The 60,426-nt window shown below is 38.4% G+C and overlaps 5 protein-coding genes and 3 long non-coding RNA genes across 13 annotated transcripts in view; 6 read left to right on the forward strand and 2 right to left on the reverse strand.

Annotated features, from left to right (window-relative positions):
* LOC133706801 (ABC transporter G family member 31-like) overlaps nucleotides 1-539 on the forward strand; it is a 4,486-nt gene extending 3,947 nt beyond the window's left edge. For both annotated transcript variants that reach the window (XM_062132351.1, XM_062132352.1), the window contains 2 exons: nucleotides 14-97; nucleotides 214-539. In XM_062132351.1, coding sequence (XP_061988335.1) covers nucleotides 14-97; nucleotides 214-360 — 231 coding nt within the window. In that variant the 3' untranslated portion in view covers nucleotides 361-539. The remainder of the gene's footprint in view (nucleotides 1-13; nucleotides 98-213) is intronic.
* Nucleotides 540-19,816: 19,277 nt separating this feature from the next.
* Nucleotides 19,817-22,416, forward strand: LOC133707225 (uncharacterized). Its single transcript, XR_009845015.1, has 3 exons — nucleotides 19,817-20,571; nucleotides 21,125-21,203; nucleotides 22,173-22,416. It is a non-coding gene; the product is annotated as an uncharacterized LOC133707225 (long non-coding RNA).
* A 4,352-nt stretch (nucleotides 22,417-26,768) lies between these two features.
* On the reverse strand, nucleotides 26,769-28,088 carry LOC133744844 (uncharacterized). Its single transcript, XM_062172876.1, has 2 exons — nucleotides 27,905-28,088; nucleotides 26,769-27,838 (listed from the first exon to the last, which is right to left on the reverse strand). Exons 1-2 carry the CDS (start codon nucleotides 28,086-28,088, stop codon nucleotides 26,769-26,771), a joined length of 1,254 nt encoding a protein of 417 aa, XP_062028860.1.
* Nucleotides 28,089-35,606: 7,518 nt separating this feature from the next.
* LOC133742134 (uncharacterized) lies at nucleotides 35,607-37,081 on the forward strand. Its single transcript, XM_062169814.1, has 2 exons — nucleotides 35,607-35,830; nucleotides 35,952-37,081. The coding sequence occupies exon 2, from the start codon at nucleotides 36,037-36,039 to the stop codon at nucleotides 36,994-36,996; it is 960 nt and encodes a 319-aa protein (XP_062025798.1). The 5' UTR covers nucleotides 35,607-35,830; nucleotides 35,952-36,036; the 3' UTR covers nucleotides 36,997-37,081.
* On the forward strand, nucleotides 37,013-40,826 carry LOC133744845 (uncharacterized). The gene is made up of 6 exons (XM_062172877.1): nucleotides 37,013-37,274; nucleotides 37,542-39,034; nucleotides 39,254-39,885; nucleotides 39,952-40,104; nucleotides 40,204-40,414; nucleotides 40,821-40,826. The coding sequence occupies exons 1-6, from the start codon at nucleotides 37,013-37,015 to the stop codon at nucleotides 40,824-40,826; spliced, it is 2,757 nt and encodes a 918-aa protein (XP_062028861.1).
* A 3,663-nt stretch (nucleotides 40,827-44,489) lies between these two features.
* Nucleotides 44,490-47,660, reverse strand: LOC133742395 (uncharacterized). Of its 4 annotated transcripts, none has more exons than XR_009862547.1 (6): nucleotides 47,364-47,660; nucleotides 46,993-47,078; nucleotides 46,776-46,871; nucleotides 46,049-46,276; nucleotides 45,839-45,934; nucleotides 44,490-44,982 (listed from the first exon to the last, which is right to left on the reverse strand). It is a non-coding gene; the product is annotated as an uncharacterized LOC133742395 (long non-coding RNA). The 4 variants fall into 4 exon arrangements; XR_009862545.1 differs by having other exon boundaries at nucleotides 46,049-46,364; XR_009862548.1 differs by lacking the exon at nucleotides 46,776-46,871 and having other exon boundaries at nucleotides 47,364-47,658.
* Nucleotides 47,661-47,829: 169 nt separating this feature from the next.
* Nucleotides 47,830-50,427, forward strand: LOC133742396 (uncharacterized). Of its 2 annotated transcripts, none has more exons than XR_009862550.1 (4): nucleotides 47,830-48,452; nucleotides 49,002-49,177; nucleotides 49,282-49,359; nucleotides 49,694-50,427. It is a non-coding gene; the product is annotated as an uncharacterized LOC133742396 (long non-coding RNA). The 2 variants fall into 2 exon arrangements; XR_009862549.1 differs by having other exon boundaries at nucleotides 49,282-49,345.
* A 25-nt stretch (nucleotides 50,428-50,452) lies between these two features.
* Nucleotides 50,453-53,032, forward strand: LOC133742394 (heat shock cognate 70 kDa protein 2-like). Its single transcript, XM_062170052.1, has 2 exons — nucleotides 50,453-51,139; nucleotides 51,268-53,032. Exons 1-2 carry the CDS (start codon nucleotides 50,914-50,916, stop codon nucleotides 52,905-52,907), a joined length of 1,866 nt encoding a protein of 621 aa, XP_062026036.1. The 5' UTR covers nucleotides 50,453-50,913; the 3' UTR covers nucleotides 52,908-53,032.
* The last annotated feature ends 7,394 nt before the right edge of the window (nucleotides 53,033-60,426 follow it).

Raw genomic sequence — 60,426 nt, forward strand, 5'->3', positions numbered from 1 at the left:
GTTTCATACACAGCTTCTTCTTATGAAACGAGGGGGGCAAGTTATATATGGAGGAAAGCTAGGCCAGCACTCCCAGACAATGATAAACTACTTTCAGGTAAAATTTTCTTTTGTTACTTGGTACACAATCTAATGGGTTCACTACTATATCAAATTGGAATAATATATAGTGTTTCTCTGAGAGTTTGTCCTCATTACCGTTTTGTTCTGCAGGAGATTAATGGAATCACTCCAATTCCAAGCGGGTACAATCCAGAAACCTGGATGCTGGAGGTAACCACACAAACTCTACCCAAATCCCAACCAACCTTTCAGCCTAAGACAAATAGGAGAGACTGCAAGATTGGATACCCAAGGTGAATTCGTGCATTTGGATGGTTAAATGTTCAAAAGATGATGTAGTATATTTTGTAATATGCTATATTCTTAACATAAGTTTAAACTCAAGTTTGCTAGAAATTGTACTTGGTCTGTAACAGATTGGATATAAAAAGTTTGTTAAAACCCTTTCTATTATCTATGATATATATGCTGATTCACCGGCCTGTACTTTGAGGTTAATATTATTTTTGCTCAAGTCATTTTGTTAGTTGATCATTTTTGGATTATGAGCAGCCAGGAAACCTCTTTGCCACAAAGACTTTTATGGCAGGTTATGTGCGTCGTGAATGACATATCAAAATTGACAGAAAAGCTTTTTACAGCGTGCAAATTGGGCCTTAAAAAAATTGGGCAACTACTTTTACGGCATGCAAAAGTGTGCCATAAAAAAGGTCTTTTACGGCATTCGTTGTAGGCCGTAAATAGAGTATTTTACGGCATACCCAGTGTGCCGTAAATAAGTGGTCATAAAGGTCATTTACGGCGTGCTTTCTTGACATTCACGGCGTGCAAACATCCCATAAATCAAATTGGATTATAGAGGAATGTCTTTTACGGCCTGCTTGGATGCACAATTACGGCATGCTTATGAACGCCGTTAAAGAGGAATGTCTTTTACGGCTCCGGCATTTACAGCCTACTTTTGTGCGCCGTAAAAGGGTATTTACGGCGCACAATGTGGGCGGTAAAAGACTGTTTTTGGTGTAGTGAAAGCGGCGGCGACAAGATACTTGGAGCTCCGTTCTGAGAGGATTAAGGAGTGCACCATTCTGCAAGTGCGACAATGGAGTTGAGTTCGGCGGTGGGAAAAACAGGTTACGTCGAAGGGGCAATCTGGTTTGAGGACTTGGTTGCGAGAAGTTCTCTAGTCGGTGTGCGATGGACGACAACAACGTCTGTCGTGATGGGCAAAGAGGCAGAAGTGGGGGTGCTCAGATCATTTTGGGGACCCAAATGGATTTGGTGGCCCGAATTAGTCTGGGTGCTGAAATCAAAGGAGTTTGGGGTGTTCAAAGCTGATAGGAGTACCCTTCGGTTTTGGGCTATTTGGTGGACCAAACTGATGGGCTCGGGTTCTTCAGGGTTTCATTTGGTGGCCCGAATTAGTCTGGGTGCTGAAATCAAAGGGGTTTGGGGTGTTCAAAGCTGATAGGAGTACCCTTTGGTTTTGGGCTCTTTGGTGGGCCAAACTGATGGGCTTGGGTTCTTCAGGGTTTCATCTTTGGGATCTAGGAGGATCAACTCAGAAAATCACATTTACATTCTTTCGAAACCTCCTAGCCCAAGTGTTAAGGTCAAGGAGAAAATTTAATTTTAGTTTTTACTTTCTGAACTTAGCCTATTTACTATGCTTTGTTTTCATAGTTCTTAGTCTCGCTTTAAAAATAAGTGAGTACTGATTGTTTAATGGGTGATGCTAGCATACCACGTCCTAAACTTGCCCTAGAGTTGGCAAGGGAAGGTATGTATCCGTGCTTGCGATAAATGAAATTGATTTCTTTGATTCAAAAAATATCAGGTATACACAATTCTCTTAGAGTGTGTTTGGATGAGGGAAAAAATGATGAATTTTAATTCAAAGTGAGGATTTCATAATTTTTAGAAAGCCAATTCCCTCATTTATAGCTTTAAAAAAAAAAAAAAAAAAAAGAAGAAGGAATTCATGCAATGAATTCCTCACTCCAATTTCCACCAAAATATGTGTCATTTACGAATTCTTTTGCAGACTCAATTTTTTTATTTCCAAAACAAGGTTTTTATTTATTTATTTGTTTTAAACTTTCTTAATTTATTCACATTCTAAATCCTAAATAGATCCTCATTTATACTTCCCGATCAAAAAAAAAAAAAAAGATACAACCGAACAATATAAATTGCAAATCGAGAACCCTAGAGTGAGAAAAGAAAAAACGAGAGAACCCTCGGGCGGCACGCCCTCATGGCGGCGTTGTCGGACGGGATGAGAGTGGACCTAGTGTCCGGTGTTGAGTGTTCTTGGAATAATCTCAGTTGGAGGGGTGGCTGCTTGGTGGTTTCGCTGTCGAAAAGGAGAGGAGGCTTTACCGAGGAAGATCAGAGCAAATTCGGCGGTTGGTGGGTGGGATGGGGATCAATCTCACAGCGTGCGGTTGGCGGGCAGTCGGAGGTGACAGCGGTGGGTGGTGCGATGACAGAATCTGAGGGATCCAGATCGGATGGGAGTGACCCGAGTTGGTTTGGGTTGTTTGGAGTCGCGCTGTGGATTGGGGGTGGCGGCGATGAGTTCCGGTGTGTTGGGGAGTGCGGAGAGATGGGGGGATGGCCGGAGGCTGCTCAGTGCTGTGGGTTGGCCGCCGGTAGGTGGACGACACCGCTTTGTCTTGCAGATCGGTGGCGAGGTGACGGGCCTGGGTTGCGCCGGTTGGTGTACCAAAAATTTAAAAAAAAAAGAAGAAAAAAGGGTTAGTTGAGTTTGGGCCTGGGTTATGTTTTGGGCCCAGTTGTGTTAGGTTTTAGCAGTTGGTTCGGGCGCATTGCAGGTTGTGGCAGAGACAATCTTCTCTTTGGTCGTCTAGAGGGTCGTTCTTGTTCTGCAGTTGGGTCAGTAGTGATGGTGAAAAAGTCTAGCTGTGGCACAGATCGACAATCATCCTTGGCCTTCTAGTGGGTCGTTCCCGTCTGGTTTCTAGTCGAAGGTGATGGCTATTTGGAGCAGTAGTGGATTGACAGTGTTGACATTAGGGTGGTGACGGTGTTGGGTTTACTTTAATCCCAAGTCTGACAGTCCAGCAATTCTCTTTGGTCGGGTTTGAAGTCACAACAAGTGTAGGCTTGTTCGATCAAAGACAGGTTAGGTGGACTCTGGGTGGTGAGTTAGTGTTGACAAAGTTGAGTGTCAAGGATTTACTGTTCCTGCGCATGTTGTCTTTGCCATATAATTGTTGTGCATTTTTTCTTTCAGTCTTCTTAAGTCTGTAGTTGTCCTTTTGTGAAACGTGATGGCACCAAGATTGCTCATCGTTTGGCAAAATGGCTTTGTTTGGAGTTGGGGCCTTTTGGCTCATTCAGTCAGTCTTTATAAAGTATTAGAGTTCCAGTGTGAAGTCTAGTGGCCGTTTCTGTGTTAGAGATGTTGCCCAAAACTCGTTGTAACCAGTTCATTATTAATGAAGTTTTTCCTTGATTATATATATATATATATATATATATATATATATATATATATATATATATATATATTGCAATTAATTGAATTTTTGATTGATGGAGCTATAAATTCTAACATTTATAAATTCCTACAAATTTCACAATTTTCTCATCCAAACGCATCGTTTAGTAAAGAATAAAAACACAACAATTTCAGATACCCATTATTTTTTTCTTCTCTCTATCATGCAAAATTGCACATATCCAATTTAGATAAGTAACTTTGCTCTCCCACCTACTTCAGTTGTCATGTTCTTATAATTTCCAATCCAATTGTCATATTTACCCCGATAAGTTTTTCTATATAACTTATCTACTTAATCATAAGGCTGTATACACCAAAATCAAAATCAAAATCAAAACGCTTGATCTCATCTCACCATCTTCACTTTGATTCTCTGATGTCCCATGTGCTCAATAGGCAGTAACCACAAGGACCCCAATGGGTGTTGTAGGCCCTCTTGCCCACCTCCTAAGCCACCACGAGCACCACTACGACCATACCCACCCGGGCCACCTCATATGCCACCACGACCGCCCGTCAATCAGGGCGAGGAATGAGTATAAGCCTGGGAGTTAGTATTATTTTTTTTTATTTACCCTGTCTTTGAGACATTTGTTGTAGGTTTTTACATACTGCGTGTTGTTATCTTGGTCTTTGATCAATCATAATAAAAAGTAGTAGTTTAATTGTTGGAACTTTGAACGCTTTATTTCTATTTTTTTTTTTGGACAAGGAAAAAGAAACCAAATTACACCCAATGACTCATACTTCACCCAATTCGTAACATGTCAAAATTATAAGCATGAAGAGCTATCATGGAAAGGGCATTCTTCCATCTTGCAATCAATGGTGGATCCAGGATTCAAAACAGGGTGTGTGTGTTTTTTTTTTTTGACGGAAATGGTAGAAAATTTTTGCATTTGTCACAAAATTTACCTATCTCCAAATGCGTTTGAAGCTGATAGTCTGAAAATGTCTTGCTAATTTTCGAATGTCTCGAACTAAAATCTTTTCTCTCAAAGGAATCTCAAAGTCTTTATTGATCCGTTGTATCAAAATCTTGAAAGCTATCCCTACTTAAATGTTTAAATAACCATGAAGAAGTGCAGCATGTAATCCAGCTCGTAATGCTAATGCTTCATTCTTTTTATTTGTTACTAAAATTTTTGAAGTTTGGAGTTTTGTGAGTATGATTACACTTCTAAGGATGCTTGGATGCTAAAATTTTAGCATGTGAAGGATTGGTTTTTGAAGATACGCATGTTTTACTTGGCGTTTTTTTTTTTTGGGAGTGAAATCTATACTCCCTAATTTGTAATTCACACTCCATCTTTCTTGTTTTGGTCAAAATTCTCATAAAAGGACAAAATATAATTAAGTTAGTAAAGACTAAATTCAAGTTACCCAGATTGTAAAATGGGGAGTGAATTTTACAACTTTTTTTTTTTTTTTTTTTTTTTTTCAGCATGTGTCACACATCTTTTTTTTGGTAATGAGAGAAATAGAAGAGGAGGAACCTCTCTATCACTCCATGAGATTAAAAGAAAAAAGAATACAAAGGAGGGGGACCAAAAACCTAAACCTCCCAATCCAAAAAAACAAGCATAATGAAATTCTAGCTAGTTAACTAAAACGAAATTGAGGAAGACCCCGACGATCATTCTCGTAGTGCAAAAGGATAAATGAAGGAGGTGAATATATTCCACCACACCATTTCAGAAGAAGATGAACCATAGTTTGATAAACCATCTGCAACTTTATTCCCTTCACGGAAGATGTGAGAAGACCGAAATGTCATCCTAGAGGTTTTGAACAAACAATTATTCCACCGAACTCGAAGATTCCAAGGCACAAGAGAAGGATTACAAAAATAATCAAGTATCAAGGAGGAGTCTACTTCTAACCAAATATGCTTCCAATCACGAACCCAAGCTATCTCAATTGCCTTAATAACCGCCATAACCTCTGCCGCCACGGAGCTAGGAATATCAATATTAGAAGCAAAAGCTCCAAGAAAGCCACCTCTATAATCCTTGAAAATTGCTCCATAACCCCCCTTGCCTGTCTCATGCTTCCATGCTCCGTCAGTATTGATCTTGACCCACCTAATTATAGGAGGATGCCAATTAACCTCCAAGACTACCTGAGCACGCCGCTGCCTACATTGCACCCCAAAACCTTTCAAAATACGCAGATCATTAATGGTGTTATGCATGGTACCCCAGGCCAAACCACTTGCAGCACGTATATGGCTAGAAATAAGCCTGCCAATCTTAGCAATTGAGAAATTCTTTCCATCAAATCTGCTCTTATTTCTAGCATGCCACACAAACCATAAAACTGTAGTAAAGCCAATCAACTATAGTTCTTTAAGCTGAGAACTACGTTCATTAGCTTGACCCCTCTCAAAAGCCTCCAAAATGGATAAAGGAACTGAACCTAGTTCAAATAAAGAAAATATGTTGTTCCATATTGCAGTAGTAAATGAGCATTGAAGAAAAATATGGCTAATAGATTCAGTGTTAACACCACAAAGAACACAACGTGAAGCCAATGAAACTCCCCTTCACATGTGTCACACATCTTTGTGGCATGAAACTTTTCACTCTTTTGCCATTGATCATGAGTTATTGGCTGCATACCGTGACTAGCTAAAAACTGGGTTTGCAGCCCCAAATTTATTATTGACTCCATGTCTTCTAGCATATGAATACGCGAGTTTATATGGCTCCTTATCATGCTTATGATACCCGGTCATATATATGAGCCTGAGGCTTTGCAAGAGAAGTGGTACGTAAGGCTCTCATGCTTTAAAATGTTCTCATGAGAATGAGAATCAACTTGCTGAATGTGAAGATTATGAGAATGAGATGAGAAAACTTGAAAACCTCTACAAACCCATGTGGCCTAAGATGAACTAAGGTGTTGGCCGTACACGAAATGGAAAGGAGCTGTTTATTTTTTGCTCGAATAGATCTCAGTCATTACTCATCTAGTTAGTCTTGATTATTATGTAGCTCGAATGCCTAATTGGTTTTGATTTTTATCTTCACAGTGACATGAATGAATTTGGTCTCAACATATTTTCGAAGCAAACATATATGTTTATTTGTATGAGGTGGAATTTCACGAGAGGGAGAAGGTCAATGATTCGCTGGTTCTTGGCCGATGATTCGCTCCCTTAAGATCAAGGACTTGGTGGCTGAAGGTTGAGTGAATCGGGTGTGGTTGTAAAGGCGTGAGTGAAAACAAACTGTCTGGTAACGGGGCTTAGGTCAATCAGATCCAAATAATAACACTTAACAACAAAAGTAAACTCGCAATGAATGAAACTTTTAAGATTAATAGTTATTATGTGAGGTTGAAACTAGAAAGCAAATCAAAGACAATAATAATAAAGCTAGAACCTAGAACGACTAATAAATGAAACGAGGTTGAAAACTATTAAGTATTGTCGAAGATGAACAATGAAAACAATTCAAAATCGATACTAGCTAGGTTACAAGAAAAGTAAAGCGAATGAACTTGAAACTAGCAGAGCTAACTAACTAAAGAAGTAAAAGGGAATTCTACATTTTCTAACTAAGCAAAAAGTAAAACAAAAATAAGAAAGCTTGATAGCTTGTGTTTTTGGAGTTGTACGCATGTGTGTTGTCTTCTGTCAATGCTTCTTTATATGAGCCCGAAGTAGTTGAGTCCTTCTTTCATGCAGCTCTGCCTTTTACTTCAATCCAATTGAAGTACCCGGTTTAATTGGTGCATTAGAATTCTTGAACAAATAGGAGTGTAGTTCTCATGTAACAAGTGGCCCGTCAATTATCATGCACCAATCTTCCAACGTCTCGTAATGTTATTCATGATTAATCAACATCAATCAATCAATTAATTAATGGATTAAATTCAGTTTACCCCCCTGAGATTTGAGGGTAACTTCATGTTAGTCCCTGTCCTCTCAATTTAATTAGTTTACTCCCTGAGCTCTTCAATTTTCCTCAACAGTGTCTAATGTCTCATTCTCCGTCCAATTTGGACGTTAATTCTAACAAATGAGCCCACTTTAAGGGCTAAAATTGTCATTTCAGGAAAGAAAAAAAAAAAAAAGAACTCCACGACAAAAAAAAAAAAAAAAAAAAAATTCATCTTCTTTTTCCTCCTCCTCTGATCCTCCTCCCTAAAAACCAAACCACACTTCATCTTAACTCACCACCATTACCATGCTCGCCAGTCTCCGACAAATCCTGTCCGGCCTCATCGCCGGAAACCAGCTCACGCGCCAATCTCATCACTATCCAGAGAAATGCTTTGGGCACCCATTGTTCTGCCATGGCCGCACCTCCTCCGCCCCTGTCATGGCCCTACATCTTTCACGCGCAAGCAAGTTAGCACCACAACCATGGCCTCCTCTTGCCCTTTGCCTCCTAAACCCTCGATCTCGACCTCACGGTCGTCTCCGCCAAGCACCTCAAGAACTTCAACTGGAAGAACGCCGACCTCAAGCCCTATGCCGTCTTCTGGGTCTACCCAAACCTCCTCCTCTTCACCAAATCTGACGACTCCGGCTCCACTCGACTTGTCTGGAACGAGCGCTTCACTCTCCCCCTCTCCCTCTCCTTCCACAATTCCTTCCTCACCCTCGAAATCTTCCACTCCAAACCCTCTAACACTCCCAAACCCTTAGTCGGCTCTTTCCGCCTTCCCCTCAAAGACCTACTCGACCCGAATCCGATCCTTCGAGCCTCATCCGCCCCTCCGACCCCCAATCTCACCCCCCTCCCCCTCCAAAATCGTCTAATACCCCGTCGACCTCCGCCGCTTTCACGACTCTGATTCTGGCAAACACTTCCTCGACTTCGTTGTCATCCTCTCCGAATCCATCCATGGTGAGCAGGTATGTGGAGGGTAGGAGAAAACTTGGATTTGAGAGAGTCGATGATTTTGGTAGCCACGAAGAAGAAGAAGATTGGGTCGATTTTTAAGCCTGGAGTTACAAGCGTAATTTAACCCATAAGCTTGGGTCCACGTCAGCATCTAACGTCCAAATTGGATGGAGGATGAGACATTGGACACGGTTGAGGAAAATTGAATAGCTCTGCGCGGGGGGGGGGGGTAGGTAAACTGATTAAATTGAGACGACATGGACTAACATGAAGTTACCCCCAAACCTTTGGGGGGTAAACTGAATTTAATCATTAATTAATTAACATTGCATCACGTCTTTGCTTGGAAGAGTCCTAACTGCCTTATGAAGCTAAAGTTCTGTATCTTTCATAGCTCTCTGTTTGTTTGGATGTGTATATACCACCCTAGCCGGCCAATTCTAACCCAAACTCCTTGCTTGTTGCTTGGATTATCACATAAGAGAGGCACTGTATTTCATTATAAACTTCTAACTTAAACATGTTTCCTCTAACCTCTTCAGATAAAGATGTTGATAATTAGAAGATATTAATTATCAAGAGTCTCCTTCCAACGGCTAGGATTTGATGAGCTTGATATGAGGTTAACAATTGGATGTGAACAAAATTAATATGGCCCTAGTTCATTGACCAAAGAATAGTACAATGTAGACTATTCTATTCAGACATTGATAGCTCAGAGTAGTCTATGTTAACAAAATCCACTCACTCCATAGGCAATTTATTCTATCAGACTCTAGACACCGAATACGCTATTGTGGTATTCTAAAGCTAGATACTTCTACAAAGGCTTCTAAAAAAGCTTTTATTAGCATAGACAAACAATCTAACTAAAACAACTAGGCTAAAAACCTAAAGGCCCAAAACCTGAGACCAAGCCAGAGAAATCTTATGAATTGTGCCTCACAGTATTTCCATTTTTGTAGCTCACAGTATTTTCATTCGCTCCACTCCTGACTTTTGCTATAAAAAAGGACAACTGATAGCTCTTTTCATTGCACCAAGAATCAAACATAGTTATCTTCTATCAACATTAACTATTCTTAGTTTTTAGAACATATATTGAAAATCATGAATCAAGGAAATCAACACCAGCAACAAAAGGGCTTACAAGGTCCCTCCCCCTTTCCATAACCAACACAAGCCTCATTATGATAGGAAGTCCACAGAATCTCAACTTAGGGCTCAGGAGGCCTTGAAGAAAGTTGAGGCAAAAAATGAAGAGCAACTTAGTGAGAAGCCATGAGCTAGTTGCGAATTTAAGAACAAAGATCCCAGCCAAGTTTTAGTTTTTTATGGGTGCTATATGTGTGTTTTAACTTTATATGTTTGCATGTTCTTAATTTTCTATATTATCTTCAGTTTTAATATGTTTGTACTACTCTTGTAATATCATGAATTAATATAATGGGATCCCTTTAACTTATAAGCCAATTAAATCTCCTCTGAATTTTAATTTTTAATTCAAGCATTTTCAAATTCAAATGTTTGACTGATTGGACGCTCTAAAGCCTCACTACTTTACTTATACAACAGTATTATTTGTTTTTTTTTTTTAAATAAAAAAAAATTCTCTAAGGAGTCCTTAAAAGTTAAAACAAATGCCATGAGTATGCTTATTAGGGTTTCAGATAATTTGGTCGACAATCAAACCCCATGCATGCCTTCATAAAAGAAGCATGCATCTATGATCTCTCCTACCCCGGCGCACTCATGCTTTTCCCTCTCACGAGCTAGGATCCTAATCCTAAATCCATGTAACCCCTAAACAATATTGTGGCTGCTGCGCAAAAATGATGTCTTAACAATCGATCTATATTCTATAGGAATGGAGCTACATATATATGAAAAGGTAATAAATTAATTATTAGAGAGAAAAATGAAGATTTGAGTTCTGCTGCATGTAAATTAAGTGAACTTTAGTTGGGATTGCATGGCTCATGGCTGGGAACTTTAGTTGATACAGATATGTTTTGTGAAAGACAACTTTGACGTTAAACCAATTGTCTCAGTTGGAGGAAATTATATACGAGGCAAAACAATCTATGTTGGGTGGAAGCGGGGCAAAAGCATTGTAAATCTGGAAAAGCAGTTGCGTGCATGGGGCTTCAGTTAACCAGGCAAATTGCCATGAATAAAATTGCATATACGTGTTTTCATGTGGGAATTTTAGTCGATAAAATTGCTACAGTTTTTTCCAAGTCAAGAAGTATTGTAAGACGATTGGCTGGTTTTTTGTTTCTCTAATGTAGGAGAAGGAATCCTATACGAGCATGCATAATGGCTGTATAACTGTAAAAACTTTACTCGATAAAAAAATGAAATACTTCGAATGCTCGTATAAACTTGCCATTCTTTTCACTAGATAGAGCTCTATTAATACACTCTCTTTGCACATGTGCAAACCAGGCTAACCAGCATAGATAATTTTGATTATACTTCTTTTTCCAGGATATATCATGCGGTACCCGATCTCGGTGCCTTTTTTTTTTTTTTTTTTGCATTGTTTAATTTGAGATTAAGAAGGAAGGAAATCCTTTTATACGTTACAAAATTTAAACATATATATAAATATAAATATATATATATATATATATATGTTTAAATTTTGGAAACATTTGTACCGACGACAGTTTCGAAACCACTGCTAAGGAACCAGTCTGCACTTTTATGGAGTACGCTAAATCCCTTCCTATAAACCACATGCCCACTCCCATGCATGCATTCTAGTTTTGTCCACCAATACTTTTCTTCTCTTCCCATCCTCACTCCTCCATTCCTTTTATTCTGCTCTTTTACGTACTCTTCTTACTCCTCCTTTCTTTTCTTGATATATATATGCTGTGTTTCATCATCATCATCTCCTTTTGCTACACTAGAATCAGGTTTTGATTCCTTTCTGTTTGAACAATCAAGTTGGTTAGTTCCAGTACTCTTCACCCTCCTCCTTCTCTTCGGTTTCCTGTCTCCTCCATTATTATTCATATGCTTTAGCTGATCATGTTTTATAGCTACCTCATCGGCATCGTTATCCACATGACTACTGGTCGCCAAAAAAAATTTCATGACCAACCTTTTCCATAGCCTTTTCCCTTGCCACCATGGCTAGAAGAATATCCATCTCATCCACCTCCTCCTCCTCCTCAGCATATTCAACTGCTTCACTAAAGTTTTCCCACCTATTGTCACTGACACAATTAGAAAACTCATCACTCTCTCCGACCACTTCATCCCCTTTTGCTTTCACCGAAACCTCTTCTTTATCAAGCTCTTCATAATCCCTGTTGTCCTCCATCGACTCAACAACAATTTCACGATGGTTAGATTGCAATAACTCTATTAACTCTGAAACCATACGAAGGTGCTTCTTCGACTGCTCGTGATTTCTGCACTGCTTCTCACTCCTAAATCCCTTCCTACAAACAACACACTCCCATTCCTCTATCTCTCTCTTAACCTTCTCCTTCGCAGGATCACCATATTTTCTCCTCCTCTCAACCACTTTGGTCCACTCCGGCTCCTCATACTCCCTAGCAGCCTTCTCCAACTTCTCTTTCTTTAACCGCTTCCTCCTCTCCCTCTCCTCTTCCATCTCCCTCTTTCTCTCCTCCTCCGTCTTCGCCGTCATCTGCATGACCCTCCTGTCAAGCCTCTTGGCATTTTGTGCCAAACTCCGCACCTTGTTGTTGTACTCCTTCTTGGCCTTCTTCCTAGCTTTCATGTTTAGGCAGACCACAGCTTTACTCTTCTGCGGGAGACCTGACTCAGATCGTACTCATCATGCGGTTCCTCCCAGCAAAAATCCATTATGAAACTAAAGTTGAGCCAGTAGTTATAAAACTGAAAAACCTCAGGATACGGGCTGTCCAGATTTCCCATGCGCGGAGGGTTGTGAACAGAACCCCACGGCGGGTCATTCTTTTCATGAAAAGCACGCTCATTGCCGTAAATCCTGTCGAAAACGTCGGAGTAGACCTTATAAAAGCCGCGGCCGGAGTCGGAGTAACCGTTGAAATTGATGTTGTCGAAGGCGGCTTCGAGGTCCGGGTTGAAAGCCTCTGGCACAGCGTAGGTCTGGCGGTAGGAGTCGTAGAAGGCTCACTCATCGGGTTCTTTGAGAATGTCGTAGGCGTCTTTGATTGCTAGAAATTTGGCGGAGGCTTCATCTTTCGGCATGCCGCAACTGGAGTTGTATTTGTCCGGGTGGTATATTTTGGACAGTTCATGGTAAGCATGTCTGACATCATCCATCGAGCAGTTGGGTTCGAGGCCTAACGTATCATAGTAGCAAACGCGCTCGGTGCTCTTTACCATTGCTGGTGGTCGATCGGTAAGTTTTATCGATCAAACAGCGTATTACGGAGAATACTACGTACTGTTTCTAGGGCTTATATATAGAACAACAAAACATGATTAAAGCTAATCATCATCTTTCTTGGGAGAAGCAAACGTGATTGGTTAAGGAATCGTAATCCTATGTCAGTATGTATAAATGTATACTAGTTATTTTAATTAGTTACAGCTACCAAGTGTTATACTAGAATTTTAGGTGCTGGTAACAAAGTCTAATGCTACATAACAAGAATTATGTAAACTCAATCATGCTACAAATATCCAACTCTTTTCAGACAAAGACTCATCTGACTAGACATAATTAAAAAGAAAATAGATTCGAGACCTAACCAACTGCGATACCATGCACATACAAATATAGGAAAAATTGTTCAATTAATTAGTAAAAGCCCGATTATTAATTTTCATACCTAAATTTTGGGAAATATCAAAATGGTACTTGAAAATTTAAGCCCAACCCAACATTCATATCTAAAAAACAGTAACGATGTTAAGCCTGTTAACTTTTTATGCGTAAAAGCATACTTGATCATGTATTCCAGTATAGTGAATCTAAGAGTGGAGGAGAGTGTTGTTGGATTTCATGTTCAGCCTTCTGCACTTTTCTTACAGAAACTGGGTCTTTTGTTTCTACATCAAGTCAAACAGAACAAAGACAAAGGGAAAGTTTGGGAATTTCTGATGTATTGATCTTCTCCAAAGATGGAGTACATATACAAAGTATACACATCCCTAATAGGAAACTAATTACAGCGTGATATTCTCCCCCTTAACTACATGATATCCTCCTTAACTATACAATCCTAATTATACTACAATTCCTACAATTATGGAGAGTGACTCACGCCAACACTCCCCCTCAAGTTGAAGCCTACAGATCACGGATGCCCAACTTGTCAAGTGAGTCACAAAACGCCTTGCTAGAAACTGCCTTTGTAAGAATGTCCGCCAACTGCTCCTCAGTAGGTACGAAAGGAAAAGAGATGATTTGTTGATCCAACTTCTCTTTGATGAAGTGTCTATCAACCTCCACATGTTTTGTGCGATCATGTTGGACAGGATTATGAGCAATTTCAACTGCAGCTTTGTTATCACAAAATAAGGGCATGGCCTTCTTTTGCTTGAACCCCAAATCCCTCAACAAGTGCCTTAACCACAACATCTCACAAACTCCACGAGCCATTCCTCTATATTCTGCTTCAGCACTAGAACGAGCCACCACCTTCTGCTTCTTACTCTTCCAAGGAACTAAATTCCCACCTAAAAACGTAAAGTATCCGAAAGTGGACCGTCGATCAGTTATACAACCTGCCCAGTCTGCATCTGTATATCCTAAAACATCCAAATGCCTATGCTTAGAAAACACCAACCCCCTTCCAGGAGCAGATTTCAAGTACCTCAAGATCCGAACCACAGCTTCTATATGGGCCTTACTAGGATTATGCATGAACTGACTCACAACACTAACTGCATAAGCTAAGTCTGGTCTAGTGTGTGACAAATAAATTAATCTTCCAACTAACCTCTGATATCTTGCCTTATTCGTGGGTACTTGATCTGGATACTCAGCTAACCGATGGTTTTGCTCAATGGGTGTGTCAGCTGGTTGGCAATCGAGCATACCCGTCTCTGCTAATAAGTCAAGGACATACTTTCTCTGGCACAATATAATACAATCTTTTCCTCTAGCAACTTCAATTCCCAAGAAATATTTCAAACTACCCAAGTCTTTCATTTCAAATTCTGCTGACAATGCACTCTGCAACTTCTTAATCTCCTCAAGATCATTACCTGTCACCACCATGTCATCCACATAAATAATTAAAGCTGTAACTTTACCCTTCTGATGCTTAAGGAATAGGGTATGATCTGAATTGCTCTGCATGTACCCAATCCTCCTCATGAATGTCGTGAATCGACCAAACCAAGCTCTTGGAGATTGTTTGAGGCCATATAGGGACTTCCTTAAACGACATACCACCTTGACTCCATTGGAAGTACCATATCCCGGAGTCAAATCCATGTATACTTCTTCATTCAAATCACCATGCAAGAAGGCATTTTTAACATCAAATTGTTGCAGAGGCCAATCAAGATTAGCAGCTAGAGACAGAAGTACCCGGATTGTATTGATCTTTGCTACTGGTGCAAAAGTTTCATCATAGTCCACACCATACTTTTGGGTATAACCTTTCGCTACTAGCCTTGCCTTATATCTGTCCACCGAACCATCTGAATTGTGCTTCACTGTATACACCCATCGACACCCAACTGTTTTCTTTCCAGGAGGTAGTGATACTAACTCCCACGTTTGATTTTTTTCAAGTGCATCCATCTCCACAGCCATTGCTTTTGCCCACTTCTCATACTTCATTGCATCCTGCACTTTACTAGGAAGTGACACAGAAGATAATTGATTCACAAAGGCTACATATGGTTTAGACAACCTATGAGTAGACACATAATTAGCTACAGGATATTTGGTCTTAGCACACAAACTTGGTTCATATTGCTTGGCAGGCTGGCCACTATTGGACCGTTCTGGTAAGACTCGTGTTGGAACATGTGTAGAATCAGTTAAAGGAGTACCACTATTAGACAAAGGTTTGTCATGGGACAAAGGCAAACTACTACGTACCTCAGATGAAGATTGAACAGGGGAGACCACTGATGGAGAGGGAGAGACTAAATGATTAGGAGCTTCTTCTTGAAGGGTAGACGATTCGGCAATTGTCTTTTCTGTTTCGGAATTCACAATGCTCTGTTCGGCAGTTGCATGGCGAAGAGTAGATGATTCAGTTATTGCCTTTTCTATTTCGGAACTTGTAATGCTCTGGTCGGCAGTTACATGGCGAAGGCTAGACGATTCAGCAATTTCCTTTTCTGTTTCGGAACTCGCAGCGCTCTGTTCGACAATTGCCTTCTCTATTTCTGCAGGAGTGTCGTTGGTTTCTGGGGCATTGGACACTTCCTCTTCACTAACCGATCGATCGTTTGAGATAAAGCGATCGATCGTTGGCCCTGTTTGGCACTGTCCTTCATAAAAAACACCCTGCTCCCCCTGACTATAAGTCGTAGAAGGTGGAAAATAACATGTATCCTCACTGAATGTCACATCCATGGTGACATAAAATCTTTGAGAGGGAGGATGATAACACTTGTATCCTTTCTGCTGAGTCCCATACCCGACAAAGACACACTTGAGAGCCCTTGCATCTAACTTAGAACGTTGGTTCTTATAGAGATGGACATAGGCTACACAACCAAAGACACGAGCAGGAAGGGTATTAAGAGATGGGATAGAGACATAACTAGACAATACCTCGAATGGAATACGACCTTGAAGAGAGGAAGATGGAAGATGATTAATAAGATGGGAGGCACACAACACTGCCTCTCCCCAAAGGTATTTAGGCATATTGGCACTAAGGAGAAGGGCGCGACCCATGTCTAACAAATGAAGATTCTTCCGCTCAGAGACCCCATTATGTTCTGGTGTTTGTGGGCAAGTGGTTTGGTGAACAATTCCATGAGATTGGAAGTAATCACGAAATGAATGATTAACAAACTCCCCCCCATTATCAGACTGAAAGACCTTAATACGCATCATATTGGGTACGAACAAGATTATGGAAGGCTGTAAAGGCAGAGAAAACTGCATCTTTTGACTTAAGCAAAACAACCCAAGTTAATCTGGTGAAGTCATCAATGAATAAAACAAAATAATGCATTCCTGAAAGAGTTGAATTTTTGGAAGGTCCCCATAAATCGGAATGAATTAATTCAAAAGGCATTGTACTAGACTGAAAGCTAGAAGGATAACTAGACCTATGACTCTTGGCTAAAGAACAAGTTTCACAATGTAGACTAGAATCACTTATTCCCAAAAAAAAGGGAAGGCATGGACTTTTCATGACACCAAAGGATGGGTGACCCAAACGGCGATGCCACAACCACAATTCATTCATCCGATCAGAACTCAATGTCAGGGCAACAGGACCTTGTGGACTTGATGGTGCTTGTGTCGGTCCTCCGTACATGCAATCCAAGTGAAACAATCTCTCCCTCAGATCTCCCTTGCCAATTATCACCCGAGTACATAGATCCTGAAAGATAACATACATAGGATAAAAGGTGACAGAGCATTTGTTTTGTGTGTTTAATTGAGACACAGACAAAAGATGATGAGATAAATAGGGTACATAAAGGACATTATAAAGAGTAATGGACGGTGTAACCTGGACTGACCCAATTCCTAAGACCGGAAAGGACTCACCATTGGCATTAGAGACATGTGTTATGGATGGGGAGGACAACGTGACGAAGAAAGACTTATCATAGGTCATATGATCAGACGCACCAGAATCAATTATCCATGTATTACTACCAGTAAAGCCAGAAACATTTAAAGCGACACCAATTTTACCTCGATTCTCCTGAGTTAGGGAAACATTACCCTTAGTTTGATCTTGACCCTCCACATCATAGAAATCAGGTTCTTGCTCTTGCACCAGTTGGATTGCCGCCTTGCTTTTCTGACCATTGTTACTTCTTTTCCAACCAGAGTTATTGGAGTTGAGTCTTAGCAACTTGAGGCATTGACTCTTGTAGTGGCCAACAGTTTTACAATAGTTGCAAGTCACATGACTGTTGAACAACGAACTAAGGGACAAATCTGTCATTCTTCTTCTTCAAGCAGCAACACAAACCACAAAATTTGACACGGCTAAGGAAGGAGAGGCTGACGGCAAGGTATTGCAAAATTTAGGGTTTTAGGGCAAAAGGAACAGAGGATGAAGACAAAGGACAAACTCTTAAAGAGTACAAAGACAAATTTGTAGCGGAAACAAACGAACAGAGTCCAGACGGATCTCTGCTCTGATACCAAGTCAAACAGAACAAAGACAAAGGGAAAGTTTGGGAATTTCTGATGTATTGATCTTCTCCAAAGATGGAGTACATATACAAAGTATACACATCCCTAATAGGAAACTAATTACAGCGTGATATTCTCCCCCTTAACTACATGATATCCTCCTTAACTATACAATCCTAATTATACTACAATTCCTACAATTATGGAGAGTGACTCACACCAACACATCATTCTACATCAACCTTTTTCCTGTGCCAAGACCAAAACTTTATAAGCTCATCTCCTTCAAACCAATCAACCCTTCTAATTATTTAACCTAGCTATAAGCCATTGTTGAAACAAAAAAGAAAATTAATAATAAAGTTTTGAAAAATAGTCCCTTGCAAGATATTTGATGTACAAGGCTTGACATTTATCCCCAGAAGTACAAAACTTCTAAAGAAAAGAAGAAGATTGCCGGGTTAGTTGAAAATTAGACCCCTAGCTTGGATAAGATTCTTCTTGCATATTTGCCAACGTCAAATGGGATATTTACTGACCATGCAATTCAAACTTGTTTGAATCATTCAAATATTTCAAAATGGGTATTGGATTATCTAGAACATGACCAGCCTGCATCTTGAAATCCAAGTTCAAATACATGCATGCAAGGTGAGAAGTGTGGCTGCTCAGGACTTAGCCACGTTGGAATGACAAAGAGATAAGAAGCTATCTATAGACGGTTGCTGGGGATTTGAAATTTAAATAATTTAAAGTTGAAGATGTAATCCCAGCTGATCTTGAATGCCTATATATAGTGTTCCTTCTAGCTACAACGGGGGCAGGGGAGAAAGAGAGAAAATATAAGAGAAATACGTAGCAGAGGGAGGAAAAAGAAAGCGACAGAGCAGAAAGAAATACAAAGAGCAGAAGAGGATACACAGAAAAGAAAGAGAGAAAAGAAACAGGTCCAAGTTTCACTGCCAGAGGAAAGAAGAAGAAAATTTGCAGGTATATGTATGCCTTCCCTCTGATACAAGCCTCTCTACTTATCCTCATATGTCTTATGGCCCTCCAAGACTCTAATAGGCCGTTCATGAACGACCACAACTATTAGTGTGTTCCCAAGCCGGTCATGGCTGCACTCAAATGCTCCAATGCTTAACGCATCGAAACAAAACGGTAGTTCATGAACAGTCTCGTTTCGATGCTTGAAGCCTTCCTAAATGGTGTTGCTCGTACAAGAATCAATGCATTGAATAATGGTTGTTCATCAACAGCCGCATTTAATGCTAGAAAGCCCGTTGACATGGCTGTCGTTGTTGCCATTGTATACTCCAGAGGCTATATTAATAGGTCGCGCTCAGCAATCTTAATCAGAGACCGTCAGTTGTTACTGCTGTCAATTTTCACAAAGACTGCAAGAGAGAAAACAGTCCACCGGCTCTCAACAAATTTTCTATGCAAGCGGTTGTTGGCTAGGAGCAAAAGACGCTTCAATTAACCCAAAATGCCGATGCAACAAGCATGTGCATGTGGAAGATGCTAAGCTGGAGATGACGAGTTTTGTCTGAAACGAGCTTGAAGCATGATTATGTCCTTAAGAAGCCACCACTCCAAAATCACTCACTCACAGCCTTCACAAAGAAGAAATGAGAAATTCTAAGCTAAAAGATGATCATATGAATGTTAATAATTAATGTTGCTGCTCATATATACCAGACAACATTGCGTCTTCCATGACAAATGAGATCAAACTCACAGGTTAAGTGGCAGCTGTAATACCCCGAAAAAAATCCAAATTAATTTCCGTGGATTTTTAGAAATGATTTCACAATAGTGGGAGCGAGTACGAGGCTCGGAGAAGTTGTGGAATTAGTTCGAACGATTAATTTTCGAAAACGTACGTTATTTAGGGGCACGCGAAAATCGACTTTTTATATGTATGGAATTTGGGAAAACTCCCTTCATGAAAGTTGTAGAGCTCGTCGATACGATCGCGTGCATATGTAGAACGCAAAAATCGGAGTTCGTATGAATTAGTTATGATTTTTTAAAAAAGTTTCCAATTTAGTATAAATCTTCCATTTTCGGAAATTTCCGAAAATAATTTCAGAAACTTCCAAAAATGGAAATTGAGCTGCAGCCCCTCCCCCGACCGGAAATCGCCTTCGATTTTCTTCCGGCTATTTCTTCCTCCTCCGGCCACCGATCCTCACCAAACTTCTTCCATTGGCTTCGTATGGTCCTTGCGCACCTGTCTGTGGCAGCCTTGCACGGTGGCGCGGCCTGTAGCGGCGGCGGCAAGCCCGGTCCGATTTGAGTTCGATTTTAGTCAACGCCGGTTTTCTCCTAGCTCCGGCCACCAAAACTTTCGATCCTTAGCTCTATGAACTCGCCTCAACCTGCTGATCATCATACTAGAAGGATCGCACCTGGAGTGACCGGTTTCACGTTCGTCGGAGCTCGGTAAGTTTTCAATCCGAAACGAAAATCTTTCGATCGGTATATCTCGAGCTGTAGTGCATCGTTTTGATTGATTCTTTTTCCAGTGGGTTCCCCTTGATGTTATTAACAACTCTCTAGAAGGCATCGAGGCCTGAAATTGAAGCTTTGACGTCGAAATCGAGCCTTGCCGGATTCTGCAAAATTCTGGAATTTTTCCGACCACCGAAGCTTTCGATCGGTATATCTCGAGCTACAGACCATATTTTTCTGTGATTCTTGAACCAGTGAGTTCTTCTTGAGTTTCTTAACAACTCTTCAGAAAGAATCGAAGCCTTAAATTGACGTTTTTACGTCGAACTGGAACTCGCCGTTTTCTGCAGTTTCTCGCCGGTTTCTGGAACATTCCGGCCACCTTCATACTGTTCAAGGTAATTTTCGACCCCTTCTGGTCATTTTCAGACTTCGTGTTAGTTATGAAAGTTGTTAAGCATGATGAGAGGAAGAAGAGCAGCCCGGCCCCGACACCATTGGTGGTGGTCGGCGGCGGCTCTGCCACTAACTCCGGCGGCCCTTTCCGGCCACCTCCGGGGATAAAAAATATGGTTTCTGTACATTTTCAGATTCTATATTTCAATACGATCATTTCGATATATTATACGCAATTTTTGGATATCGTATGATTAAGTTATGAATTTTTAAGTTTAGATCGATTTCGATCGTTAGATTTGTGATCTGTGAAGTTAGGACCGTCAGATGGACTTGTAGTTTTGATATGATGATCTTATGACTGTCCCAGTGGCTTTGTGTGGTCATGGGCGAAGATCCGACCGTTGGATCTTCGTATAAATGCAAAACAGTGATTAGGAAGGCGATCCGTGAGGATCCGACCGTTGGATCATCATTTAATTTCAATCCGACCGTTGGATTGTCGTTTGATTATGTTTTTGAGTTATTGGCTAAGTTAAGGTCATGTTTGATTAGGTGATCGACAGTTTGATTTGGCGGACGATTCGTGAAATTGTATTTTGAGCTGTTAAGAAGACGCAGCGGGAATTTAGAGGTGAGTAAACCTCACGTGGTTCATATTACGAACCGAATAAATTTAATTACCTTATTTTGTCGTAATTGCGTGAAAATATTTATGGAATAAATATTTGTTTTAAAATCATATGGACTTGATCAACTACGGTCCATGGGTAAGTAAAATGATTTTTACGATACAAATGAATTTCTCGGTTTTATTGCATGTGAACTATAGTTGGTATTAGTGATTATCCCTGAGCGGATAATTACGTATATATATATTTACGTGATTATATGTGAATGGTGTGACATTGAAGAGTGTGGAAATTGGGATGATTAAATTATTATGAATTGACATGTGACTTACCATATTTATATGTGATGAACATGATTGATGAGTTCTTGTTAATATTCATGATTTACATTGGAGGATGTATAGAGTTAGAGAATGTAAGGTTCTGAGGATGAGGTGTCCGAAGTTCGACGGTTAAGGATAACCGGAGTGTTTGTGTGCTGAGGACGGGGATGTCCAAGGTGCGACGGTTTATTATTAACCGAAGTTGTGTGCTGAGGACGGGGATGTCCAAAGCGCGACGGTTTATTATTAACCGAAGTATATGGTGCTGAGGATGGGGATGTCCAAAGCGCGACGGTTATAGTGTTAACCGAAGTATTTTTGCCGTTGCTTGACCCTAGGCCAAGGTGTCAGAGGTAACGAGGCAGTTAGAGCTCTAACGTGTTATTGGGATGGACCAGAGTGGTGTTATGTGGGTTGGGTGTTTGCAGGACCAGTGTGGTGTATTGTGATTTGAGGATTGTGAAAATGTATTCCTTGTGGTTTTCCATGAGTGGTTTGATGTCTCTTTGTAGACGTAATACTGTTGAATTTTACTTGAATTGTAATTTAATAAATCAACAGTTCTTTCTTGTTTACTCATACTGGCTGTAAAAAGCTTACCGGGTTTTGTGTTGTTGCAACTCCCGGTACACTATTCAAATTGTGTAGCGGGTAATCTTACAGGACAGGAGAACCAGGACGGTGATCGTGCGGTTAGAGCAATGATTATAGTTTTACAGCAATTGTAATAGTGAGGCGAGTTAAGCTCATTTGAGCCTTACAATTTGATTTGGTGGGAGTGTGCTGTAATAAATAACTTGAGGAATTGGGTTATTGTAAATTTGAGAGTTGTGAAGTGTGGTTGTTTGTGAGAAAAAAATTCAGGATGTTAGTTGTAATTTGTTATTATTCATGTTTCGGATTTGAATTGATTATTCAAAATTCGGGGCGTGACAGCAGCAATTATTAATCTCATTAAACAAAAGGCAAGAGCGTGAGGAGGCTTCTGGGACTAGGATTTCAAGGCTTCTCAGAAATTGAAAAGAAGCAGACCAATGGCAAAGTGGACACAACATAAATTAATGGTTTGATAAAAACGTACAATCATTAATTTCATAATTTTTAGAAAGTGAAGAGTTCCCGGTGAAAGGAAGAAAGAAATGAAATTCTCTAAATCCCTATCCGTTGGGCCTCCTACAAAAGAAATGGAAGCAAGCCCAATCTACAAAGGTTCACTTTAGATCTTGAGTTCCAAATTGAAAACCCGACTCGTCAAAATGACAAGCGATGACTCGGTGTAAAGCTCAACTCTTCGCAATGGGTGTCTAAATCACTTTGTTTACTTGAGCTCGTCTACTTCGGAAGCTCGAGCCCGATTAATTTGCAGCCCAAAGCCCATTCCAAATCTCAAGGCCCACTGCAAACCTCAGTATATCGGGTACTCAAATCAGCAGACACTCTACAATCCGAATGTCCGCAAAAGAAATACATCTGATGGATTCAAGAAATATATATACATCCGTTGAACACAAAAGTTGGTACAAAACCAAGAAATACAAATTCATATGAACTACGGTCGGTTTGATCCCAAAATGGGTATGCAGGCAATCTAGCGACCCACTAGATGCAACCGCAAGTCCAAATAGAACATTGACTTCACCAGTCAAATTCATCGAATCCGAATCTCTGACCTCACCAGTCAAATTCATCCAAACACCAGAAAAGTCAAATCATTCCCAGAATGACATCAGACACAAATCCAAGAAAATCGAATCCCTGGTTCACTCACACCAAATTCGTCCAAACACTATTCTCATTCCAAAAACCAATACCCTCCAATGGGCCATACACCCATTGGAACTCTTGAACTACGAGTGGCTTGATCCCTCTTCAAGGGTATGTAGGCAACCCATTCAAATATCCGGGTGTAGCTGCAAAAACAAACAAACAAACAAACACACATCCACAATTGGTTTCTTTATAAATGGAATCTAAGGGTATTTCCCTATAATAAGAGATTGTAATTAAGAGACTCATTCTGTCTTGAATGGGTCGAACCCGAAATAATTAAAACTCTATTCACTAAATGAATACGAGTGAAATTATGTTTGGTGACATTTACGCTCACTGTGTGCAATATTTTTACTCAACAGCCATTTGATTAGAGAAGCTAAACTAGTAAATGTGAAAGAGAAGCACAAGTATAACAAATCTGGAATCACAAGCAAGAGGCTGAGTCGAAGGAGCTGAAACACCTGCAAAGTCATCGCCTTTCCATTGATCCATGCTTCAAATCAATTTGGTACTCTAGGGTTTTAGTGTTTTACCCTACAAATTGGGAAATTGAGAACGACAATTACAAAATCCAAATCGGACCCAACAGCTTATTTCATCAGCTTCCCACAAAACGCAGATACATGGATTTCCACTGCAAATTAAAATTTGGATTTTTGTTTTTCAAACAAGTTCTTTTGAGGGAGAAAGCTTATTATTATTATTGTGATTATTATTATCCTCATTATTATTATCGTGATTATTATTATCCTCATCATCATCATCGTCATCGTCATCATCATCATCATCATCATCATCATCATCATCATTACTATTACTATTATTATTATTATTAGACCAATCAAAATGAACAATGAATTATTAGATTATTATTACTATTATTATTATTATTACTATTACTATTACTATTACTATTATTATTATTATTATTAGACCAATCAAAATGAACAATGAATTATTAGAATATTGCAAGAAGGAAATTCAAGACCTCTTAGACAAAAAGTTGATAAGACCTAGCAAATCTCTATGGAGTTGCTCAGTTTTTTATGTTCAGAAGACTTCTGAACTAGAAAGAGGAGCTCCAAGACTTGTAATAAACTACAAACCTTTAAATAAAGTCCTTCAGTTGATTAGATATCCAATTCCAAACAAAAGAGATTTATTATTATTATTATTATTATTTATTTTTTAAAAGCCACCACATCAGCTAATTATATAGCTCCATGTATTACCCACTACGATGTCGTTCCAAATTTTTGCAATTTAGGGTTTCATGGACTATAGATAGGACCCAACACACTTAGGTCTCGTTTGGTTCACGGAAGGGAAATCGATTCCCTTGTCTTTCCCGTGGGGAAGGGAAACTAAAGTTCCTGTCAGATTTCCTTTCCTGTGTTTGGTAAAGCAGGGAAAGCATCTAGGAAAGATCATTTGATTTCCCTTCCGATGTTTGGTTGGTGCAGGAAAGGAAAGTAAAAATATATCAATGTTTCAATAATACCCTTCTATTTTAAAATAAAAATGACTTGGTTCATAAACTCTCGCAAGCATACGAATCGTTGTCAAGTAAGGGAAATATTTGGACCTTAGTTTATCGTACCTCGGGGATTAGGTGTTGGACCTAACCAAGATAATTGGCAGTAGGATACTAAAAGCACACACGAAAAATAAAATAAAAAGTATAAACAATCAAGGCACCAAGCCTTGGCAATGCTCGGCTTAGCTCACACCAAGCCTATTCAAAGCCACTAACTTGTAGCCTCAAGATGGGTATACACAAATGAGTCGATGGATTTAATATTTTAGAGTTGAATTGAATTAAACAAAAAGTAATAAAATGCAAAGCGATTAATAAAAATGCAAGGAAATTAAACTAGAAAAGTGTGAACAATATAATGAGAATGTCGGGTGCTAGGGAGGTTCCTTCACCCAAATCTCATGTGTCGGAAGCTAATCTAATGTAGATGCAAATTTCCTACTTTGGCGGTAGTCGTATCCAAGGCGGTTCAAGGCTCAAGGACCGAAATTCCCTTTCATGGTATTCCTACTCTGGTTCAAGGGTCGTAGGAATTCACTTGGCATGAATTAGAGCCGGTTCAAGGTCTCTAATTCACAATAAAAGGCCTAAAGATCGAGGAATTAGACTACTAAGCGACCCGCCCGCTCATTCACGCAACGGGTGTAAATCACCATGCTTATAACCCCTCGAATACGAAATTGAAGGTTTCTAGCTTAGGAATTAGAGGGGGTCAAGTCTCTAACTCCATCCTAGACATGCTCAAAATACATACTCTAGAGTTGACTAGGCTCCTAGACATGCATTTTAACCCAACAAAAATAGATATAAGCATTCATCATATGAAAATTGCATCATTACATTAAAATAAGCATCTTTTACACAAGATTTGGACTAGGGCACACAACCCTAGCCCCCAACAACAAAACTACTCACTACCCATCACCAAACTAACATCAAAATACATAATTGAAAGAGAAAAAAGTGAAGAGAAGTAGAGAGTAACAAGAACAAGCCACAAATTGCTATAGAGCAATTATGACTAGCCTTGATTTATGGCTCCCACTTTTACCCAAATTTGATGTTTATGAAACTCTTGATGCTTGGGCTCCTCTTTGAATATTGTGGAATTGATGAAGCTTTGTGGTGGAATAGTGAAGAAAATATAGAAAATGGATTGGAGGTGGGTGGTTCGGTGTTAGAGGAAGGGTAAAGGAAAATTGGGGTCTGAGGTCATCTCCAATAAGGAGGGCTATAGGTAACCTTTGGCCCTTTTTGCTAAAAAATGAACTCCAACAAGGGAAAGTCCAAAGGGCTAGAGGTGGAGAGGTGGGTGGAGAGAGCTACATGTAGCCCTATGGTTGGCCCTTTAGCCCTTAGTGGGACCCACGGAAAATCAGCCAAATATTCCTCTTCTTCATGCAATACTTCAATCCAATATATGGCTCATAATTATCAATTATGCAACCAATTAAATCCAATGGCTCACAATTAATGAGTATAATTATACATATTCACAACTAGCCGTTGGCTTCATAATTATTAATTTTTTTTTTTTGTATCATGTTATAATTATAATGGTGAAAGTAATTTATTTATGAAATTTTTTAATTGCATTTCAAGTGCATTTTTTTTTAATTTATTCATTTTATATCATGTTAATGAAGTTTATGTAATATTTTATTTATGAAATAAATGGTGAAAGTAAAGTAGAATTAAAGTACACTTTTATTCATTACAATTGAAACCAAAAAGCCACACAATAAAAGTTAAAGCAAATAAAAACAAGTCACCCATTAATAAAAAAAATAAAAAAAACTAAGATCCGAGCATTTTGACATGACAATGAATTGTCAATTATTATTAGGATGACAATGTAATTGTCATACCCCTAGCCTTGTCTTCCTTGTCCTCTTCTTGACCAAACATGTTTGACAAGATCTTTTCGCAGATTACTATTTCCAATATGAGAGCGTACCCTTCGGTAACGAGACATATATGTATTCGGCCATTGTAATTTGCCCACTTCTTGGATTAACAGGTAAGTTTGGGCCATCATATATTGTTGCTCGAGCTCTCCTTGACCTATTGGGGTTTGGTTCATCATCATCGGACTCATCATTATAGTAGTCATCTCGCTCGTCCTCCACAATCATGTTATGAAGTATTATGCAAGCCAACATGATTGTTGATAATGAATCATTATCCCAACCTCTTGCAGGTTGCCTAACTATTGCAAATCGTGCTTGTAGAATTCCAAATGCCCTTTCAACATCCTTGCGGTACGCCTCCTGTTTTGTGGAAAAATACTCCTCCTGTTCATTCTCAGGTTGTCTAATAGATTGCACTAGCGTCACCCACTTAGGGTAAATACCATCAACAAGGTAGTACCCAAACTCATAAGGAGTCTCGTTCACATAGTAGTTAAGATGTGGTGACTGACCTGCTGTGACAGCATCAAATAAAGGGGAGCGTCCGAGAACAGTGAGGTCATTTTGAGCTCCCGGGATTCCAAAGAAAGCATGCCAGATCCAGGTGTCGGGACCTGCCACAGCTTCGAGAACAATAGTTGGCTTTTTTGATTTGCCGCTAAAGCTACCCTGCCATCCCACTGGACAATTCTTCAACTGCCAATGCATGCAGTCAAGCGAACCTATCATTCCAGGAAACCCTCGTCGCTCGGCTCTTTGTAGGAGCATATCTAGATCCTCTGTTGTAGGAGCCCGAAGGTAGCGTTCTTGATACATGGTGACAATGGTACCACAAAATCGACTAAGATTTTCAATGGCTGTTGATTCTGGCATACGGAATGATTCATCTAAGGAATCAGCCGAGCATGTAGTGGCTAGCATTCTGAGTGCGCACGTCAATTTCTGGTGAGGTGAGAATCCCGGACGCCCAGCACAATCTTGTGACTGCCTAAAGTATGGATCTGCCGTCTGGACATGCTCTAACATGCGGAGGAACACTTCACGCCTCATCCTGTAACGTCGTCTGAAAGTTTCGGCAGGGTACACAGGGTCATCTATGAAGTAATCATTTAACAATTTTTCATTAGCTACCTCACGTGATCAATGACGGGTAGCGCGACCTGGAACAGAACCACCCCATTGAGGTTGTTGTTGAAGTGGGTTAGTAGCCAACCAGCTAGCTGCTTCTGCCATAACTTGTGTTGTATTTCTTCGCCTCTGTGCATCATATTCTTCATCTTCTTCATCATCTTCCTCGTCTTCACGTTGCCTCTCATTCCACTGAGAAAACCAGTTCGAATTCATTGCAAAATGTAATGAAAAGTTAGAAAATGAACAAATAATTAGAGAGGAGATAGAGGAAGTAGTGAGATATGCATCTGAAACCACTCTTTTTATTGAGGTTTGAAACTGAAGATAGAACCGCCACGTATGCATAAAATCTAATCGGAAATCTAGAGAGTTGATCACAACACGACACGTGGCATTCAAAAATCCTATCGGTAAATTTGATAAGACTTAGTAATAATTTATCTTGCCACGTCGACACTATATCTAATCGGGAATCTACATATTTGCTTCCGAAGTGTCACGTGGCACTTAAAAAACTTATCAGAAAATGTTATTAAAATATTAGTCTAAATTAATTTTAGTCTAAATTAAACTATTAGTAAAATAAAATAAAATCATAAAAATTAAAAAACATAATGTAAAATCATAAAATACTTGATAGGGCTAAAATTTAGCCCTCCCTTACTGGAGATGGTTCACTTGTTCATGAATAAAGAATAATATTTCTGAGGGCTAAATTATAGCCCTGGCCCCAATATAGCCCTCCCTGGCTCCCTTACTGGAGAATGGAGATAGCCTGGCTGTTGGAGAATGGAGATAGGATTTGGGGTGTAGGTCGTGGTCTATATATATGCAGAGAGAGGAGAGTGGGTTAATTATTGAAGTGGATGGTTGTTGGTCTTCCAAGAGGAAGAGATGGATAAGTTACACGTGCTGAGTACGTGAGGAAGAGAAAGAAAAATCATGCTGATGCCAGCCACGTGTTGGCTTTTAATTGGCTTAAGGAAATTAATGTAATTGCTGCATGTTAATGGTTGGAGGTGAACGTTTAATTAATCAGATGCTTGATTAATTAATCAAGCTAATGATTAATTAATATAACCTTTTCTCCTTTCTGCAATCTTCTTCTTCTTTTCTATTTTTCTTTCTTCCTCACTTTCCACAATCTTGAATATTTCCATATATATTGTCAAAGGACTATCCGGGTTTCGCTCTCTAGCTTGCATTGACCATGGTTGACCGTATTGACAATTTCGTCATTTTGTCGGAAACTCCAATTTCGCACAATTTTCTCTCGTTTCCGCAATTCCGCTTATTTTCTACAAAGTAAATAAAAATAGATTAATTACATATTAATTGACATGGGGATTTGCTTATTTATAGTGTTTTAGATATAATTACACGCATATAAATGCGTATAATCAAAAAACAACCTGGAATAAATTTTCAACACTACCAAGGGTACTCAAGCAATTAATGCTAGGATATTATTGTCCAAAATTATTGTAATTAATGCTGGGAAATGGGATGGGAAACTCAATCCCATGAAGTTTGAGTGGAATGAGTTTACCCCCAACTTTCCCCTATGTCAGGAAAGCATTTCCGGACTTTGTGGTTACCAAACAAAGGAAAGGAATAACTTTCCTTTCCCAAGTCCTCAAATCCGCGAAACAAACGAGGCCTAAAGGGATCCTATCCCGCTCCACAACATCATTTTCCCTCTAGCGAAAATGAGTTGTGCCTGATGAGTTCGAGCCTTGATTGGAAGGATGATTGGTGTTAGGCTTCTGGTCGATTGGACCAGTATGTCCGAGTTCTTTACCGTAAGGACCTAGTTTTGGCTGTGAGTCACCTCCATTTCCACCTCCATGACCCTCAGGCCTACCCCACTCCCACCATTGGGTGGTGGCAGAGGATTTCCTCTACCTGCACCACCCCCACCTCCGAAGTTTCTTATCCCCTCAAACCTGTTCTTGATTTTTATTATCAGAGGCCTATGGATCGTTGCTCATGGTGAAAAATATTGGAGAGAAATGGCGAGAACTCTGGTGTAAAAAATAGCAATAAGAAAATGTGCGAGGTGCGAGGAGAGAAGAATCAAAGACTCCATTTTATAGCAAACGTTGAGAGTCATGAGAGAATCAAATACATGTAATGCAAAAAAAAAATGTCATTTTTGAGTTTTGCCTGGACCAAAGGCCAATGAGAAATTGGTTACTGTTTGGCTCCAAAACCAGTCTGGTACAAACTGTCTCTTTTGAGTGCGCGAGCGTGCCAGCACCGTGGGGTGCAGTCGTCGTGGAGTCCCTTGACCTGACTTCTTGATCAAATGATGTGGACGAGGAGAGCACCAACCTCATCACAAGGTTCTTTTCTCTTCCTTCCGGAAAATGACTTCTTGCCTTACTGGTAAGGACTTGTGTTGTGATCTCTTTGCGTCACCGAATCGATACTCAACGTTGTAGGTTGAGAAGAGCAATCACTGGGAAGTTTGGAGAAAGCACGGGGTTTGCTAAAGCGTATCTTTAGCTTCACTGGGTTGTGAGGGCGTTACCCTTGCTTCACTGGTTTGCAACTAGATTGCAGGTAAGTTTGCTCCGGAGAGGCTTTGATAATCTGTATGATTAGTTGATTAAAGAGTTGTCCTTTGTTGTGTCGCTTTAGCCTCTATATATAGGCTGCTTGCTGTAGATTCTCCTTCCTAATAGGAATGAAATACTATATTTTAGGCCACAATTATTGGCTTTTGAATCAAATCAAAACACTTAATAGTTTTGATAACTATCGCAAGCAATAATTAATAATTATCCTCTGTCGCCGCTAGAATATAGGCAAGGGTTAATTGCCTTTTGGAGTCTTGGACGTAATTTTCTTGGATGCGAACTGTAGGATATGCACGTCTCTTAATTGCAAATATATCGTCGCGAGGACTCTGTAGCTTGCGGCATGCAATCATATATATATGTAGCCCACGTACCCTTGATTCCTTCCCCAACTGTTCACGTCCATTGCATGGGAATCTTGTGCATTGTTTGCATATATAGGACAATTGAATCCTTCCTGAATTGGTCCATGTCCATGCCATCTTTAATTGCAATATGTGTAGCTTCGATAATTACCATGCATGCATCACGCCCTTCCTCTTTCCTTAATTGATTAAAGCCATGATATGCACGTAACCAAGACTCCTTGTTGATCTTTTGCCAAATATGTCCATTAGAATCCTAGCCAAATACAACCACGAGGTCATCTTTAATGCAAAGATCTTTCCATATGATCCGTCTTCGTAGCTAAGTAAACCACTATTAATTATCAAATATCTTGATTATTAATAGTAAACCGATAAGATCACAATTTGCCTTAATATTACTTGGTCTTCAAGTAGGCTTTATTTAGCCTCTAAACAATATATTCCGAACTTGAGGAAAATATATAGCTTGGGCCACAGATCTTGGCCCGGTTTTCTTTGAGTCCCCATTGTCGGGAAAAAATGTTAATTTGGGTTCAAACAGTTACAAGGGAACTTTTAGAGAATTGAAACCAAAGCCGTTTTCTTCCCCAACCCACCTCATCAAAGATCCCCCGTACCTTTAATCAATTTACACAAGAAATCAATCTATGTAGGTCCAATGTTGTAAGTTGATGAGTCTCATAATCTGTACCTCTGATTGTATACAAATTAGTTAGTTTGTGTTTAAGAGAATTGAAGGATTATTTTCTTCTGAGATCAAACTTTCTAATAATAATACATAGCTCAAATTTTATAATGACTGATGTTTTTATTTTCTAGCTGCTCTACTTGTTTAGAGTTTCGACAAAAGCGTTCTATTCATACCTCTAGAATTGACATCTAAATTTCTTATTTTTCTCTCAAGCAGTGGTTGATTTTGTTAACTTATGTGAAATATTCAATCAAGATAATATAGTGAAATAAACACACCTCATTCTTTTACCTCCTTACTATCTACAAACTTAGCGTATTCCTTTACCATGTTCAAACCGGGATTGATAACGTTCCTTTATGATACTTTCAAAAGTATAATTTTTCTCTATTTCCATCAACATTGAACCAAGTTAATCCATCAAAAGTGACGATCTAATTATTTAGAGCCAAATCATGATTTTGGAACCTTAATTTTGCAAGCTGTTATGAAATTCTGAGAACTCTTCTGGTACTTTTCTTCTCAATCAGAACCATGGTAAAAAATATTTGGGTAACAAATTGAGTTTTTTTTAATTTCATATTTTATTCCGTTCTTTGTTTTGCATAAAGAAATTGATGGATCACACCCCATTATATTGAGACTTTTTATGTTAAAACCCAACACCTAATAGGTGGTTAAGTTGGAACAATATTGGTACAATGGTGGGCTACGAGCCACTCTCTTGTCGTTGTTTAACTAATTATTGTATGAATGGTTTAATCTTCTCTCAGCATTTGGCTATGAATGTTTTAAAATTGTGTCTAAAATAGGGCATGTGGATCAATAGTAGAATTAAATCTATATATGCATTCTAGCTTTAGTTTTTCCTGCTTTTGAATCCTTCAAGCAATGAGTTATATGCATGTGATTTACACCTACCACTACTGCACTAGCTGTATTTTTCTTATGCTGATACCTGATTTGAATGAGTAAATGTGCTATCTACCTACTTCTTTTGAACTTGCCATGTATTTGTGATTTTCATTTTTCAATCCCAAACCGTTGTCATCTTTGCCCTGCCTATTTTTTTCTATTTAAAGGAGGCTCCATTTGATCGTTTTACTCCATTTAACTTTCATTCTCATCATTCCCATAGGAGCAAATCAACTGCTACCTACCAAACTAGGTTCAGAACAAATACATGATCTAATTCATCATGAATGAATTATAACAGAGATTTTTTTTTCCCCTAAAGAAGAGCCAGAAAAGCCCTTAGAACAGAGTTATTCTCTTTCCATTTGGTAGTTTGCTTTGACAGTTTGAAGCAAAACAAGGGTTTTATCAATGAATCTAACATAAATCACCAACAAACGTGGGCTACATAAGATAATATCTTTTAATTCATTAAAATATTAATAATACAATTCAAGAGGGAGTGTAAACTTAATTGAACTAAGAAGATATGTATACTCAATAGAGATTCGATACAAACATAATATCGATCATACGTTCCCGTTCCCATCCTCATCCCCATCCATATCCCATCTCGATCCTAGTCACCCATCACAGCTTCCTCCACCTTGCTCCGCCTTGATGGTTGTGGTTGGTTTGGTGAGGGGGGTGGGAAGTCTCCTTGTGTTTGCGAGGCTGGCTTTGATTATTGGTTTTTTTTGTTGATGTTGTTGTTCCTGTTCATTTTTGTTTTTTGTTTTTTTTTTTGAGAAATAACATTTTTTTTTTGTTGATGTTGTTGTTCCTTTTTTTTTTTTTGGGAGAAGTAATGGAGGTTGGTACGTAAGAAATATAAGAGTGTATTCATCTGAATGGATGGTGTGTGCTGAGAATGAAACCAAGGCAACATTTATATAGGAAAGATACACAGAGTTGGTAACAAGCGTTTTGAAATAGTAAATAGGAATAGCACCTCACCTGGTTTCAATGACCAGCGACCATCTCTCTCTCTCTCAAACTACCTCGGCCTACTAGACTCTTGGTCAAGTTGAACTCTTCTCCCAGCTTTATTTACCCACCCTTAACTTCAACAGATAAGGCCCTCTTAAAAGATTTGCAATTACGGTCTCCCACTCCATCAATTATGGGCTTCCATGTCAATATATCAAATGTTTCCAACATAAATCTTACCCTTTTAATCTTTTATACACTCATTTGGATTTATAACTTTTTCTTTATAATAATAATTAAACAATGGGAATATTGGCAATGATACACTATGATATTTGAAAATGTTAAGTAGTGTGGGATGAGAGGCTTTAGCGTTCTCAAAATAATTTCAGCCTTTAGTCGTTCTGGTTGTTAAGACTGTCATGCAATATTCAGCTAGGTTCATAGCACATGCAATGCCATACTCTTCTAGAGACGATTCCACCATCGGGAAAAGTCTTGCAACTTGTGATCTTGTTTTCCATGGAAAGAAAAGAAACAGGCCTCGTTCCAAGAAGAAGAAGAAAGGTCAGACTTGTGGATCTCCATGCAGTCAACTTTCTGCATCTTGTTATTCTTCTCCTCATCACCTAGGGGCGGAACAAGAATTTTAAGCAAGTTGGGGGTGGAGGCCAGAGTCCATATTAAAAAAAATTGTTCAACAGCAAAAAATATATATATATATATATATATATTTTTTCCATATAAGGAAGACAGATAATTATAGCATTATGCTTGAGATTTGTCTAATGTAATTAGTTGATTTGATAAAAGAAAATTATTGCATATGAAATTCACCATAAAAGAGAAGATAAATCCTATGAACCTCATTAGGAAATACGAACGGAAAAAGAAAAACGGAAACAACTCTGATATTATGATAAGATAACACAAAAAGAGAGAATTAAAACTGATCAAATATTAAAATTTAAATGAAGTCGTTTTTGAGGGCAGATAAATTCTTATATAGGCCAAACGTGCCACTGGGAGCGGGTGGGGTCCATCACTACATTTGAGGGTAGAGAAATTCTTATATAGACCAAACGTGCCACGTGGCAGTAGGGCAGTCCAATCAAAACCCAGAAAATTTTAAATGTGTTTCGAAACTATCCTTATTTATTAAAATGAAATACTCAAAATACCCCATTGCATGTTTACTGATTGGGCAGCCCTACCAACCACGTGGTACATTTGTCCTACGTAAAAATCTCTCGGGCAGGGCAAGTAGGCCATGATTAAGGAAAATTATTAAAGTTGATTAACATTTTTAGGAAAATTGAGGGCATTTATGTAATTTCTCCCCGAGTTTATTGCAGACTCAAAATCGGGTTTGAAACAATCCTAATCGATCATGTAGTGTAAGTAGTAAGTTCCTTTAGGAAACTGGTATACCAAATTACTTTAGCAAACTAAATATACCAAAAGTTACTTTAGGAAAACTACTTGAAAATTATTAATAAGCATTGATGCTTAATACATACATACCATTTTTTTTTTTTTTGATAAAGGAGTTTGTAACATAATCAAGCTAGAGGCTCATCCCCACACCCATATTATTATTATTATTAATAGTTTGACACACTAGGGACGTAATACATGTACTCCGAGTGTTTGAAGCTATATAATAATCCTCATAGAGCACATTCTGTATGAAACCAGGAGACTCATCTAAAGTGAGGTCAATATTATATATGGTCAAACTAGCAAAGTAAGCTAATCTATCTGCCACACTATTTGGCTATTTGCTTATCTAAAAATGTGTCGATTTACAATAACATCAAAAGCATGAACATAATCCATTAAAATCATCAATAATTCAACTAATCTCTGAAAGAACTTCCCCATTATGATTCAACGCATTCACCAAAATAGAAGAGTCACTCTCCAGTTCAACCTCCTTCCACCCTTGGTAGATAGCCAGTAACAGCCCTGCTCTAAGAGCTTCTGCCTCGCAGTGAAAATCACTGCTAACATACATACCATCTTTAATCAGTTTAAAATTTTGAACTTTAAACAAGGAAGAGAGGCTGCTAGGAACAGAGCACGTTCCTGCAGATGCGCCAGAGGGACATTGTAGAATATTCTGTAAATATTTACTTTCCTTGTAGATGTAGATTATATTTTCTGTATAATTGTAGAAGATCTTTTCCTATTAGGACTACTCTTGTATCTCTTTATATACCTCCTATTTTTGGAGATGAATATTATCGAAGCATAACAAACAAACACCGAATTCTTATTTTCTACTTGGTATCAGAGCAGGTTCAATCCTGTGAACTTGCACCGTACTTTGAAACCCGAAATCGAAAGCCGAAAAACACCCAAACCTTGAAGTTCGAAATAAGTCTTGAAGGTCACCATCAATTGCCACACCTTTTGTTTAATTAAAAGGTGCCGTACCCCCTTGTTTAATTAAAAGTTGCTGGGCACTTTTTTGTTTGATTGAACACCAGCCGACAAGACCTCTGCTGCACCATTATTTGGTCCTGCCCCACTGACAATTTTGCTGCAGCCAACAAGCCAAGCCGTAGCCATCCTAGCCAACAAGTTCTGCTGTCACTTTTGTTTATCACGTGCAAGCTTCTCTTTTCTGCTAAATGGAGGATGATGTTGCAACTCTTGCACTCCACAACATGCCACCAATCATCAATCATTATCATACCACAGCTCAAGATAACTCAGCGTTTCCAACGGGCGTTGTCTTGAATGAATCCAACTACACAATATGGGCACCTCTTATGAAGATGAGGATCGGAGCACGAGGAAAGGTTGGCTACCTTACTGGAGCTAAAGCTGCACCAAATGTAGATTCTACTGAATTTGAAATTTGGACCACAGAGAATGAAAAAGTGAAGAGTTGGTTAATTGATTCTATGGAGCCATCACTCATGAATCGGTATATCCGACTCCCGACAGCCAAAGATGTGTGGGAAGCTGTTGAGAAGACTTTTTATGATGATTCTGATGAAACCAGGATTTTTGAATTAAATAAGAAGTGTTTTGGAGCAAAACAGAATGGCCGGACTCTTCCTACCTACTACAATGAATTGGTGGGAATGTTTCAGGAAATTGATCAGCGTATGGCCTCTCAAAATAACACAGTGGCTGCAGTTGTTCAAGAGACCAATGTTATGGCACGAATGCGAGTTCATATGTTTCTGAGTGGACTCGATTCAGAGTATGATCAAGTCCGTGGTGAGATTTTGCGCAAAGACCCAAAATTCGACTTGGAGCAAAGCTATGCATATGTTCGAAAGGTGCATTCTGAGAGGCAGGCAATGGGACATGCTTCTGAATCCTCTGCCATGGTTGTCCAACGTCAACATGGTCCTTCCTCAAGATTCTCAACTCCTCCACGTCGCCCTCCAGGTAAAGCAAATCCATATGCAAATACAAAGTGTCCGGTCTGTGGAGATTTGGGTCATAGCAGGCAACGGTGCTATGAAGTGATTGGCTACCCTGATTGGTGGGATTTCACTAAGAAACCGCGAAAGAACCTTGGAAAAGCTGCCGTGGCTACTACAGAGGAAACACAACCATCTACTGGCCTCCGCTAATGCAGCCCAGTCAGGTATGAAGGGTAAGGTGTCTATGAATAGTTCTTGGATAATTGATACAGGTGCATCTGACCATATGACTAATGATCCTAGTCTCTTAGAAAAGCTAAAACCCTCTTCTCAAAATATTGTTTCTACTGCTGATGGTACTCCCACTCCGGTTACCGGAGAAGGTTCTGTTGTCTTATCTGATACATTAACCCTTGATTCTGTGTTGGTTGTTCCCTCTTTGGCATATAATCTCTTATCTGTTGGCCAAATTATTCTAGCACTAGCATGTATTGTGACCTTTTATCCCTCTTTCTGCGTGTTTCAGGACATTCTGACTCGGCGGATTCTTGGTTATGGTGTTAGAAAGGGGAAACTCTACTACTTGGATCTGACAGAGAACGGAGAGCAACAGTTGTTCGGACAAGTGAATCAGGTCAATACAGTGGAGAATGCTAAGGAAATAGTGTGGCTGTGGCATCGCCGTTTGGGTCATCTATCTTTTAGTTATCTTAAGAAACTACAACCTCATTTGTTTTCGGTTGTCAGTGATTCAGATTTTCGTTGTGATGTATGTGAACTGGCTAAGAGTCATAGAATTTCGTATTCACCTAGTCTTAATAAAAGTCCCATTCCCTTTATGAAGATTCATTCGGATGTCTGGGGTCCTGCTAAGATCCCTTCTTTTTCTGGAGCTCGGTATTATGTGACTTTTATTGATGATTGCACTCGTATGACTTGGGTATCTCTATTAAAGAACAAGAGTGATGTGTGTTACATGTTCCAAGATTTTCATAAAATGGTGTCTACACAGTACCAACAGTCTATTCGTATTTTTCAATCTGACAATGGTGGAGAGTATGTTAATGGCCCTATGCAGGAGTTTATGCAATCCCATGGAATTCGACATCAGACTTCCAACTCCTATACTCCTCAACAGAATGGATTGGCAGAAAGAAAGAATCGACAGTTACTTGAAGTTGTCCGTGCCTCATTGTTTGGCATGCATGTGCCCCGTGAATATTGGGGAGAAGCTGTGAAGTCCGCCACCTACCTCATTAATCGTACTCCTTCTCGGGTCATTGAATTTCAAAATCCTCATCAGAAACTTCAGCAACTTCTGTCACTTCCATCCCTACCAAACCTTGAACCTCGTGTGTTTGGATGTGTAGCTTATGTTCATATTCCCAAGCCTCAACGCAGTAAACTTGATCCTCGTGCCCGTAAGTGTATATTTGTTGGTTATGCGGATTTCCAAAAGGGTTATCGATGTTATGATCCTGTTACTGGCACTATGTATGTTTCTCTTGATGTTGCGTTTCGCGAATCTGAGCCTTATTATTTAGGGGGAGGTTCAGAGTCTTCCCTTCAGGGGGAGAGAGATTGTGAAGGAAATCCTCGGGATTTGTTTGCATTTGAAGAATTCGAAGAATTAGAAGCTTTGGAGTCAAGATTTGGAGTTGACAGCGATGGGGCAGGAAAAGAAAACGAACGAAAAGAAAAAGAAGTAGCAGAAAACGAAAAAGGACCTGCTGGAGGTGAACTCACTGTGGGGTCGGCAGGGAACGAAAGTGCACGGATGGGAGAAGAAAGTGCATGGATGGGAGAGAGAGAAGCTCACCATGGGACCACAGGAGAAGAAAGTCATCATGGGACCACAGGAGAAGAAAGTATACGGATGGGAGAGAGAGAAGGTGAAGGTGCCGTGATACAAAATAAAGAAGGTGGACAAATGGATGGAGGTGGTCCCGTGTTGGGAGGTAAAGGAAGTGGACATATTGATGAGCCCGTGGGGCCCTCAGAAGAACAAGTTTTTGGCTCCAGCCGACCTTATTGCTCCAGCCGACAGATTGCCGTGGACCCTACCTGCGAGACTAGTAAAGATGCTGCCAACAGAAAGTCCTGTAGTCCCAGCGATGGACCATTACCAACGGGACCCGCTACCTGCGAGAAAAGCACAAAAGATACTTTAATACGTCCTCATCTATCAGAGTTCTTCCCCCTCTCTACATCGTCAACCGAAGAATCTGCTGTGAATGTTCTTCCTCAGGTACCTTTAATTTCGAATGAATCATCTGGGGTAGATAATATTGAGCCTAGGAAATCACAGAGGGTTACCAAGGGTATTCCTAAGAAACAATATGAGCCAGACATCAAAACCAAAGCTAAGTATCCTATAGCTAATTACATGTCTAACCATAGGTTGTCTGGGTCACATGCACTTGTTGTTGATCAATTATCCACTGTATCTATTCCTAGTAGTGTACAGGATGCTTTGGCAGATCCTAAGTGGACTCAAGCGATGAATGAAGAATTAAAGGCCTTGCAGAAAAACTTGACTTGGGATGTTGTGACTATGCCGGCGGGAAAGAAGACTGTTGGATGTCGATGGGTGTTTACTGTAAAACTTAAAGCGGATGGGAGTATTGACAGGTATAAAGCAAGGTTAGTTGCCAAAGGGTACACCCAACGCTATGGAATTGATTATGAAGAGACATTTGCCCCTGTGGCAAAGATCAATACTGTTCGGATCTTGATTTCACTTGCAGCAACTAAAGATTGGCCTCTACATCAATTTGACGTGAAAAATGCTTTCCTTAATGGAAACTTGGAGGAAGAAGTGTATATGGACATGCCGCCGGGAGTCAAAAGTATGCCTTGCGATACTGGCAAGGTTTGTAAGTTGAAGAAGTCTCTATATGGTTTGAAGCAGTCTCCTAGAGCGTGGTTTGGAAGGTTCTCCAAATCTATGAAGGTGTTCGGGTATAGACAGAGCAACTCGGATCACACCTTGTTCATCAAGCGTAGTCAGGGTAAGATTACCGCACTAATAGTCTATGTTGATGATATGATTGTCACAGGAGATGATCCAAAAGAGATGGAGGCTCTACAGGACTATTTGTCTAATGAATTTGAGATGAAGGACCTTGGGCAATTGAAGTACTTTCTTGGAATTGAAGTTGCAAGGTCTAAGAAGGGGATTTCTTTGTCCCAACGTAAGTATGTACTTGACTTGCTAACTGAGACCGGAATGCTTGACTGTAACCCTATTGAGACACCGATCGAGATGAATCACAACCTCGCCATCTATCCGGATCAGGTTCCAACTGATAAAGGAAGGTACCAACGTCTAGTAGGAAGACTTATTTATCTTTCTCATACTAGGCCTGATATTGCTTATGCTGTGAGTGTGGTCAGTCAATTTATGCATTGTCCTAGTGAAGATCATATGGATGCAGTGTATCGTATTTTGAGATATCTTAAAATGGCACCTGGAAGGGGTTTGTTGTTTGAAAAAAAGGAAGAGTTGGAGGTTGTGGGTTACACAGATGCAGACTGGGCTGGTGATAAGACGGACAGACGGTCTACATCTGGGTATTTTACCTTTGTTGGAGGAAACCTTGTGACTTGGCGTAGCAAGAAACAGAAGGTTGTTGCAAGGTCAAGTGCTGAAGCTGAGTTTCGAGGTATGGCACATGGAGTCTGTGAGATGTTGTGGATTCGTAATGTGTTGAAAGATTTGGGTTTTAAGCTCAAGAAGCCTATGGATTTGCATTGTGATAGCAAGTCTGCTATTGAAATTGCTCATAATCCTGTTCAGCATGACCGGACTAAGCATGTGGAAGTAGATCGACATTTCATTAAGGAAAACTTGGACAGGAAAATCATCCGTTTCCCTTTTGTGTATACAGAAGATCAGTTAGCAGATGTTCTTACGAAAGGAGTGTCAAGGAAAGTGTTTGACAACTCGATTGACAAGTTGGGCATGATTGACATCTATGCACCAACTTGAGGGGGAGTGTAGAATATTCTGTAAATATTTACTTTCCTTGTAGATGTAGATTATATTTTCTGTATAATTGTAGAAGATCTTTTCCTATTAGGACTACTCTTGTATCTCTTTATATACCTCCTATTTTTGGAGATGAATATTATCGAAGCATAACAAACAAACACCGAATTCTTATTTTCTACATTACCTTGCACGGGTGTATGATATTAGCTAAACTGTAAGGTTGACATTTCTCAGTACCGTTTTCAAAGTCTTCAAAGCGGGGAAGAAAGAAAAGGGAGATTGGTTACAGGTGGAGATCTATGAATTTTGATATAGCAGAGACTTATGTAATGAAAAGCATCTAGGTACAACCTACTTGGGCATTTAGTAATTAGCTTGATGTAATTATCAGGAATTGAAAAACAATGTAATAATTTTGAGACCTCTCTAATGAATTGGAATTTTCATTTCTGTTCAATTTATTGCATTGTGGTTCTACTGTTCATCGATTTCCCTCGTGCTGTATGGAATATGTGTATTGCACCAGCTGACTGAACTGCTTGCTTATTGGAGAGCATCTTGATATTTTAACCTTATTTAGCTGAACAAGCCTATCCATGACCATGCTGGAGCTTTCATAGCCATAACAATACAGTTTGATAATATGAAACCTGTAGTAAGCATTTCAATTCTGAATTGTATTATTCTCATATCCTAGTGAAAGTGAAGTTGTAGCTCACTTTGTGATTCAGGGGAATTACATTTTCTTTCATTTAAATAAGTTCTGTTTGAGTGTTTCAGCGTTTATTAACCTGTATACTCTGGTCATATATCTGTTTATATGTGTGCTTTTAGTTTGGTCGTATTTAAACTTTTAAAGTGTTGATCAAGGGAGCACATGATGCAAACAAGGCAAACCCTCTTTGGCTTTCAAAACTTCAAAAGCACTTGGTTTGTTTTTGTATCTTTTGCAAGAAATGGTTTAAACTTTAAAGTAGGTGTTTTTTGATTCATTTTGGAATTGAGAAATCTTAATCTTGACTGTGATATGGACAAATTGTGTTCTCGAGTTTCATTCTCAACATGTACTTGCAAATCACACCCCTCTACCAGAGATGATGCTTAATCAGCTTTACGTAATATATGCAATTCCAATTCAACTTTCGGGCACCCAAAGAATCAATGTCCACTAACAAATTATTCATCTGTGCTTGTTATCCTCAAGTTTCTTTGTTAAAACAGAAAGTTCGATTAGCTTCCCAGTCTTTTAATATCAATTCAAGTTGTGAAATTTGGGCTTGTAGCTAGTCCTGCATTCTCCTCTTCCCGTTGTTTTGCTTCAATTTCTTTGTTCTGACTCTCTACTCTTGCAAAGATTCTAGATCCAGTTTGAGCCTTGTCCCGCTTGCCAATGTTTATTCTCATGCAGCTTATGCATCACAGACACAGCTGATATTCATTTTAGCTCTGACCCAATATATTGCTCTTGCTTGGTGTCCTCTAAATTTTTCTCCATTACCCCTGATTTGCTTTACTTCTTATTTTTGTCTTCCTGATGATGAGTTACACTACTACAACTAAAGAGAAAGCGATACATCAGCCAGCACCAAGTCGATCTGTATCCAAACTAGGATCCCAAGAATGATCCAAATACTCCTTGTTTGCTCTTTGTCTATAGTCTTCTGTTTCGTCTCAGGATCATACTTGGGATTCTTGTTTGGATTGGTACCGGCTGATGATGGCTTCTTTCTCTTTAGTTCAATACTGGAACACATCATTTTGGAGCAAAAAAAAGAACTTTAGTTGTGTAAAATTGTAGTGGCCGGATGTTGTGAATTTTCTTTGTTTTTCCCGATGGTTTATATAGAATTCTCCAAGTTCTTTGAAATGATTCTACGTGAATTATATATGAGGACCTTGATAGGGTGGTGGTTACATGGACGATAGAAATGGCTAATAAAAAAGTTTAATTTTGTTGTAAGGATTCCCATAAATAATTCAAGTATAATAGTTTAAGTGGCTAGGGAAGTCTCTCTAAATCATCAAGACAAGCATAAAATGCACGACATCAACTCATAATATCTTACGCATTTATCGCCTCTATCGTGAGTTTAGGATTTAGAAATTATGCGTCCGTTTCAAGTTTGAATCAAGGAAATCAACACCAGAAACAACAACACCAACAAAAAAACCTAAAAAAGGGGAAACTGAAAGCAATTTCCATATTGAGTTTTCAAGTTGGTACTGTGTGTTTGGTGCCATTACCCTGATTGGAACTTGGAAGGGAGGGAACTTAGGATGATGAAGCAAAAACTCTAGTGCAGTAAATGCATACAATATTGTGAGTAGATGTAGTAAATTTATTCTATGCATGTTTCGGTTGTTTATATAGAATTCTCAGGTTCTTTTTCAATGATTCGACATGAAACGTCTAGGACAAGCCTAGTTGATTCATGCATAAAATGGCATAATGTGGAGTAGACCACTTCCTCACAATATTTTTATGACTAGTAGACCAATGATCTCACATGATCTTCATGTAGAAGTGGTCTCTCTCTTGAACTGAGTACCCTCATCTGCTCTCTCTGACTCTCGATCACGAAGAAATCGTTTGTATAGGAAGGGTGTGAATTCATTCTTTCTGGGTTTGGCAGGTTCAAATGAATTAATTCCTCTTAAGTATATCAAATTGGCCCTCTTCTATCTCCATTTTGGACAATCGTATCGAGTTGCAACTTGATTCTGTTTTTAGCAACAGGAATTTATATCATATGGCATTTTGGGGCATAGTTAAAGCCTTTTACATGGCAATTGAATTGATTACAGCCAATGAGAATTATGAAGGAGAGAAAATTCTAATAAAGTGACAAAAAACAATATTACTTATAAATGGATGGATCAAACCCAATTATCTTTACCCCCCGCCGTAGAATCACACTTTCAACTGCATCCACTATTTCCTTCTTCTCCTTTATCCTGAGCTCTCGAAGATTGGAAACCATGGGAGCAAATCAACTGCTACCCACCAAACAAGCCCTACAACGAATGGCTGATTTCTGTTTTTCTTGTGAACTGCTTTGTGGTTTTGTCATTGCTATTCCTTCTTTCCCTTATAGGCCTTGTTTGGGGGGTCCGCAGTTGATTTGCTGCTATGGTCTTAAATGTTAGCCCTTTTGTGGTGACAGTTTTAAATGAAAGATTTTGGGTTACTACAGGCCGGTTTGAAGGAAGATGAGAAGTTGGGGTCTCGAAATTTTTTCTTGTGTTCAAAGGCATCAGATTCAGATGCCCTTTTATCTAGCTCTGTCGTCAGTCCTTCGAATTGCTCAAAGGAAGCAAACAAGGAAATCAATTCTCCATTTCCATTAATAAAGTTAATGGATTTCTTACTGTAATTGCTCTTCCGTTAATTAAGTACATATATTTCATGTAATATATATGTTTGTTTCTACAAAGAAATATAAGATCGATGCTGTCGATCTATTGTGAATTAATGCTGATCGAGCATGACTAACCCAAGAGAAACTCGATTAGGTAGTGCTTGAGAAGCCTATTTAGTTGTGCTATATAGAGGCCTATCTATTGTGAATTAACTAGGAATGAGGCCCGCGCGTTGCTGCGGGATTTTATCGTCAATCGATCTAGAATGCAATGTTATTTATTTACATTGCGAGATGAGTAATAATTTGCTCAATTTAGATAAATAACAATTTGCTTTACTCACTCTTAATAACAATTGAAACCATTCTAAATGAAGAAACTTTGATGAACATAATATTAAGGATAGGATCCTTAATCTTAAACAATCAATTAACACAAATTTCTCTATAGAATTGAAAGTTTATGATAATATTTACAATATAATTTGAATTCAGTGTGATGAAATTAGAAGGTGTTTCAAGGTCACTTTCAGCAGTCTTCTTCTCACACTCCAACACCTTGAAACAGCTTGTAATTTCATTCTTTTCTTGTATTGCAAGCTTGTTGTTCTCTCACTTGCAGCAGTCTTCTTCACACTCCAACACCTTGAAACAGCTTGTAATTTCATTGCTAATCTTTTCTTGTATTGCAAGCTTGTTGTTTTGGAAAGCTTGAATTGAAAGTTAATCTTAACAGCTTCATACTGTTTCTCTTGACAATCTCCAACTTCAATTTGTCATAGTTTTCTTTTCACAATTGGTCAGTGAAAGCGTGAATACAGTACCATCTGCAATTGCACATACCTGCAATTGGTAAAACAATACCATCGTTTTTGTCAGTATTGTACAGTCAGATCACAGTCGGTAATCAGGAGATTTTATGACAGTTGGTTTTTTTTTTTTTTTTTTAATTTTACTGGCAATACAATGTCAAAAATCAGCTTCTTTGTGTTTGTGGATGTATCAGTGACGTAAGGACAGTTAACATCAATACTTAAAAATCAAGGCAAAAATAAAGGCAGTCTGCAGAAGTAGATGTGCATGATGGATGAAACAAAGAAATTTGATGGGATGGAGGACTATAGTTTATATGCAGAAGTAGTAGATTAATGTCATTAGTGAATTCAAATGTAGAAAGAATGAAAGGCAAAGTGAATGAGACAAAAAAAAAGAATAAGTTACTGAAATTGTTTAACGCCAAATGATATGCTTTCAATAGAAAACAAATATAAGCAAATTAAAGCAGGAAAAAGGCAATGTCAGATTAAGCGTAAGAGAGCATGAATAGAAAGAGCAGATCATGCAAACTTGAAGTTAGGTTGTTCAAACTGTTTATGAAATAAACAGAAGGCAGATATAATTTTAGAGTCTGAAGTTGTCAATATTTCACTCAAGCAAGTCTATAGTAGAAATGAAAGCTGATTCAAGTTAAACAGATTGAAGATAAAGCCATAGCAAACGAAAACAATCTGGAAAATGAAAAGTATGTGAACCCAATAATAATGATAGCAATAGTGATTTGAATCAAGGAATCAAGAAAACTCGAAAATTCAAGCTTCTGTTCAAGTTCTAGTTTCTACTGACATCAAAAAGCAATGCAACCAAAAGAAACAGAGAAAACCTAGAGAGATATAGAAGAGAGAGAAACAGATCGGCGTACCTTGTAAGCAAAGACTTTCATAGTTTTGTTGCCATTGTTACTAATGACCTTCTCAAGTTGGAGCTGGTATCTATGTTTCTCATTTGCTTCAATTTCCTGCAAAAAATGATGTTGGTAATGAGATCAAAAGCTAACAAATGCTGTCATGTTTATGAGTCATGGTACAAACAGAGATACAACTCTGTGGGGGAATAAAGAGTATGCACTTACCCCTATCGAAGCATCTTGCTGTGTCTATGTTTACGATATGTTGGTTTGTTTGTTCAATTATTTCTTAAGATTCTTGGAAAGTTCCTCCATCGCTTATGCCTTGATGACAATATTAAAGATTAGTAAATAATTCAACTGAAATCAATATAGCTATTAAAGATCAAGCAAACAAAGCCTCCAAGCCAAACTCAGATTTATTACGTGTCTTCTTCTCTTTCTCTTGATACACTACAGGAATAAAGCAAACCAACCGAATCTTCTTGTTAGAAACTGACGCACTTCAGAACACAAAATACTGGATACAAAACACAAAGTACTGCATACAAAACAAAACAAAGAAATATTGATTAGGATACTTCTGCAGTTTAGAGTGTAAACCAACTGAGGTTTTACTATAAACTCGCAGAACACCCAACACTAAACAGTAATCTTTCTGCGAAAAGAGAAAACAGAACTGTTTTGTGCAGTTAATCACTTATGAATACTGAAATCCTGCACAATATTTGCTCGAAACACAGAAAGTCAGAAACTGCAGAAAAATGCTAATGGAAAGAAAAACAAAAATCAATAAATTGTAAATCTGTAACTCTCTCCAGCACATATAGTATGAAAATATGAAGTGTCCCAGCATTAAAAAAAAAATTAAAAAAATAAAATAAAAGGACATGTATTTGAACAAAAAAAAAATTAAAACAGTATATAAAGCAAGTTACATGTTACAGTATACCTATTAGTCATGGAGTTTTCATGTATTTTGTATTTGATTGCCATGAAATTGAGAAAATGATCTCTGTCAGTTTGTTCTTTATTCATTTAGACATAGCTGAAACAAAGAAAGAAGAACTTGTTTCTCAAAATGATTCAATGTTAGAAAGAAATTTCATTTGAACTGAGATAGGAGATTAGAAATTGAACTACAACACAAATTTAATTAATTGACTAACCTAGAGAGCAACTTTTGTGAGTAGGGACCCTCAAATAAACCCAGATTCAAAGCCTTTTACTTGTGCTTCGCCGAATCAGTAACTTCCTGTCAATTTCAGTAAAGTGAAACAATAAGTAAACAAACAAAACCAAATAAGAAAAGAAGTATCTTCAAAGAAACGTTTTAAATCCCAACATATTCATAAACGAAACTTTTTGTATTTGATTTCAGGGAGATATTTCTGTATAAGATTATCAGTAGAAGCTCAGTTTAATGGTGTTCAAAAAACAAAAATACAAACATAAATTACTCAACTAAATCATCATAGGTATCTAACAAAAAGATTAATCTTTATCATATTACACTGATTGTATGGAATTAGAATTTTACCAAGCTCTGATAGGTGTTGGCGCTGATGGATATTTCTGATGTCGGCAGATTGAAAGGCTGATATTCATAGAGGGTTCCGGAAACAAAAGAAAGCTGGACGTTTTGCTTATATATCAAAGCATTCAGGGTAGAATTGTAATCGTCCAGTGAATCCCTTTCGAACACTGTTGGGCAAGTCTAGACCTATGACCAATCTTGCTTCTGTCTTGATTCTGTGAATCAATTTGGAACACTGTTTGGGCAGTGTAGAACGATCAGCAGCCTTGCTTTTCTCTTCATTCCAACTGTTTCGCAGCACAAAGTTAAGCTTTAAGGAATGTTGTGATATATATTTATTTGACACTCCAGTTATAGATAGTGCATACAGGTCCCTCTTTCACGCTTCCTAATTTTTCATCAGACTCATACTTTAGCTTCTGTCTGCATTGTGTTTGGTCTCCTGAGCTATATGAATGCTTCAGTTTTCCCTAAACTCATAGTTTTAATTTCCAACTCACTTTTATTCGTCTATTAGATGATATATAAGCGTACGAAGAAATTTGGACTGCCAGTATTTACATTAGTCTAATTAATTTCAATGTGCTATATATAACTATTAAATTGAGTAAAATGAGCAACAGATTGTATAGTACTGTATTAGTTGATCTTATACTTGTATGAGGTTATTGTATCATTATTGATTCCTATATACTTGGTTCATTTGCATCTCTGTTTCAGATTGTATAGCTCTGACAAATTTCATAAACAAATAATATTTCGGAAACTTCAATAATCTATTTTTTTTTTTGGAATAGTTTCAGAAACTTTTTCTTACCACGGAAAAGTGAATTTCTTGGAATTACATCCCATATTTCCATCTGAGTCAGATATTGGTTCTGCCACTGAGGATGCAGTGTCTAAAATTTTCCTTGCTATTTCGTAAATCCTGTTATGGAGCCTTCCACATTACAGAATGTTGGGCCAGGGGCTTCGATCTTCAAGTCCAGGGCAGTGGTCAGGCTCCGAACACAGTCAAATGTCTGTTGGTGAATGATGTATGGAGGGAGGTTTGGTGAACCCAAGACCTCAGCAGATATGCACCTTAAAGTAGTGAGTTTCTGTTGTTCTCTCTAGAGATGTGCTTCTCTTAATTAAGCTACTTTTATTTCGGTTTTTGATTGGATATGCTTTTCTACTTTCATTTTCAAGGTAAGAAATTTAGTTCTGATGAAAATGTGGTTGCATGTGCTTTATGAATAATAAGTTGGAATGGCTATTAGGACATTATTGGTTTTATTATGCATCTGCAAAACATGACATATCACCCAGAGAAACTCTGTGAGAACAAGAGTTTCTTCATTGCCAAGTTTTGTTGAGTTTGGCCTCATCCAATTATATAGCTTAGAGCTCAATTATAGTAACTGGTTTGGTATCGATCAAGTCATGCCCTATGCTTGCTACTCTAGCTTAAATGTTTTTGATATATGATCCGAGCCATTTGTTTGATGTTTCTGATTTATAAGTCTCGCAAGATTCCCTATCTTTGGGCATTGGACATATTGCTTTGTGTAGTAATTGTCTGCCTTTCCTATATTTATACTATATGAACTTTCTTGGATGGTTTTAACTACTGTTCCTTGTTATTTGCATTGTTGGCAGCGTTATGGGGGAAAGCTCTCTGAGAAGGGCTCCTCTGCAGATGAACCAGAGTCTGCTAGTGTCAGCAGGGGTGCTGGTGTATTTCGTTTACGCATGTCAGCTTAACGTGGGAAGCCTTTTGGATGGCAGTGGTTATGGATCTTAGATGGATTGCCTCTCCCCGATTAATACAACATGTGAGTTTTTTTTTTAACCCTTTGCTGCTTTGCAGAGTTAAGCATTGCACTTGTTGGTTAAGTTAACTTTTTTTCCATCTCCGTTACACCACATTTTGTTGAAGGGGACAAAAGAAACAGATGAACAGAATTACCTTCCATGGAGAATAGTAAATGGTGTTGCAGACGGTGAGATGCCAAAAGTACATATTTATTTCCTTCTTGACAATATACTTGGTTATTTAATAACTGCAAGATCTCTATCTTATTAGGAAATTATACTTGCCTCTCAATTTAATTGGTTAGTTTTTGGCCCAAGTTCTATGTCTTTGTGACATGTTATTTGTACTTGGGATGATTCTAATGTGTTTGAAATAGTCTAGTCAAGTTTGTAAACAGTAGTATGTAGCTCGTACAAACGCGTTGTTTCCTTTGATTTCTTTTTCAAGGATAAAGGATAAGCTAATCAATCTTAACTTTCAAATTTCTATTTGCTCTGAATATCACAAGCCTTACCATTATTTTCTTCTGAAGCAGAGCAGAATGTTGCTTCTGGCTCCGTACTTCCGTAGTGATTGATAGTGTCTGGCAATAAAGTCGGCACTGTCACGACTCAACCTGGGTGTTTTGCATTTGCATGAAGCTTTTAAAGATAGGTACATAAGAGGCCAGAATGATTTAAAGGTTGAGGCGATAGAACCAGATTGGTGGCTGCCTGAATGGATTTCCCGTTGCAGCTGCTTCAGGTTCTAGAATTGCCCTTTCAGGTTTTGTCGACGAATTCTTGATATCTGCAGCCAGTTGCATCAAAGTGTTGACTTGTAGTTTCCCTTATATAACTTGGACGACAGTATCTCCAAATGGATCTACAATTCTTATTGAAGTGACCAGTTGTGATATATTCATGAGCTAAGTATCCCGTTGCAGCACTTGTTTCCAGAGTGCAGAAGACATTGTCTTCAGCAAGCAGCTTAGGAAGACCTGAGTCCGAAGTCAGTGGCTATAAATTGCTGACCAATATCGATGAGAACCTTTTGGTACAAATATGTTTTGGTGAATCATGGCAGGTTTGTGTTCATCATTTCTGTGCAAGTATCCAATACCTGGTTGCAAAAGATAGCTGGGTTCTTTCTTTTGTTCTTCTAACGTTCTTTATAGAGATCATTTTTTTTTGGGTCTGGTTCTCTATAGAGATCATGGAATGATAATAACATGGATCTCTAGCTGACTTCGCAAATTCATCTTTTTATGTTATTCTTCCTTATTCCCCCCCCCCCCCTTCTTTGGTGTTAGTTCTGGCTTTTGTAAAAAGAATTGCCTGCGCATATAAAGGCAACAGTCTAAGCAAGATAGGTCTTTCTCTTTTTTATTCAGTGAGGATAACAATTGTAAACCCTCAAGCATGAAGCAAAGAAACACTTCGGCTCATCGTATAGGCCAAACTCCTTTGCTGTGTGATATCGTCCTAGTTTGATGGTACAGATTATGTTTCCAATCCTAATAGACATATTGACTTGTCACCAATTCCTCTCTTTTTCATTTAGTCCACAAAAAATAATAATAATAATAATTGTTTGTTTCAAGGACGTTGCTTTGATTCCTAATGTCAATCAGATTCCTTTGTTTGGTGAAAAAGTATTCCTTTTGCTATATGGAGACCCAAACGGAATCATCAATTTAATATCTATATATAGTGGAGTAAATCACATTCATCGATTACGTGAATTTTTTTTGCCTTTGTACACGTACTCGAATAAATGTCAATGGCTGTGGCGGCAAAAGGCGAAGGTCCAGCGATCGGAATCGATCTTGGAACAACTTACTCATGCGTTGGCGTTTGGCAACACGGGCGCGTTGAAATCATAACCAATGATCAGGGCAACAGAATAACACCGTCATATGTTGCTTTTACAAACACTGGGCGTTTAATTGGTGATGCCGCCAAGAACCAAGTTTCAACGAACCCCTTCAACACTGTTTTTGGTAAGTTCTTCATATTTTCTATCATAAATATAATATGGTAGTTTCATTAGTGTGATGTTGAATCGTTTGATGTACATTATTGTTCTTCATACTTGTTACTTATATTAACTTTTTATGTTTTTCTTTAGATGCAAAGCGCTTGATTGGAAGAAGATTTAGTGATGTAAATGTCAAAAATGACATGAAATTATGGCCTTTTGAGGTTCGTGGAGTCGGGGACAAACCTATGATTATGATCAATTATAAGAATGAAAAAAAGCAGTTTGCCGCTGAGGAGATATCTGCAATGGTTCTCAATAAGATGCGTGAAATAGCAGAGGCCTACATCGGATCAACGGTAAAGAATGTCGTTATCACTGTCCCAGCATACTTTAATGACTTACAACGTCAGGCTACAAAGGATGCCGGTGTAATTGCAGGAATGAATGTTATTCGTATTATCAACGAGCCAACAGCTGCAGCCATTGCCTACGGTCTTGATAAAGAAGGCACCAATATTGCTGGAAAAAACGTTCTTATTTTTGATCTTGGTGGTGGTACTTTTGATGTTTCCCTTCTTAAGATTGAAGAAGGTATTTTTGAGGTGAAAGCTATAGCTGGTGATACTCATCTTGGGGGTGAAGATTTTGATAATAGAATGGTGAACTATTTTGTACAAGAGTTTCGAAAGAAGCACGAAAAGGACATTAGTAATAACGCCACAGCACTAAGAAGATTGAGAACATCTTGTGAGAGAGCAAAGAGAACTCTTTCTTCCACTACGCAAACCACCATTGAGATTGATTCTTTATTCGAAGGTATTGACTTTCACTCGACTATAACGAGAGCAAAATTTGAAGAGATCAACTTGGATCTATTTTCCAAATGTATGGAGCCTGTGAAACAATGTTTGAGAGATGCTAAAATGGACAAGAGCATTGTTGATGATGTTGTTCTTGTTGGTGGATCTACCAGAATTCCCAAGGTACAACAGCTATTGCAAGACTTATTTGATGGCAAGGAGCTTTGCAAAAGTATCAATCCTGATGAAGCAGTTGCATATGGTGCCTCCATTCAAGCTGTAATTTTGAACGGTGAAGAAAATATCGAGAAGGTTCAGGACTTGCTCTTGTTGGATGTCACTCCCTTTTCCCTTGGTGCAGAGCGTTTTGATGGAGAGATGAAGGTTGTCGTCCCAAGAAACACTACCATCCCCACTAAGAAAGAAAAAGATGTGACAAATGTCGAAGCGGGACAAGTATGCATGGAGTTTAAAGTGTACGAGGGTGAAAGCAGAGTAGCTAAAGATAACAGATTGCTGGGTATATTTGATCTCAAAGGCATCCGTCCTGCTCCAAGGGAAACATCTCAGGTCACCCTTTGCTTTGAGATTGATGCCAACGGTATTATGGTTGTCTCTGCCAAGGATAAATCAACGCGGAAGAGGAGCCAGATTACACTCACCAATAACCACAAAGGCAGGCTATCACAGGAAGAAATTGAGAAGATGATAAAGGAGGCAGAGAGGTACAAGTTAGAGGATCGGGAGAATAAGAAGAAAATGGAGGCTAAGCTTGCATTGAAAGATTATGCATCTAACACGATGGACACAGTTTCTAACCTACCAAATTTGAACGAAGTGGACAAGACAAAAATTGTAGATGCAGTTGAAACGGTTATGCGATGGCTTGATAAGAATGAGAACAAACTTGCTGAATGTGAAAATTATGAGAATGAGATGAGAAAACTTGAAAACCTCTGCAATTCGATGTGGCCTAAGATGAACTAGGATGCTGGCCGTACTAGAATTCGCTAAGAAGTAAGAAAGGAGCTGTTTATTTTTTGCGGCAGTAGATCTCAATCATTACTAATCTATTTAGTCTTGAATAGTATGTAGCTCAAATGCCTAACTGTAGGGTTTGATTTTTATTTTTATTTTCGATCTGAGTGACATGAATGAATTTGGTCTCAAAACATTTTCCAATCAGACATATTTATTTGTATGAGATGGATGTGCCTCTCTCTTATTATACTGGAATTCTTGGTATATATCCCTGCTGCCTCGATTATGTCAATTGCTATTGCTACTACTACCACTTTTTAGGGTCGGCATCTTCTTCATCAAAACCCCTGAGTTCTGAAGCTACTGGCTATCTCATGAGTCTGTATCGCACCACTTGGAACCAGAACTTGAGGAAGGAGAATCACCGAGACTATTCGATGAAACCCAATCGTCCCATCGGGTTGATCGATTTTGAGCCCTTGATCTTACTCTGAATAAGAAGAAGTATCACCCAGAGACATAGAAAGTTTTGAGGTTAGTCACAGTCCAAGTTTGAGGCATATTTTTTTTTTTTTTTTTTGCTTTGCTGCCTTTCGTGGATGCATGTTACCTTCTTCGAAACCAAGTTGTGGTGTTTGTTCCTTAAACTCCAAAACTCAAAAGAAAAAGGGAAAGAAAAAAAATTACCAATGAGAGTATTCTAAAATACCTCTGTTTTGTTTTTGCCTCATCCCCTTCTCTTTTGACATTGTGCAGATCCTCCACAACTGAATGTTTTATTTTGCTGCTATCAAGTCTCTACAGGTTCACTTTTCCTTTCATGTGTATTATTTTTTGGTTATTGATTCTATTATATGTAGTTGATCTCGAGTCTTGAGGACTATATGGAATTTTAGAGAATGGTCTCTAATAAAGCTTTGGATTCGGGTAGAAGTTCGAGAATTTGTAACAGGCCAACCCTTTTCAGTGTTAATCGTGAACTCAAAGCTTCTACCGAACATTGGTTTTCGAAAATGAAGCTGAATGGCTAATGCATTATGTAAAGGGTGTGTACATAAACTAATGCTCCTTATCAAAGTTCAGTGAACTCTCTAATTTAGAAATGCTTGTAATGAAGCATTAGTGATGATGAATTACATATACGTGATAGATTACTGATCGCTGATCGTATTCTATTCCTCATATTCCTATGCTAGTTATGCTGTAATGCAATTGGAGTCGACATTTTTTTCTTTCTTGTTCATGGAAACATATTTTTTTTCCCTTATTCTTAGGTCAGTATATGTACAGCATCAATCTGAAATTTCACATCATAGTATAAGGGTTATATGGTTTGATGTGGCTGTGTATTCAAACAAGTTGGTCTCATTGTTAAATAGACACAATGGTTAGACAAAGTGGCCCTGCACCTTCATAGGATCTTCCTTTTTTTTTTTTTCTTTTTTTTTTTTTCTCCCTTCCAACCATTTTGGTGTCTCTAACTTACCTTATGCAAGCAAGTCTGCTTCTTCCCCGACCAGGTATTTCTTTACAATTTTCAATTGCGGCTTTTGAATTGAAATGCTGCAATTGGTAAACGCATGAACTTATGTAAAGGGTTACATCTGCATACAAATGCGCCATTCTCTGTCCACTTGTCTGAGTATTCAGCATTCTTCTCATGTTATATCTTGATTTCATGAGAGGAAAGGTTATCATGTTAATCATTTATGGTTTGAATTTCTTTTTAGAAATCTGTCATTTTGTTTCTGAACTTACAGGAGATTACATTATCAACCTTGATACCTTTTGTTTCTGCACACTTGTAAGGGTTTTGGTTGAATCCATCTTCTTCTTTGGAGCTTCTTTCTTCTGTGAACCAATTATTGGTATGAAGCATCAGGCCCATCATGATTGCCCTGTCAAACAACATTTCAAATCTGACTTCAAACTCAAAATGGGATTGCATCCCATAAATATTTCTAACTTGAGAACAGAAATTACTGAAACCTCATTAAATCATACAGTTGATCAGTCTCCGATCCCATTTGTACTTTCTTCCCACTCTGATCTTCAAGTACTATGTGGAATTCTTCAATTGGCAATGAACCGTCAGCGTGTCTCTTCGACAGCACAGTTGCAGCAGCCCTATAAATTGAATAGATACACAACCTGGTTAAACCAAAACACTGCAGACATATGCTAAACAAAACACAGAGATCTGAAAGATAACCTTCCTTCTGAAACCAAAAGCTCATAGATAATTATAAGGTCTAGACAAAACTCAACACTTTCTGACTACCAAAAGCACTATTTGTTCAATCAATCCGAAACAAAGCCCGGAATAGAGTGTTCATCAGATAAACAGCCACCATAATCATACAAAAACACACTCATATGCAACGAAACCTGTTCCAAACAAACCCATGACTAACATGACCATAGTTTTCATAAAGCTAAATGCTTTCATCAAAATCAATCAACCCCATGACTAACACAACAAAATTTGAACAACTTAAATCAAATCCATGACATAAACTATTATATTCGATATGAAAATTATAGAATCTAATACGACACGGCATTATATCAAAATATTATATCAAATCAAGGAACTTGATCAAAATATTTATCAATCTCACGGCTAACCTTACAGCATCTCTTGGTCTACAATTGTTTTGATTCATTGCAGAAAACTCCATAAAACATAACCTACTTTTGAATTAATATGAATATGAAGACTAGGCTTATTGAATTATCATATATTGGCTTCTGTTTACATTATTACGTTAGTGTTGCATAAGCATATTGGAATTTGTAATGGCTTTCAAAACATGTGAATTGATGTACTTATACCATTGATCTAACGAGATTATATTGTTTAGTCAGGCAACTGACTAGAAAGGGAATCAAGTTGATCTTGCGGCAGATGAAGCCGGAGGGAGGAGTATAGCTCAAGGTGGAGTGTAATGACATTCTCATCTTTCTAAATTTTAAAGAAGCCACTATTTTCTGTATTATAGCTCATTTGTTTCTCTTTGCCTAGGGCTTTATCCAAAAAAAATATATATATATATTACACACAAGGCTTGGCATCACACTAGAGTAAGGAGATTTACGAATGCTGTCGTGATTACACAGTGCTATAATACTGCTTGCTTATACTGCTAAAGAAACCTTGTCATCAAAACAAGGTCGGAGTGCTGCATAACACTGGATTTTGTGTATTTACACTTTTTCAATGCCGAACCAAAATTTGTACAACTATTGTAGGTTGTTGAGCAGCATTAATTATAATTAAGTTCTGAGATCCCTGCTTGTGTATAAATGTATAAACTATTTTTGTATGGTTGTTGCACCATTTATCCCTTTTTGATTTATGGACCTTGTCTTTTCTTCTCAACTCTTGTACCACTCTAGCTAGGAGATTTCCTCAATTCAGTTACATTTTGCTCATCTTCATTGTTGTTATGGTTTATAATTTGGTTGTTGAACCATTCAATTTGAAAGAGAAAAGGATAGCTTTGGATGTATCAAAGCAGCAAATTTATATCTCTCGGATTTAAGACTCCAGGAATGATCAGAAACGATGAGATTACTGTAGGTCCAGTGTAGGAATCCACCTTCTCCGCCATCATGCTCCCAGAAGCTACATGAACTTTTAGAGGATCGAAAACCAGAGCCCTTTTCGTCGTGGACCAACCTCACCAATCTCTTTAATCAATTTAACCAACAAAGTTGAGTGACCTCGTTTACAGATTGGTTAGTCATCCCTCAACAAGTTTGTACCGCATTATTTTTGCAAATGAAAGTAATGTTAATAATTACACAAGCAATCATTTCAAAAAAAAATAATTACACAAGCAATTAATCAAATGTATCCATGCAAGTCAGTTCCCAAAATCTCCCATATTCCTCGGGTAGTTTGTTTGTTCAGTATTAATCATGGTGGATCCCGCAACAAGTTTGTACCGTATTATTTTTACAAATGAAAAAAAGTAAGGATAATAATGTTCATTACACAAGCAATCAAGTGTATCTATGCAAGTCAGTTCCCACAATCTCCCATATTCCTCGGGTAGTTTATATTTTCAGTGTTATGGTGGAATGATTTAATTTTGAATAGAAAAATAAGAGAATGAGCGTGTTAAAAATAGAACAATGCATCAACATAAAGGATCCTCTTGATTAACAGAAAATTACAACTTATAATTTAAAACAACAACAACAACTCGTAACTAACATAAATTCAGGAGATAACAGTAAACAAACGGAAAGAAAAAGAAAAACACTTAGGGATCCTATTTGCTTGCCGCTCCGCAACATCATTTTCCCTCTAGCGGAAAGGTTTGCCCGATGAGTTTGAGCCTTGAGAGGGAGGAGGATGATTGGTGTTTGGTTTCTGGTCAATTGGACCGGTATGTCCGGGTTCTTTTCCATACGGACCTGGTTTTGGTTGTGGGCGAGCTCCGCCTCTGCCTCCGCCTCCACCTCCAGGCCCACCCTCAGGCGCACCTCCACCCCCAACCCCACCATTGGGTGGTGGCTGAGGATTTCCTCCACCCCCACTGCTGAGCCCCTCAAACCAGTTCTTGTTTTTGTTTCCTGATGCCCATGGGTCGTTGCTCATGATGGAAAATTGGGAGAGAAATGGAGAGAAGCTGCTGTAGAAACAACAAGGAGAAATGGTATGAAGTGCGAGGAGAGAAGAAGCTGGGACTGCAATTTATAGCAAAAGTTGGCTACAGTACTATTGGCAAATTGAAAGCAGAGCCATTTTCTTCACAAGAACACACATCTTCAGAGGTCCCCATAACTTTATGATCACCTCATCAAAGATCCCCATATCTTTAATCAATTTACACAAGCAATCAATCTCCGTAGGTCTAGTGTTGTAAGTTGATTGTATACGAATTAAGGCAAGGAAAGTACGGTGGTCCTCTGACTGACTTTGGATTGAAAACTGACCAAACAGAAGTGCAGAACCACATGGCCATGAGTTCTACGAACATTATTGGGTTCTTCCGGCCAAAAAAAAAATTTGAGTCCATTTTCGGAACTTGGATTTGAAATTGTGGGAAAGGCAGACACTCTTTGAGATTGCAACTGGTATTGGCATTCATGTCAGAGTCGATAATAACAATTTGGTGTCCTTTCCTCAACATTCTGATGAATGGGAATTGATCGAACCAACTAAGTTTCTCAAATTAAGCTTAATTGCATTATATCTAGGATGATTCGGAGATTAAAAAAAATTAACGATTAAAAATTCTGCACAGAATGTTTTGGTGATTTAGTTGCAATGAATTTTTATCTAAATGAAGTCGAAATCTTCATGAAGTCGAAATCTTCATTCAATTCTAATAAAGCAATACCACATTTACCTTTAAGACTTTCTGATGACGATAAAAAACACAAAAAGAAAATAAATCAGAGACCTAACCAACTGTGATACCATGCACATGCAAATATATGAAAGTTTATTTATAGTTATATGGTTCAAGTGTCCGGAAAAGGACATGTACCTTGGGAGAATTGATATCAAGTCCAGAAATCATGTGCTTTCTGTGTTGAAAATGTCATTGTACTTTGTCCCACTGTCATAGATACCTCATACCTCACGCAGACATCATATCTTGGGAGAATTGATATCAAGTCCAGAAATCATGTGCTTTTTGTGTTGAAAATGTCATTGTACTTTGTCACTATGACTGTGACAAAGTACTATCACTATGACAAACCTCTTTCACAACGTACTTCAAACTTTTAGGCCACGTTTGGTTGGCGGAAATGAAGCATCAGGAAAAGAAACTTGTTCTTTTCTTGCGTTTGGGATGCAAAAAAAAAGGAAATCGTTTCCTGAATGAAGGAAAAATAAGGGGGAAAGTGGTTCCTTCCAAATCTCAAAAGAATCATTTTCCTCCCTTCTTTCCTTGTATTTATTACTCACAACATATTATTTTATTACATTATTTACAAACTTTTTAACAACTTTCCTGATAACTTTCCTTACGTTACCAAACATCGGAATGGAAAGTTGTTGGGAAATTTCATTTCCCTTCCCATGGGAAAGACAAATGAATTACTTTCCTTTCCGTGAACCAAACGAGGCCTTAAGGTATGGAACACTGAAGCAGTCGGAAAAATAACCCTAGGTTTACAAGCAATAAACCTAAAATAAGAATTCTGGAGTCCACCAGAGATAAATGAGAAAACTTTCAATTTAATTGATAATAGGATAAAAGATAGATTCTACAGTTGTTTAAGGTTGCTTATATATGAGAAAATAAACCCTAGGGCGACTAACAATGAAACTCTAAAGCCCACGGGTAAAAACAAAACAAACTAGAAAACCAAAAATTCTGAAAAATAGTAAATTGCAGTTTTGAGGCCCTAAACGACCCTGAAAGCCTGAAAAAGCTCACACGTTGTGGCAAAGTGACTAGTTTTGTTCCTGGCGTCGTTCTCTTTCCGGAAAGGTATAACAATTACGATTCGGACACCGAATGCCAAAGTTGCAGCAAACCGGTTTTTCCTCATTTTCCACGATTGCGCTGTTCTTCAATTCTTTCGTCATTCGCTCTACATCAAACACATGCATGCATTTAAATTCATCCTTGAATCTTTGAAAAGCAGGTAACGGTATAAATGAAAATGAGGTACAAAACTTTATATACACCTACCAAACTTTTTAATACACATCCTATTTCTCTTTTTTTTTTTTTTTTTTTCAGTTGTTAGTAACTAAAATGTGAAGACCAAATGTTTGAGGGAACTTAGTTTGAATATTCCTAAATGTATGCTTTGTTAGGGATTAACAGTTTATGGGTTACGAAAGCACTAACACTTTCTGCTTTCTGAAGAAGTTATTTTTAATGCTTTATGTTTATAAATATAATAAGCCCTATCAACAGCTTATTCGATCAGGAAGTGCTTTTAACATGTAGCACTTCTATTTCAAAGTAAAAAATAATATGTGATACTAAGTACTATACCCGTTAGTTTCCAACAAAACAAAAATGTGACTTTGCTTGGCTCTCCTTCTTCTTCTTCCATATAAAAGCAAGTGAAGGAAGAGCAGCTCTTTACGTTTAGCTCGTCTCCTTCTTCTTCCATGTAACTCTTCTTGCTCTGGTGGAGTTTTCCAGGTCAATTACTAAACTGTTAGAATTATTGTGAACATGTCACTTGCAGAACGAAGTAACAGAAGATTAATCATGACTCTAACAGACTAACATTGATTAAATAAATATAAGAGCGAGAAAGTTATGCTTAATGTCTTATTTAATTAACAGGGTACCAACGATAACTTGAAGAACACAAGGCTAGAGTAATCCAAGTTCTATATATATAGGGGTCCCAGCAAACTCTACATCTACATGAAAATAAATTGTCTTCCCAAGGAAAGCTTTATAATTGCAGTCAAACAACCAAGGCTGGTAACTCGAACCCTACTCTGCATACTTCGGCTATATATATATATATATATATATATATATATATATATATATATATATATATATATATATATATATATATATATACA

The sequence above is a fragment of the Rosa rugosa genome, chromosome 4 (genome assembly GCF_958449725.1).
Source record: "Rosa rugosa chromosome 4, drRosRugo1.1, whole genome shotgun sequence".
NCBI classification, from domain to species: domain Eukaryota; kingdom Viridiplantae; phylum Streptophyta; class Magnoliopsida; order Rosales; family Rosaceae; genus Rosa; species Rosa rugosa.

Bases quoted from the DNA above. Each gene is read 5' to 3' on its own strand.
- LOC133744844 (XM_062172876.1), bottom strand. From the start codon at position 28,088: ATGAATTCGAACTGGTTTTCTCAGTGGAATGAGAGGCAACGTGAAGAC. The intron at 27,839-27,904 runs GTCGCGCTACCC...ATTACTTCATAG, and splicing joins ATGGGGTGGTTCTGTTCCAG to ATGACCCTGTGTACCCTGCC.
- LOC133742134 (XM_062169814.1), top strand. From the start codon at position 36,037: ATGGAGGATGATGTTGCAACTCTTGCACTCCACAACATGCCACCAATC.
- LOC133744845 (XM_062172877.1), top strand. From the start codon at position 37,013: ATGAAGGGTAAGGTGTCTATGAATAGTTCTTGGATAATTGATACAGGT. The intron at 39,886-39,951 runs GTCTAATGAATT...TGAAGTTGCAAG, and splicing joins GAGGCTCTACAGGACTATTT to GTCTAAGAAGGGGATTTCTT. The intron at 40,105-40,203 runs GTACCAACGTCT...GCATTGTCCTAG, and splicing joins GTTCCAACTGATAAAGGAAG to TGAAGATCATATGGATGCAG.
- LOC133742394 (XM_062170052.1), top strand. From the start codon at position 50,914: ATGTCAATGGCTGTGGCGGCAAAAGGCGAAGGTCCAGCGATCGGAATC. The intron at 51,140-51,267 runs GTAAGTTCTTCA...GTTTTTCTTTAG, and splicing joins CCCCTTCAACACTGTTTTTG to ATGCAAAGCGCTTGATTGGA.